The 67748-nt window shown below is 34.8% G+C and overlaps 8 protein-coding genes across 8 annotated transcripts; 3 read left to right on the top strand and 5 right to left on the bottom strand.

Moving 5' to 3' along the window:
• Window positions 1-14401: 14401 nt before the first annotated feature.
• LOTGIDRAFT_128514 (hypothetical protein) lies at window positions 14402-14764 on the top strand (the record flags this gene model as incomplete). The annotated part of the gene is made up of 1 exon (XM_009064296.1): window positions 14402-14764. A coding segment is annotated over one exon (363 nt), but the record flags the coding sequence as incomplete, so codon positions are not given.
• Window positions 14765-19709: 4945 nt separating this feature from the next.
• Window positions 19710-24399, top strand: LOTGIDRAFT_220390 (hypothetical protein; the record flags this gene model as incomplete). The annotated part of the gene is made up of 10 exons (XM_009064295.1): window positions 19710-19827; window positions 20097-20235; window positions 20807-20876; window positions 21152-21352; window positions 21614-21743; window positions 22012-22131; window positions 22943-23040; window positions 23327-23451; window positions 23570-23700; window positions 24162-24399. The coding sequence occupies 10 exons, from the start codon at window positions 19710-19712 to the stop codon at window positions 24305-24307; spliced, it is 1278 nt and encodes a 425-aa protein (XP_009062543.1). The 3' UTR covers window positions 24308-24399.
• A 2104-nt stretch (window positions 24400-26503) lies between these two features.
• LOTGIDRAFT_128436 (hypothetical protein) lies at window positions 26504-26770 on the bottom strand (the record flags this gene model as incomplete). Its single annotated transcript, XM_009064294.1, has 1 exon — window positions 26504-26770. A coding segment is annotated over one exon (267 nt), but the record flags the coding sequence as incomplete, so codon positions are not given.
• A 104-nt stretch (window positions 26771-26874) lies between these two features.
• Window positions 26875-27024, bottom strand: LOTGIDRAFT_128569 (hypothetical protein; the record flags this gene model as incomplete). The annotated part of the gene is made up of 1 exon (XM_009064293.1): window positions 26875-27024. A coding segment is annotated over one exon (150 nt), but the record flags the coding sequence as incomplete, so codon positions are not given.
• Window positions 27025-34621: 7597 nt separating this feature from the next.
• Window positions 34622-35820, bottom strand: LOTGIDRAFT_166850 (hypothetical protein; the record flags this gene model as incomplete). The annotated part of the gene is made up of 2 exons (XM_009064292.1): window positions 34622-34869; window positions 35700-35820. The coding sequence occupies 2 exons, from the start codon at window positions 35818-35820 to the stop codon at window positions 34622-34624; spliced, it is 369 nt and encodes a 122-aa protein (XP_009062540.1).
• Window positions 35821-52605: 16785 nt separating this feature from the next.
• LOTGIDRAFT_166849 (hypothetical protein) lies at window positions 52606-53441 on the bottom strand (the record flags this gene model as incomplete). The annotated part of the gene is made up of 2 exons (XM_009064291.1): window positions 52606-53086; window positions 53410-53441. 2 exons carry the CDS (start codon window positions 53439-53441, stop codon window positions 52606-52608), a joined length of 513 nt encoding a protein of 170 aa, XP_009062539.1.
• A 719-nt stretch (window positions 53442-54160) lies between these two features.
• Window positions 54161-56764, top strand: LOTGIDRAFT_166848 (hypothetical protein; the record flags this gene model as incomplete). Its single annotated transcript, XM_009064290.1, has 4 exons — window positions 54161-54218; window positions 54911-55101; window positions 55223-55302; window positions 55558-56764. The coding sequence occupies 4 exons, from the start codon at window positions 54161-54163 to the stop codon at window positions 56762-56764; spliced, it is 1536 nt and encodes a 511-aa protein (XP_009062538.1).
• A 1806-nt stretch (window positions 56765-58570) lies between these two features.
• Window positions 58571-64627, bottom strand: LOTGIDRAFT_166847 (hypothetical protein; the record flags this gene model as incomplete). Its single annotated transcript, XM_009064289.1, has 9 exons — window positions 58571-59095; window positions 59508-59641; window positions 60093-60304; window positions 60756-60909; window positions 61337-61402; window positions 62038-62172; window positions 62437-62494; window positions 63320-63482; window positions 64587-64627. 9 exons carry the CDS (start codon window positions 64625-64627, stop codon window positions 58571-58573), a joined length of 1488 nt encoding a protein of 495 aa, XP_009062537.1.
• Window positions 64628-67748: the final 3121 nt, after the last annotated feature.

Raw genomic sequence — 67748 nt, 5'->3', positions numbered from 1 at the left:
GCAATTTTGTTACTTACGAAAATGGAAGGGAAATTTCTTTTCGGGGCCATAGAGAATTTTTACAAAAAATAAACACAGTAATAAAATATATAGAACCGGTCATTTGACGGTATTTATTGTACAAATAAAGGAACATTATAGACTTTTCTTGATATTTTCGGGTTTATTAGCAAATTTTGTTAACATTACGAAAATGGAAAGGGAAATTTCTTTTCGGGGCCATAGAGAATTTTTACAAAAAATAAACACAGTAATAAAATATATAGAACCGGTCATTTGACGGTATTTATTGTACAAATAAAGGAACATTATAGACTTTTCTTGATATTTTCGGGTTTATTAGCAAATTTTGTTAACATTACGAAAATGGAAAGGGAAATTTCTTTTCGGGGCCATAGAGAATTTTTACAAAAAATAAACACAGTAATAAAATATATAGAACCGGTCATTTGACGGTATTTATTGTACAAATAAAGGAACATTATAGACTTTTCTTGATATTTTCGGGTTTATTAGCAAATTTTGTTAACATTACGAAAATGGAAAGGGAAATTTCTTTTCGGGGCCATAGAGAATTTTTACAAAAAATAAACACAGTAATAAAATATATAGAACCGGTCATTTGACGGTATTTATTGTACAAATAAAGGAACATTATAGACTTTTCTTGATATTTTCGGGTTTATTAGCAAATTTTGTTAACATTACGAAAATGGAAAGGGAAATTTCTTTTCGGGGCCATAGAGAATTTTTACAAAAAATAAACACAGTAATAAAATATATAGAACCGGTCATTTGACGGTATTTATTGTACAAATAAAGGAACATTATAGACTTTTCTTGATATTTTCGGGTTTATTAGCAAATTTTGTTAACATTACGAAAATGGAAAGGGAAATTTCTTTTCGGGGCCATAGAGAATTTTTACAAAAAATAAACACAGTAATAAAATATATAGAACCGGTCATTTGACGGTATTTATTGTACAAATAAAGGAACATTATAGACTTTTCTTGATATTTTCGGGTTTATTAGCAAATTTTGTTAACATTACGAAAATGGAAAGGGAAATTTCTTTTCGGGGCCATAGAGAATTTTTACAAAAAATAAACACAGTAATAAAATATATAGAACCGGTCATTTGACGGTATTTATTGTACAAATAAAGGAACATTATAGACTTTTCTTGATATTTTCGGGTTTATTAGCAAATTTTGTTAACATTACGAAAATGGAAAGGGAAATTTCTTTTCGGGGCCATAGAGAATTTTTACAAAAAATAAACACAGTAATAAAATATATAGAACCGGTCATTTGACGGTATTTATTGTACAAATAAAGAAAACTTTCTTGATATTTTCGGGATTTTTAGCAATTTAAACAAAAATGACCTGCCATTTTATGGTATTCACAGTATAACAAATAGAGAAAACTTTCTCTGATATTTTCGGGATTTTTAGATAATTTTATTTATATTACGAATACATATAGTGTGTAGTGATTTTTTGTGTACGGGGGAGGGGGGGGGGGGGAGGGTAGAAAATTTTTGAAAAAATGAATAAACATGTCAGTAAAATATATACTACCGGTCATTTTTGGTTTTTGTTTTAAAAGTACCAGTAGAGATATTTACAAATATATTCCACTCTTTATATTAATAATGTATTTAATAATTAATTCAAGGCACGTGGTAAAGGTTATTACGTTCATTTTCAATAAATAAAATAAATTATCAATTCTTTTTTTAAACTATTTATTTTTACATAGTCAATAACGCAAACATTATTTCTATATGCGCAATAAACTTTGTATGATACCAATTTACGTACTAAGTTGTAAAATGTATTATTTTGGTACACAGGCTAATTATTTCATTAGAAAGACTCGAAAAAAAGTGTAAATAAATATTTTAACCCTTAATTTCTAAGAGGCCGAGTATTGTAACTTAGGCTCACGGGGATCATGTCAACCAACTATTCTTTAGCCGAATCTCTTGGATTTTATCATTCCTGGATTATCAGGATTACCATTTATAGCTTTATCTCTTGTTTATATACCGTATATTACAGTGACTGTAAATTTATGTGTATCTGAGACACTCGTAGAATTGACTTAAGTTGAATTACGAGAACTACAGACGTTTCATTGAATATTTGCATGTTTATTATCGGTGCCATCAGTTTACTCGATACACTTGTTAAGTTCAGTAAACCTCTTTACAACCCCCTTCAGCGCAATTATGACTCTCTGCAAAAATGTGGATCTCACCAATATCATATCCTGGTACCGAATTAACAATTTCCAGGTATCCGAGACAGGTGAGTGAAATAGAGTTAACCTTAAGGTCGGGTCATGGTAGCTTTGACTTCATGTCTAACAAATATTATCTTATGTTCTTCGTGTTGTTATCAAGGATGTCAAAAATTTTAATCTTAAATATGACACATAATACTACCTTTTGTTTCGTTCACTTGACCGAGTGTTCGGCTTTCATCCAGGTGAAAACTGATTTCCATTTTAATAAAATTATTAAAAATTTGGGCTTGATCAGTCATCTCGGTGCATTTGTCTACCATGGGTGCGGGTCGGTGGAGTATTTAGGCGGTAATTGTTGGGCCATGTCCCTCCCCCGGGTCACGAGAAATGAAAAATGTATTCTACTTATACTTAAAATAGTTTAAGATGTATTCTCTGGCTTCCCACTTTCCCAAGGGGTATTTTCTCTCCCCCCTCGTCATGACTAGTTAGCTCAAAAATCCCTAATCGAATACAACCAACCCTCCTCCCCACGTCAATGGTGCGGGCGAGAGACGTTGAGACGTGGGGTGGCTTATTTATCTTTAAATTGAATCATCATTCCTCTATTTCATTGAAATATTTAGCCAAAAACCCCGTCGGACTAATGAAAACAGGGGAAGTCATCCATTATACATCCATCTTGAAAGGTCAGCTGTAGAAGCCTGCTGTTTCGAGGGATCCTTAATGTTCACAGGCTATAGCAATAATTATGTTTGTTTGGTATTTTAGAAATAGAGGAAATTAACTGAAAAGAGTTATTTAGAAACAAGTCAGTGAACCCCATACTGTGTTTTATTTCACATCATATAATTCTAGAATGTATTACATAATCTATGTTAATTGTATGGAAATTATTCCATGGCACCCTACTGGGCTAGGGGATTACAGTTTATCTGCACTGTTGTCCATGACTCCTATGCACCAGCATGCCCTGCATTTCACCGGAATATGTTGAAACGTTGTGTACAATAAAACTAGGAATATTGACAATGTAAATTGTTGAAACGTTGTGTACAATAAAAATCAGTAACATACCATAAAATTAAGTTTTGATGATTAACGTGATCTCTATCCCTCAATCTTGCTTCAAGATGTAACTATGCTTTATACAAGCCCAAAGCATACACCAAAATGCAATATTCTTCTCTCGGCTCAGTTTATTGGACCTTCTCGTTTCCTAGACAGGATTCAGTTCATCTTTAGAAGCTGCAACTTTCCTATTCTGACAACAATGGCTCTGGATGAGTTAGACGGGGGCCCGTAGACGTGTTGTTGGGGCCCCTCTCCCGGGAAATTTATTTTTTAAACATATGCTCTCCGCCATTCTGCGACCTTCATTTTTAATAAGGATAGAATACTGCCCTCGGTTGGACATATTTTAATTTTGTAATTTATTCTCTGGGGGTGATGGCCCCGTAGGTTTGGGGGCCCGTTGTAGTTGAGTCACTGTCTGGCAATACACCTCCGTTTCTCTTTAGAACCCCAACGTGAATATTATCAATGTTGCATTAATGTCTTGCTATAATCCCAATGCTTATTCTTACGTATTGGCCAAATGCCTAACATATTCTTGTATTTATGTAAGCCTTACATTGTCGTTATTATGTAAATTTACATGCTGAACTCTGGGTATTCGCCTGAACTTTCTAAATCTATAGAACACTATTTATTACATTGGTCATTAGATGCTTATATAACATCTCGAGTGTTGGGTGATCTTACTTACGCTATGTGGTCATTACTTTACGTTTACATCACAGGAAGAAATTACATGGAGTTTTACGTCCTCTGCTATATTCGGCTGATAAAATACTTCTGTATCTTCACCCTATTGGACTGATGGAATAAAATGTTCTCATTTTGGTCTAATGATATATACCTTGAATTCTTGCGTTTCTGTGCGTCCTTGTAAGTTTCTGTTTTTGTACGTTTCTGTTTCTGTACATTTCTGTCTCTGTACGTTTCTTTCTCTGTACGTCTCTGTGTTACTGTGCGTTTCTGTTTCTGTACGTTTCTGAACATTTCTGTACGTTTCTGAACATTTCTGTACGTTTCTGAACATGTCTGTACGTTTCTGTACGTTTCTGAACATTTCTGTACGTTTCCGTGATTCATGACTGCTTTATAGTTGTCTCCTGGAAGACTGTTATTGGGGAACTGTCATGCAATATGAAATTCTTTCTATTGTACAAATCAATACGTAAATATTTTAAAGGTCCTGACACAACCTACCTGCCACCGTGCGTGACGTACTGTTTCGTTTGGAAAGTTTGGAAAGTTACACAATAACGTAGGTGTACAGTAGGCTATGGTCTTCTGGAAGGTTGGTTGATCTCATGCCGCGATCAATTGAACCCCATTGAGATTTGTCACTTTAAGTCCGACTTATAGCACGCTATTAGTAATAAGTGCTGTAAGACGATTGAGTAAACTTGATTCAATTATTAGCTTAATAGCTTTATTTATATTACTTATAGTTATTCTCTAGGGGTCACGACCCTGCTCATATATATACATTGATCACGTTAGATAACTCTTCCACTTGTTACCAAGTTAGATAACTCTTCCACTAAGTTATTAAGACGTTATACAGTCGTTATCTAATATTCACAAGACCACAAGTAATGGGATTTGTTCTCTCTAAAGAGGGGCAAGAAGTCAGTACAATTTATAAATGTAGCCACGTCAGTCGGACCTAAAGTCACTTTTTCAAATAAATAAATGTGATAAATGTGTCTATTTACATGACAACAATAAAAGTGGTTTGAGAACAGTTGTAAATCGTTCTGGGCACGCTTATCTGTGGAATTCTTCTTGAATTTAGTCCTTATAGTCACCCGGATGTAAATATCCGTTCCGAGATCACCTCCTAACGTAGGACCAGAATTAAAACGGTTCTCAAAACGCTTTGATTGTTTATATCACAAAAATTATCTTTTCGCAGAACCATTCTGGGGAGAACGGATAATATTTGTAATGTAAAAGGGGTTTTTGTCTTAAAGCAGAATTTTTAGCTCAGCTCAGAGTTCACAGCTAATTTCATATCCATACAGTACAACTCGTCTTTTCTGGACACTCCACCATGATGGAGAGAAGTTAAGTTCATAAATGCTTTTTTTATAATAAATAATAGAACACAATTTTATGATATACTACTCCTTAGTTTTATTACTAGTTTCAACAATCTACAATCACCTGAAGATGACGATGTAGATTGTTGAAACGTAGTGTGTAATAAAAGTAAGGAGTAGTATACCATAAAATTGTGTTCCGTTATTTAATGTGATCTCTACCTCTAAATGTCGCTAAAGGATTTTTTTATTATAATGCTTGTAACTTTTTCTATGCTCGGGGTTATATGTATATTTGAAGACATTATGCAGTTTTCTTTTTTTTGTTTTAAACAAACTTTGATTTGAAATAAATGGTCTTATTTTTCTGAAACCAGGATGCCTTATCTTTTGGAAATCTGCTTTCCTTGGAGCAAAGAGGTGTAACAGAGGTTTTCTTTAACGATTGTATTATTACTTCACAACATCATAAGGTGTCGATAGTCAAGGCACCTGTACATATTAAGCTGCTAATGTGTCATCACAAACCGACCCTGTTCGTTTTCTCTGTTAGTAGCAAAAATGAACCAGAGATTTTGGAAATGCTATGCGTATAAATTTAAAATATATGTCGTATTACTCGACCACCAAATATTTTTTTTTTTTGCCCCATGCCTCATTTAAAAGTAAATAAGTGTCAACATTAAGAATATTTGAAATACCTAATAGGGCGAATAACTATAATTATATCTGGACGTTTATTGTTATAATATCGTATTCTTTTCATCAATATTCGATTGATTAGTGAATATTTATCAAAAGGTATTGATAACCTTCACTAGACAGTCACTCAAATGTATTTCACCCTAGCCGAATTTCAATTACAAATTTCAAATCCTGACGCGCTCGATTAAATTATGACAATAACTTTATGAAGTTGCTGCAGACTCAAATTGAATGTGTACCATTTTCCACCTGGGACGCCCGTTACGATATCCAGTTCTCATGATCTTTTACCTAGGACGCTGCCCTGCGTTACTGTCCGTCCTTGGACATAATAACCGATACACAATAGGTGGAGCTATTGAATAAGATCCGTGAAAAGATTCGATAGCGTTTTAACGGGGTCATAATACCCGTCTGACAAAGCAAGCCTAATACATTATACATTATAAAACCAATCTCATAATTCTGTTTTAAGAATACTAATTTTCGTTTCTGTTTTTGTTTTGAAAATCCCGCCAAATCCGTAATATTAACGTCATGACGTTATGACGTAATAAAATCGTCTGCTCTCTAAGATAATGAGGGTATAAATTTAAGAATGGATATTTTGAGATGAAAACTCAAGAACAGATTGTTAAGCTCATAATAGTGACACCACATTGAGTCTAAAACTGACTATAGTGACACCTTGGTGACGTAAGATGACGCGGCAGTGAATCAGGTACAAATAATATGATGATCATAATGAGGGTCATTAATTTATTGGTATTGTGGAGTGACATGTATAAATTTAACTCGTTCAATTCCCGTGTGGGGTTTAAACCTTATCACCAATCCTTCATTGAATTCATTAGGCCAGGGTTTGTGTTATTTAATGCCAGTTAATAGTTTGATAGTAGCTTGGAATCTTCCACCTCCGATACTATTTAAAACAGATTAAATGAAAATGCTATTGTTTTTTTACGGAAGCGTATTAGGGCCATTCATTTTTTTTAACTAACTTGAAAATTTAAAAAAACGAAAGGCCCTAATACGCTTCCGTAGTTTATGGTTTTGCTTTGGTCAAATTTTACAAAATGTTTCAATACAATTGATTAAAGCTCTTTGAGATGTAAGGTGTTCATACATTCAGTATGCATTAACAGTTGTTTTTTATGTCCAGCTCAACGTTTCTCGTGTTCCCCCAGAATGCTTTATCACAATATACTACTATTTTGAAATATAACTTAACATTTCACATGTTCATACAGTAACTTTCAGTTTTATTCAAAGTATATAGATATAGATACATATTGGACCATGCCCCAACCCCTTCAGACTTTTTTAAGATGTAATTCTGAAATGAAAACTAAGCCCTCGTAACTATCAAAATTCATCTCATTTCATATGAGATACCTCCGGCAGCCCCCACCCCCGCTCCCCTTCAAGAATTTTCTAGATACGCCCCTCTATGGATAGATTGTCTATGTGTATAATTGTAAAATATCTAACTTGTGGATGCAGTCAGGTATTCCTCTGTTTCAAAGTAAAAGACGGGGAACTGTTATTCCAGGAACTACTAGATGTCAATCGGTTCCAGATGGTGGTTATACAGATTAGATAAATTATATTATATAACCAATTGGTTTCTCTTGTATAGTTTTACACCAACTTCTAATAACTCTCTGTTATATAACAGATAATGACGGTGGGGTCTTATGGGTTCGAATCTTCATAACGGTAGAATTAAATGGACAACGTAATATATCTATGTGAACAATTGTACTAAATTATTACACAATCTACAAAACAAGTTCCCCACCCCACACGCAAACCCCTCTATCCTGGTGCTTACCCAAGAGTTATGCCCCCGTAACAGACATCCTTTAGCTCTCCAACCCACACGCAAATTCGTCCATACCTATTAACACTGCCCATTATATTCAGGTTCTCACCAACTGAGAAACTCTCTCCTTTAAAGTTTAACCATGAGGTTACGGACAACCTAACATATCTAATCTTAAACAGACTATATTACACAACCTTTCAACTATGATGGCGTAAGTTTACCCTTACTTTCAACTTAGTCTTACATCACGTGACCCAAACTTGTTACTCTATCTAAATTAGATGAGGTTATGTAACATTTAAATAGCTGTAATTGTCTTAATGGCCTGAATCTCAGATTTCAGTTCTCTACATCTATATATCTCATCTCATTTTAAGTTTTCAATTTTGGTACCTTTTTAAATCAAATGTAACGAAAACTTTAACCGTCTAATAAAGAAATTAACCCCACAGTATTTACTTGGACGTGAAAGAAGAGTTTTTTTATTTCTCGATTCTCGATATAGGTAAAACTACATCTTCAAAAATGACAGTGACGGACTAGGATTATCTCTTTGTACGGAACCGTTTTATTTTTTTTATGATATTGGTGTGTCTTCAAACATTGTAGAAACCAACATGGTGTATATTTGTAGTCAAAATTATGGAACAAAAATCAACCTTAATTCATCGTAGGCTATATCTGTACATATTTGAAATTAGAATACATGTCGCTTGGTTAAAACACATTGGACGTTGTAGGAAGTTAGTGATAAATTCTCCGTCTACGACCTGAGAAGAAGTAAGCCGTCTTGGGGATAACCCAAAAGTTACATCTTATCATAATAGTCCTAGCTTCAGTAACCATACGTCACTTTGAATCGCTCTGACACCATATTGTTCAATAATACAAATACGCATGCGTAACCTTCTTGACCTCATTTCGTAAGTTAGGTAATAGTTACCGTATTAGACATCGAATGATATCTGGGGTCATGAAAGGGACACGGCGTTTCGGGGGTTAAAAGGTCATCTCAAACTATATTTGAAGCTATGGCATTTGCAGGCCATTGGGTGAAAATGTAATAAAAGTATTGTACATAAGAGTAATGGTCAAATGATTACCATATGTTGGGTGAACGGTTGGTGAAATTATACACACTGCTACTGCCCGAAATATATGCAATAAATGCCATCCTCTCCCGCTCATTACTATGAAAGTTGCAGAGGGGGCTGCTAGGTCAGAGATTCGGGCAATCTCAGATATCTCACCTCTCGCCCCCCTCGGACGTAAACTCCGCCACCGCCTATTAAGTGTCCTTGTATAGTAAATTTACCTGCCTAGATAGAAGCAATCGCAATAGTTCTTATCATAGTGGAAGATAAACATCGTGATAGGGAATAGGGGTCAGGTTTTCATCATCCCTACAATCAACTACCGTAGAAAATCACTCTACTACACTCTGCTAGGTAAGGAGGCAGTCTACACCAGCCGTACTGTAAACTATCTGAAGGAACCAGGTGGTTTATTTGTATAAGAGGGGCTATTAAAGGAATAGTAAGATGATAAAAGGGGCTGATCATTACGATGTAGAAATATTACGATCTATTACACTGTTTGTAGCAACCCATTACCTCTCTACTGACTATTATTTTTCTTTGATTGTTAAAACTCTGTTTATTTATTCTGGAATTATTGTGGTTTCGTGTTCAATCTGTAACAATCTTAGTGATGCGAAGAGTCTGCAATTTCGGTTGTTATACCCTGGGGAAGACTCATAGAGTCCATAGAGTGTGGGATATTTTTGGAAAAAAAGCAAAGAAAACGCTAAGCTAAGACGCAGAGGTGCCAGCGATGAGAAATCTGAAATGCAAGAACGACAACTTTTCAATTGGTTTCAATTTTGGAAATTACATTTTTAACTATTTCCTCATTTCTTGATATTTTATTGTATTCACATGGCAATAAAACTGTTTGCTGCAACTTCGATATTATTATATCAATTTAAACATCGTTTATTCAATTTTTACATTTTTTTTTTTCATTTCAACTGACCAAAAATTTGACAATCCTGAAAGCTGTTGACATTAGTTTCAACTTTTGAGCCCCGTGAACTTTGTTTTCTTCAAGATTGTATAATGTAAGTATAATGGGCGAATTATACAAGATTTCAAAGCATTTACATAATCACCCTTTCATTTTCAAAAGTTGAACTTTCCCTGACACAGGTAAAAAGGCCAAAAGGAAACAATCATATTCATAATGTAAATAAAAGTTACCCTTGTCTAAATTTAATTGATAATTTTGATATAAAAGTTAAAGTAAAGTTGACAAACATGTGCGCCTTGTCTCACTCCTGTATTATGGATTGTTTTGATGTGATTGTAATACATGTTAGCAATTTGACCCCTCATGACGTTTACCTTACAATGACCCACTCTCACTCTGGTCATTCGAATTTTTGAAAAATTGAACTTAATGTTTGAAAGTTTGTACTGAATGACCTTAAGATAAACGTTGTCGTTAGTTTATCCATTTCCGACAACAACAAAAATTGCAATCGCAATTATACATTCTACCTCTCTGGTATACCAGTTTTGGGACTTTGAATTCGTTACTGACTTTATATTATGAACGAACGTGTGTGATATCTGCATTTCTTCGAACAACACAAGCCCAAGACCTCAAAATTTGCAATTGTTGCAACAGCTCTGTTACGAAAGAGTTTCTATTCTCATGACTATTTGCCATTTTTCTTCCAATTGTGATTTTGACAAAAAAAAAAACACTCTATATTCCCTTTAAAGAGCAATACGCCATAAACGTATCACTGAAAACTGAAATGGTGCAGATTGATGCTATAAATTCCTAATACAACTTTTTTTTTATTGTACACCTTGATTCAAATATTATTTTTTCTAAATTCCACACAAACCATTCCAAACCAACCATATTCCACTGGCACTCTAACAGGAACACTGCTTGTTTGTGGTGATGGGAAAAGATCAGTTGATGCCGAAGTGGGTTGTCGTTTTTCATGGTTCGAAATCCCTTTTTGTACGTCGATTAGCCTCCAGATGTCTCTACAAATTTAAATATGCTTACCCTCCTTGACACCTGATACCCCTTTTTAGTACGAAATACATTCTAATCTATGATTGATATACTTCCTCATATGAAAATTTCATCAGCTGTTACCATTAGTCATTGCTAATATCTTGTTTTTGATTTGGGGTTTCGTTTAGCGGTTCCATCCGAACTTGAGTTTTTGATTTCACTGAGTTTTGAAATATTAACTCAGTCGACTTTCATGATATTAATACTGGCGTTCCGATCATATATGTCAATATATCGCGGGTCATCGACATGTCAAGGAAAGATAACTCGAAATGTTCAAGTATTGACCAAGCTTAAATAATCACTACTTCGTCTACTAATTACCACGAGCTGGACACTGGCTATTTGGACGGTAATGAAAGAACTGGCGAAAGGCTAACAGAATTAAAACAATTATAGTGGTCTTAATCTGGTCTCATTATCTCCCTTGCCTTTCTAATTAACTGTAGAACATGTCATCTTAGATTATCTCTTTCCGCTTCGCTTCATTCTTCTATTCTTTGTTCTTAGGTTGGTGTTTTACGTTGTTCTACATCTTGTTCTGATATTGCTCGAAATATGTGTAAGATCATAATTGGAAAAAAAACCTGTTCCGACAAATTATATGGAATGCCATGCAGTGTGAAATAGGAAAATTATATGTAGATAATATTCAGATAAAGCTGTTCCGAAAGATGATATGGAACGCCTTGCAGTGTGAATTGAAAGAAATATTGCCAGAACGTCGGTATTAAACTAATCATATCCATTAACAATTGCTAAATATTATGAAGATAACAGCTAAATAACTTAGAGAAAGCCTGGGCCATTAGTCGAAATATTAACTCAGATCAAAAATACAGATTTTCTACTGTCATATGGTAGAATCTAAATTGTGAACATGGCTGATATTAATCCCTAAAGTCCTTCTTCAGCTTTTAAGTCCAGTTCAAACCATTATTGAATTTGAATACCACTAAAATTAGTAAGGTTACTTGTATGAAATGATTGGTGATTGACCAATCAGATTATTGGATTATAAAAAATGTTCTACGTTTGGTCTTTGAGCACCAAACTCAATGATCAATGGTAATGGTCCAGGGGCAATAACCTCATTCTAGAACTGTCGATTTGTTCACAGGACGTTGTTGACGCCTCCGTGAAAGAAATCATAATGATATTTCAAGGGAGGCAATCTACTTTAAGCTGACTTCAGACAATATTCATTCAACTTTTCCAGGCGTTTTGGCGTGAGATGTAATTGTTGAATAAGTCATCTTTCATCATTATTCCGGTCAATCAAAAATGGTTATTGTAAATGGGTATTGAATAAGTCATCTAACAACATTTTTCTAGTCGATTCATTTGTAACTGGATACTTAAAAAGGTCATCTTTTTCCCCACTATTCCAGTCGTGAGGTATGGAAAAAACCTGAAAAACAGCTTTAAAATTCATATTCGTAATGTACCTATCCGCACAAGTGAAATGAATAGAGCTTTACGTCATGGCAACGCCATGCAGTGTGCAATGAGGGGGAGGGGCGCAATGAGGGAAATTTTGCCAGGACAGCGGCATTAGCCAAATCTTTTTTTATTTCCAACAGTCGTGGGATCTTTAACGTATTTATTGTCAATCTGAACGACTAGACGTTTTTTTTCTGTCTGCCCCTCTTACCAGCATCACTGACAGTGGGAAACCGGGTTGAAAAATCCGAAGATATCATCTCGACCTATGCCGTGATCGAATCTAATCGCTTAAGTGAAAGTGAAATGAATAATAGTTGATATATAGGAGATGTTCTAAAATGACCAAACCGGTTAAAATTAACCTTTTCGGACCTGATCAAAAGTCATAATTATTTGAGAATTGAGTCAATAGAGTTTTTAGTTTGAACCTCGGCTAATCTAAAAATTTACGACTTGATTTATCAATATCAGAAAACGAAATATTATCATCGTTAATTGTAGTAGAATTGTTATTGTTTAAAAATGGCGATTTATGTTCGATTCAGTCGACAAGATAACTCGTAGTTATTTAATTTGAAGGATTTATAAAACAGTTAAGATAATTTTCAGATTAGCTTTTGATCTTTGGTTTGTAATAAGATATTTTGTATGACATTAAATCCTGACTTTGACAGTTACACTTTTCATTAAAATGACTTTGAAATTTAAAAAAAAAGTATGATTTTTTTCAAAAATTGGACTTTCTGATTTACGAGAGTGTTCACCGTATCGATAATTATTTGTATTTGTAAATGTTTGTTTTTAGATTATCTCGGGGCAAGGTAGACATTAGATAGAAATGCACAGAATCAAAACGCGAAAACCGACACAGAGGTTATCCAAATTATAAATCATAATTTTTTCAACATGTCAGTTTTTGATACGTTTGGTAAATTTAAACAAGGGTTGTGGTTTTGGGATAATTTTTTAATTTGGTATTTTCGGATTTATAAAATGATTGTCACTATCATTGATTGATGTCTGAAGGACACAAAACAAACATCGAGTCGAGACCGTAGTTCTTTTGTTGGCAGGTTTCAGGTTTACCTGAATGTTTTGATGGTGGTATATCTAATTAACATCGATATACCATACAGGTGTAAAGTGGTCGATCAATCAAAGTGTCCATAAGGTGTTATACATTGCCTGATGTAGGGGGTACATTAATTTTTGTTGACTTACTCTTTTCAATAATTATTAACAGAAGTCCTTGACAATGAATATATTATCTCATTCCATACCCTAACCGAGCATCTACTGCCAGCCTGAAACTGTATATGTAATATTATAGATATTATTATAAGTCTTTGCGATGGTGAAGTCATAAGCGTTGCTCTTTTTTTACTTTTTAGTCGGTTTGTTGACCCATCCCGACTTAACACTCCATGCCAGCCCCTCTGAAATGCAAGGAGAAACCGAGCGAAATATTTGAAGGGATTATATCGACCTATGCTGCCAATAAATCTTGACCTTCAGGTAAGCTTGCAAGTGTCTTACTAACACAATGAGCTACCGTGGCTCTGGTATAGAAGAGGGAGATGAAGGAATGTTCTCAATAACTTTCTTATCATTTAAAGTCACCTCTGCCATTTCACTATAAAGTATTACAAAGTATAAAATGTTTGAATTGAAAGCCTCTTGATCTCTCCTCCATAAAACATAATAAAACTCGGATTAAACTTGTCATCTGAAGTGGTTATTTATTTTCAATCAGTTATATTATTAGGCTATTTATTATTTATATTGGGACGATATAGACTGGGCCGCTAGTCGTTACCCTGCAACCTTATAACACACCTTTACACTGACTTTTAACTTATTCATGTGAATATTTGTCCCGTTACTATATCGTAACCACCCATCTTTAAACCACAAATACACACTTTTATATCGTATAAACACATCTATACACCATAAACACACACTTTTATATCGTATTCACATATGTTTATACCACAAACACATACTTTTATATCGTATTCATACACGTTTATACCACAAACACATACTTTTATATCGTATTCATACATCTTTATACCACAAACACATACTTGTATATCGTATTCATACACATTTATACCACAAACACATACTTGTATATCGTATTCATACATTTTTATACCACAAACACATACTTGTATATCGTATTCATACATTTTTATACCACAAACACATACTTGTATATCGTATTCATACATTTTTATACCACAAACACATACTTGTTATATCGTATTCATACATTTTTATACCACAAACACATACTTGTATATCGTATTCATAAATCTTTATACCACAAACACACTTATATACTATACCGCACATACACATGTTTATATCACAAAAACATTCTTACCATACCATATTCACACAAATTTATACCACAAACACACACTTTTACACCGTAAACACACACCATTGTATTATGTGCATATGATATATAATTGTAAGTAAACATTTTCAGGAAGGTATCATTGTGTGTAACTTATTTTAAGCCAGAGAAAACAGTCTTTCATTTTTGTTTAGCAGGGTGAAAAACTGTTTTTAGAAGAGTTTCCTCACCCCTGGCGCTGGGAACAAAACTTTTAAATGTCTGAAACTATTGAACAGAAATTACATTGAATAGTCAAAAATCTTAGCTAAATTGAAAGGCCAGGTCATTTTTATACAATCAGCATTCAAGTGTTTCCGGCACATTTCCTTGTACAATATCCACACTTATAGTTGTTAGGCAGGGGTTAATTTTGTGTAATATAGGAGTATGTTAAATGTTGAATGATAGGTTGAATCAATCGGATTTAAAGGAATAATCACAACATTTTTAAAAATTCTTCAATAATTAAGATTATAGAAGGATTCTGCAGTGGCGTAACAAGCCGGGTGGGGACGAAAAATCTTAAAATTTGAAAAAATTTCAGCTTCTGAGGGGGGTACATCCCTCCTCAGACACCATCCTGTCCACGCACACGGCACCAGACTGGTAACTCCTCTGATGAATATAAGATTATACGATTTGAATGATATTTAGAAGTTGAGAGAAAACACAAGGGATTATATTATGGTATAACACTTTTCTATAATAACAAAGTACATAACGTTTCAAAACAACTTATAAGAATATACTATTAATGGACATGTTTGAGAATTTACATCTCACGTTCATTTCAAGAAGAAGTATAGCTTTAATTCCAGATCTAGGTTTTTTGCATCTGCAGGTGGCTACAATCGACTACAATGGACGTCATCTGAAGCCACACAGAAACAACAGGAAACGAAACGTCAAGATCTTCATTCTAGTGCGATGGTTAAAATATTGATTATAATCCGCCCCTTTCTGATGTAATGATATACTAGTCACTGAGAAATTACCCAGATATTTCCCGCCAAGCCTTCTTTCGTCTGCTGATTTCTCGACAACGGGAGAATCTCGGGAAGAATTAGACAGCCAATTATCTGTCACTGAGTCAACAAATAAAAAGCAAAGGATTATATAAACCCAGTAAATATCAGAGAAGCTCAATAAGAAAGTTTTGAAGGAGTATTATCATGAATCTTTTCGGCTTAATTTCACTAATTTTCCTACTTACAGTCACTCAGGTAAGAGGTTTTTTTTATAAAGATTTAACCCTTTATGCGTCAGATTATGATTTTTTAAATGCTCAAGTACGATTGTGAAAAAAGGACAATTTTTTCAGAATTAACCCGTCTTGAACTAGATTATTTTTTTTTTTTTTTTTTTTTTTTTTTTTCGTTTCAGTTTTTATTTTTATTTTTATTTTTCAAAGAATTAACCCTTCATACACTGAGTTATTAGTTGCTTAGGTTAGATTATTAGAAGAGAAGAGATTTTGTTTTTTGGTATTATCATATTTTCCCTTCATCCCTTTTAATTCTTTTTTTAAATCTACAAAAGCCAGATTATTTTAGGACCTTGCAAAAGAGAATGAATGGAATATATTTGCGATTTGAAGATCTTTTGTTTAAAATATTCAACATTAGACATTAAGACAACATTTTGCATCGTTATCCATTGTTCATGTTAATAGTATAATGAAGTATCAGAATTAAACTCTAGTTTGATGTAATTTAGAGTTAAAACATGTGAAATTGCAATATATATAAGCTACCAACATGTTTTTCAAACATTTTGGTCAGATGCTTCTCCGACCTTCGAAATGACTTCTCTTCTGAAAGGATTGTCTAGAAATGAAATGAAATGAATGGAGTTTTACGTCAAGTTTTCAAAGGATTGTCTATAGCAGAAGGCTATTTTGAAGAATACACAGTATTTTGATATATATGTTATAAATTCTACATATTATGCTATATGAATATGACTTTGAATAATTTTTAAAGTTTTCCCATAATTAAAATTTCTTGAGTCCATATCCAATTCGTGAAGAAATTTTGAAAGTGTCGTTCTTATTACAGAGCCTCATGAGTTATCCTTAACTAACCTTCTCATCATCAAAATAGCTTTCTAAAAAAAGATAACTTTGATAAAAGTTCTAAAATGCAAACATGGCAAAGCTTGGAATTGTCAAATGTACTTCGAATCATGCTTTTAGAAAATTGATAGTTTGTTTTCAAATCGATATTTGTACATGTCAGTATTGTACAATTAGAGTTAACATAAATTCGTGACAGATCTATTGAAGATTTTAAACTGATATTTTTAGCTCCTACACGACAGTAAATAATAAGAGCCTAATTCATCCTTCCACATCTTGTTCTTGTTCTTCTGAGTCCGAAACTCCGACCTCTATAGAATACCATACATGCGGCATGGCCTCGGTCTATTACAACTACAAAAGACCAAAAGTGCAATGACAATAAAGCAACATGATAGATTTTGCCAAAAGAGCAACTGAGAGCCCAATTTATCGATTTCCAAATGTCAGCGGATACTTATCGTGCAGAGCCCGTGGCACATGGGGTCTCTTATTAGCTCAGTCATACCATCATTTTCTCCATACACCATTTATGTCATGTCTCCGGTTCCATTAAATGTTTTTTTTCTTAACGAAACTGATCTCACATCGGCCATTTAAACAGTTCAAAGTTCACGTGATACTAACAAAACGAAAGCACTAATTTTTACTCATCAATAAGGTAATTTAGTTTTTTTCTTAGAAAAAACGCGTCGTTTATTTTGACTCTACTCCAGCCGACAATTTACTGTCAAAATATCCATCAGAGGCTGGAAATAGAGGCTGATGTTTCGGACAAGGGATCTCTGTCTTATTATCTCAACCAATCAGCGTCACTGACGATGGGGAAATCGGGTTGAATCAAGGTACCATCTACCATCTCCCTTTGTTGGAATCATGGACTCGAATCCTGATTAGTGTAACTAGTTTCGGACTAAACTTAAGCAAGACAAATCCTCTGACAATTGATCTTAGAAAGAACCAGAGCAAACCGTGGGAGGCTTGAAGATTTCAACAGTATAAATCATCATTTACTGTTTCTGTTGTTTTTTTATCAAGGCGTTTTAAAGGTCATCAGACATTGATGTAAATGTAAACCATGGTTTAACTATTACTTTCTTATATTACTAATTGAATCAGGTTATTCTGTCGACATTTATAATGAATATATCGGATACATACTCTTCTTCAAGACAATAGGTTTGGAAATGGGGATTTAAAGTCAATTTTAGATGATAAAACAAATGTATTAATTATACAATAATTTAAAAAAACATAAATGGTAATTATTTCTTAAATCCCTGGTTCCCCTGGGGGTTGAGGACTAGGGTGTCAGGGGTGTGGCCAACTGGTGTAGGAGAAGAATAAATTTATTTCATTCATCAAATGAAAGAGCACCTCACATCATCACCACATGTTGCAAATGTGGATGAAACAAATTTTTGGGGGGGTGAAAGGTCCAGGTGATTGCTCCAGGGGTGTGAAGGCTGAAATAGGTTAGGTACCACTGTCCTAAATAAACCACCGTAGAAACTTTCTTAGAGCTACCTACAACATTAGTCAATTACAATTTCCAATTCTCGCCACCTGATGGTGTCAGATTCAAATTTTGAAGTTTGACAACTAAAAGCTATATTCTCCATGACGCCATGAGTTGCTAGCACATTCTATCGGTTGCAAGAACGACCTGAAATGACGACCCCCCCTCCCCCCCTCCACCCTCTCCCCTTTAAATAAATGAAAGTAGTTTGCTGAAACTTAGAATCTAAGAAATTAAGTCAATTAAAAGACAACACTAAATCTGATAAACCATAAACCAATAAAATATTTGCAGTTCTAAATGTTATCACAATATGGGTTAAGTTTTTGTAATAATCCTAAAGTCGTGATATTGCGCATATCCGGGAATGTTCTCGAGCACTTGAATTAGGGTACAAAAAAAAATTGAAATTATTGGATAAAGAGGATTGACTTCGATTACGTTTTAAATCCCACTATAAGATATCTACAAATAACGTTACTCCACTATACAATTATTTACAATTACTTGCTTGTCATATAACACGTAAAACTCCATTTATGTCATTTGTCATTACTATCAACACTTATTTATGTGCGAATAGACGAAGGACGGAGACCAAGCAGGTGGGAATTCCCATTGAGATATTTTCTGTCCTCGATTGCAAAGAAACGACGTTCAAAATCGTGTTCGGACAAGCACCTCATGTATTCGTTTCTTTTGTTTCCTGATGTACTTATAATCCCTCACCATACAACACATTATATTCCGAACATTCCGAAAACATGCCTTGCAATTCCACTTTTTGAAGCAGCTTAATGCAACAGTGACGTTAAAAAACGCTAAGTATGAGCGGATCGTAAGAACCAAAAGCGTCTGACTGCAAATTTGGAATGCAATCAGTGGCCTAGATACACATGAAATGTTAGGAAGACCTCTTTACAAACTCTCTGAGTGTTAATATTTTTCAACCTATTTACAGGTGACGAGTAAGACTCTATACACCAAATTTCCTGTTAATCAATACTTACATCACACAGTTATACATTATAAAGCTGTAAAAACAATATGAAACTATGTATACTGTTGGTAACAATAGGAGCTATAACACACAATAACATTCTATCTGAAACTTCAAACTTCTTTCACAGGTGACGAGTAAGACTCTAGACACCAGATTTCTACGACGTATGAGTGGTCAACATGTGGCCGGACCTAATAAACCAGCCGAGGAACAAGGCTCGAACTTTGAGTCAGATATGAAGCTAAAGATACACCAGATGAAAGAGATTGCTGATGAACCAAGTGGAACGAGAAGGATCAGAAGAAAAGCTGTTCGAGATGTTTCAGAACTCTGGCCTCAAGGTGTCATGCCCTACGAGCTTCACCCAGATTTACGTAAGTACCACTCTGAAATTGTAAGGATATTCCTTAAGAAATAGACATTGCTTATTCGACTTCTCCAAATTGAATATTTGCAGTGAGAATTTAGGCGAGGGGCCGAGTAGGGATCACAGTATCACCAAACTGTATTTGCCCCTGATATAACCAACATTTGGTATTTTACTTCTGGCAGTATGGTTGTTTCAAATACTAACCCTAGTGATAATAATGAGGTGACCATGTTATCGGCAACCATTCGATTACACCCTCTCACCATATTACAGCACTGTCAATGAAGACTACCGTCATGGCGGCGATGAAACACTGGGAAGACAACACATGTATAGAGTTCAGAGAATATTCACCGGAAGTAGCTGAAGAATTAGGTCATCATGACCGAGTTTTATTCCGAAAGGGAGATGGGTAAGTATAATATCTCCTTCATAAGCTGCAACTAATGTTTCGTCTATATGTTGTTTTGGATTTTGGGTTTCGTTATTCGGTTCAGATCATTAGTACTTGGTTTATTTATTAAACGTTTCACACATATTGGTTAATGGTGATCATGTGTTCCACTTTACCATGACCTTGTAGATTGAGCTTAAAAAAAACCAATCTCTGCTGTGCAGGGGACAACAGGCCTATAATTAATAATAGATCTTTTAACCTTGAAAACTGATACCAAATGTCGTGATAACTCGAAATCTATGCGTGCAAATGAATCCATATCTTACCAAGTTTTTGTTTTTATTATTACACTGGTGGTCTCGAGCGACCAACTACTCATGTGAGAGCAACCAGAATCACGTGATCATGTGACAGTAATGACAGAGTACCGGCATATAATGGCTGCCATTTAATACCATGATATGTTGCAGAGAGCTGGCGGAACTTTGGCAGAAATCTGTTTGATCTTCTTAGAAAATTAGAAATATAGATTATATATTTATATGACTGATAAAAGTTTTATATGAAATGTTGTTGTATTTTATAGATGCACATCTAATATCGGGCGTAACGGTGATGGTGTTCAGGAGACTTCTATTGGTACCAACTGTAATATAGTAAGTTTGATCACTATAGATATTAAGAGAGATGTCCCTTCAGACAAGATGATAGACCAAGAGAGCCGTCAAAATTTTGGTTTGTGAGCATCACTTGCGCAAGGTTGTATCAGTGTTCATGAACAAAACATATATAATAACAAAATTTTACGAGTGTAGCTCAAAGAAACAAGGCAACAAAATATCTTGTTCGACGTTTTAATCTAATTGTAAAGCTGTTTTTATTATACGTAATATATTTTAATTGTCTTAACCATGTTTTTTTTTCTATTCAGCTTGGTTCTGTCGCCCATGAAATAGGTCATTCCCTTGGTTACTATCACGAGCAGAGTCGCCCAGATAGAGATGAACACGTGACCATCAACTTTGCTAATGTGGCGCCATCTATGAAAGCTAACTTCCTGAAGTATGGATACGATCACGTGAGAACCGACGAGCCTTATGATGTGGGATCCATCATGCACTATGGACCGACGGTAAGTTAATTTTCTAATCTGGATTATTCCCCTTTGTTAACGATGTACCAATCCATTTGATTTTATTATATGCCCTCTAAAGGAAAAAGAAGAAAGCTTCAAATTTTTACAATTATAACAGTTAAAGTTCACGAGGAACCTACCTACAAGCTAGTCCTTGACCAAATTTTTCCAAATCACTCTGAACGTCTTATCTTGAAGTTGACTTAAAACAGGTTCTTTCAATTGATGACAGTCTGGTTTTGATTCTTTATTCTGCAGTTTTTAAGTCGAGATGGCCAATCAGAAACGATCTCCCCTAAACAAAGGGCATTGACTGGTTTTATGGGACAGAGGAAAGCTCTAAGTTTTCTAGATATTAAAACAGCCAATGAACTGTACCAATGCAACGGTAAGTAAATTGATAACATAATATTATAGACCAATAGGCCGATGACTGGTAAGTCATACTTACACCCATTAGCTTGATGCTCAAATCTCAAGTCTCAAATCTTGGCGTTCTCGGTTTTCTGGAACAGCTGATGCTACTGATATCAACCAACCCTGCATCTTCTTCAGAGAGCCAATAAAGCTAATATTTTACTGAACGCTAGTATTTAGTATTACTAATGAATGTTCGGAATTTTATTGGTGCGATTTCCTTGTTTCCATTATTACAGCTCACTGTTCAGTCAAACCGATATGTTTAAATGCTGGATTTGTTAATGAAAGATGTCGATGTTCCTGTCCGTTTGGTGTATCTGGCAAACTTTGTGAAACAGTCGCCTCCTCGTCTACAGGTAATCATAGCATAAGGCAAAAACAAAACTCGGTATCAGTCTAGCTGTGTGGTCTAGGGGTACAGGTTGTTAGGGGTTTTTATCAGTTACCTCCCTTGAACTATTGAAATAAACGAATTTCAATGTAGAATTGTTATCATCGAGTGAAAACCACACCCTCATTCGTCATACTTCCTCGGGGTTAATAAGACCATGTCAAAACCACACCCTCATTCGTCATACTTCCTCGGGGTTAATAAGACCATGTCAAAACCACACCCTCATTCGTCATATTTCCTCGGGGTTAATAAGACCATGTCAAAACCACACCCTCATTCGTCATATTTCCTCGGGGTTAATAAGACCATGTCAAAACCACACCCTCATTCGTCATATTTCCTCGAGGTTAATAAGACCATGTCAAAACCACACCCTCATTCGTCATATTTCCTCGGGGTTAATAAGACCATGTCAAAACCACACCCTCATTCGTCATATTTCCTCGGGGTTAATAAGACCATGTCAAAACCACACTCTCATTCGTCATACTTCCTCGGGGTTAATAAGACCATGTTAAAACCCGTATTCGTGATACGATGCATTGTTATTTTCCTTTTTCTTTTTTGATTTTCACAACTTCTAGCTCTTAAGGCTTTTTATATTGGTCCCTTTCTAACGACTAGAAGGTTTTTTGATCTGCATCACCACCGAATGGACACTAGGTTCAAAAATCTGAACGCTCTCTACCGAGAGGGAATTCACGGATGAGATATGTTTACTTCGCTTGATTATTTATTTTTCATGGACTAAACCAGCTTACTATTTATAACAGGTTGTGGCGGAGTATTGAAAGAATCTAGTGGAATTTTTAGAACCAGAAATTATCCACGAGACTATGGTGATCGAGTTGTCTGTAACTGGTTGATCGAGGTAGGCGTTTTCGAAATTTAATCTGATTTCCAAACTATCCTAGAGAATGTAATCCAATCAGGATCTGGACTGAAAACAAACGCGAAACGTAACCCATATTTATGTTATATCTCGTAGAGCCCACTTTTAAGGGGATATAACTCAAAGTATAATCATAACTGTGTTCTGTATTTTAAACATAAAACATTATAACGTGTACATAAAATTAAATTTCACTGAGTAAGAACGTTCTGTGATATTGGTTAGGTATAACTGGTACATTGAACTGTATTTCTGACTTTTTCAGGGACCCAAAAACTCCAACATAACTCTGGAATTTGATCATTTTGAAACCGAGGCTGATAACTACGCCCCCTGTGGGTATGATTGGTTGGAAATTAGAAATAAAGGACCGGAAGTGCCTGGTTTGAAGTAAGTATTAAATATTAGAACAGGTGACTCATTATCTCAGTCAATCAGATGATTTGAACACAAAAATCATTTTAATTTAAGTTTTCGAGAAGTATTTAAGATTATATTTTCATTTCAGATTCTGTGGAACTGGTCCAGAAGGTCCACTTCATTTCACCACAAACCTTCTTTTCTTACAATTTCGCTCTGACGAATTCTATAACGAATTTTCCGGTTTTCAAGCTCGCTATAAAATAGAATCCCCACCAGGTAAGTATGAGAACTGAGCAGAATTTGTCTCACACCGTAAGGTCAATGCAATATTTCAGGCAAATGATCTACTGTGAAAGTTCTGCTATCTGCTGGCGCTCTACAACATCACGGTATTGAATGGCAACCATTATTTACCGGAACTTTGTCCAGATTGTCACGTGATCACGTGATTCAGCCGAGGATTACCGAGGGTAACTTAGATTGTAAACAGCTTTAATTAGATGCAAAACAGTAGGACATAAAACTGTTTTTCTTTTCATTATCTAATAGGATACAGCATAGAAGGCTACAGAGCCCGAAAATTCATTCCTGTTGGAAATGATGGGAGCTGTGCCCTTATGGTACTGATCCGACTTAAAACTCAAAACTTGTCATGTTAATAATTAGCCTAATGATACAGTAGAGTTGTATGTAATTAAATGTTATTGTTTATTTGGTATATTTTGTGTTAATTTCAGATTATATTTGGGCTGATTTCTCCGACTGGTCGCCATGTAGTGCTAGATGTGGTGGAGGGAGCCAGATTAGAAAGAGAGACTGTTTAAAGGGACACTGTGAAGGGATGAAGTTTGAGTTTAGAAGATGTAATATTCAGCCATGCTAGAGGGTTTATTGATACACTGATATATTTTATACTATCCGTCCTTCCGTAATCGATATTACTGTAACTTATTCAATAAATTAATCAAAGTTGAATTTGGTTTCTGAACTTATTTCATTTCGTCCAGTGTATGAGCTAGAGTAGCTAACTGTTGTTGCAAATTCACAGATTTTAATTCCTTTCGATGACAAGTTGTCCTGGTGGGGATCTTTTTACGATGTATGAAATGAGTCCAACGCCATGCAATTTGGTTGTAATATTTTGTCCAAGGTACAACTTGTTTTACTGTTTAACAGTCCGATAACTTAGTTCGTATAGCTAAAATTCCACCATATCAGGTTTTGATTCCTTTCTAATTAGGCCTAGGCCTATGTTTGTTTCGGTTCGGATCTTAGGTTTATCCCCGATGCAAGAAATGGGTTCATAACCTGATGATGAATATGTCTCCCCTCTCCTGGAAGATTTTTGACGACTATAACAAATCCAATAAACGAACTCATCATCTGCAATGGATATTCAATCAGCGTTGTTGGAAACTAGTATAACTAGCCTAACTAAGTCGCAAACAATGGCCACATTGAACCTCAAAATAAAAAAAACTTCCGACATGAAATATTATATTCAATCAACCAGTTGTGATTTAGCAATCATAGAAAATATACATCAATATACAAGATTTTCAGTACAAAAATAGATATACAAAGGTAAAAAATTTAAAATATACAAAATTATACATCATATAAATATAATATAAATAACAACGTCCCTTGACAACAAACAATGACGTCATATTCAGGTTTAGTGACCGACCAATGAAAATTTTAGTTCAGTAATCACGTGATTTGTGTATCCTTGACATTAAACAATGGCGGAAGCATACTAAAAAATACATTTTAATTAACAATTTCAATTTTGAGTCGAAAAATTCAATGAGGTTGTCTTTTCATAAAAGTGGTGTCAACAGAACGGATCATTCAATACAACACGTAGGAAGAGCATTTCAACTACATTTGCTCGCCAATCATGTTTTAAAATAGTAGCCTATCCTGTAGTGTCACCATTCTGTAAATAGGCCTATTTCTGAATATTTCATTAAAGGTTTCTTGGTCGAATAACATGCTAAACTCATTTTCACAGGCCGTTATTTAAACCTGAATGAGACGACTAGAAAATACACGCTACAACACATTTACAACAATAATAATAATAATAATAATAATACTTTTTACAGAATCATGATATCGATTTAAAGCTTGTATAAATATACAAAAAACCCTGATTTGAAAATGTTAAAAAATTCGTAAAGACTTCTTCAAAAGAATTTGTTGTGAATTTATATTCGATACAAGTATTTGAGATCCAATTACAACCAACATATCATAATGAATTCATTTTGAAAAGGAAGGATGCCTAGACGTTCTCTCCTTTTCTAGGATTGTATTTTCAAATTGTCCATGCCGCAAATTCTGATTCTATAAAAGGAACACACCTATTCCGTCTAATACAATATTTTACAATTTGAACACACCACTGGTAGTTTTTAATATGCTGATTTCAAAGTCTAACTTCTACATCCTAAACCTATATCTCGCCTTAACCGTCATGTAAGCAACGTTTTTCATTTTTTTTCTTATTTTAAGTGATAAAATGAAAAATATCAGAAAGAAATGATTTTGAACAAAGAAGCCACAACATATAAATTCAAAAAAATAGTGAACTGAAATAAATGTTTGATGTTCTCATCGCATGAACAATCCTGTTTTCTTTCGAAAGACGATGTTCTTCGTTTATAAAAAAAAGGTTATACAAACAGCGTCCTTCGTTAATAAATAATAAAATAATGAAGATGATATTTACAAAAGAAACATAAATAAACCACAGTTATATACTTATTCTATATAAATTAAACATAAATTATCAATAACCAAGAAAACAGCTTCTAAATCACAATAACTAAAGAGAAATGTAAAATGAGAATTTCACCGGACAAGAGAAATAACCTAATCAATACTGTTAGGGTGATATTTGATTTATAAACAAGAGTCATATTTCAATCGTTAGGCGTACAACTGAAACTGAAATAAATTTTTAAGTTTAGTAGTAATCAACCAATCAGATGACTGTAATTGTTAAAATATGAATCTTATCAAGTTGCTGACCTCCAATGATTAGAGTTCTTCTCCTTTAAATTGCCCTTAATTATCTTTCTCCTGATTGAAAATATATTGATTGGAGAGAGTGAGAGGGGGCATAGGGGTCTTTGACTGATTTATAAGGGTCTTTGACTGATTTATAAGGGTCTTTGACTGATTTATAAGGGTCTTTGACTGATTTGTAAGGGTCTTTGACTGATTTATAAGGGTCATTGACTGATTTGTAAGGGTCTTTGACTGATTTATAAGGGTCTTTGACTGATTTGTAAGGGTCTTTGACTGATTTATAAGGGTCTTTGACTGATTTATAAGGGTCTTTTGCTAATTTTTAAGGATCTTTTTGACATTATAATAAATAAAGTTTAAAGTCTTGGAAGACCAATCTTAAAGAGAAATGGGAAGAGGGGAAGGGGTCACCTAACTTGATTCTTGGCACGTCACGTCTCGGCTCCAGTTACACACACTCTCGGCAGTGCTCCAGATCGTGCCCGGTGGACAGTGGAATCGGTAGGGCACGCCCCAACTACAGATGAAGAATGCTTTACAGTCGTGAGCGTCACCAAAATAACCAAATAAACCAGGACATGTGTAACCTGAAAAATATCAAAGTGAAAGTAAAGTATTAGCAGTCAGAGAAAAAGCAAAATGTTCATTGATAAAGTCAAGAATGTTGCTGTATAGAGTCAAGGCATGCTGAAACCTCATGGAACACTTGGTGCGACAGAAAGTCCACATGCTGCTGATAAAATTCATTTTAGAAAGGGTATCAATTTAAATTTGGATTATCTTTCCCTGATACTTAGCGATTATTGCAAAAATACAAAAATCAATCGATATAGTCAGTTTGTCTTACATGGGTTGCTTCCCTTTGATCTTATGTTAGTATAGTGAAGCAAAGTTATACATGTAGGATTCCAAATCGAATTGACAAATCTATAGCCCCTAACCGACCCAGCGTCCCAGCCATCTCCCAACCAAAAATGGATGGAAACGCCTAAATAAAATGCTGGATTCAGTGTAGTCTTACCTGTAGGGTAGCTGATATCTTTCTGTGTGGTTTCAGACCAGATAGTTTTCTGCTTGGTGAGAGACTGAACAGCTCCTTGATCATGGACAGTTTTAGGATGGTTTTTCTTGAAGTCGAAACCTAAGTAGGTCAATCCGGTGTTTCTGGAATTCACTTTGTAATCGTGGTTCTTATTCAAGGGAGCGAATCCAGAATGTTTGAACTGACTCTCGATGTCTTCGTGTTCTATGAGATTATTAGATCCAGCCAGCATATTCACATCTTCGGCTTCCGTTTGTGGGTAGTAATCACCAGCTGTGAATTCATTTGGTCGAGACACGGTTTGACTTTTCACATCTGCGTCCTCTCGCCTTGGTGGATACTCCGGGAATTTCGTGTGAATATAGCCGTTCTCTGATGGGAAAGTCGCTTTTAGTTCAACTGAAGACGTCTTGGTGTTGGAGTTGCTGTTGATTTTAGCGGAGTACGTCGAATAATCAGCCTCAAGGGACGAATTTAGGACAATTTTGTTATTGTCAACGTCATGTGTGGAATTCGCTTGATCTTCAGTCACTAATTCGACCAGTGCAGTAGCAGTAGTAGTGGTAGTAGTGGTAGAGTTCATAGGACTGGCAGTGGTTCCGTTGACCTCTGGCGATAAGGTAGAAAGCTTCTCAGTTATGTTCGAGATGTAGTCCATAAGATTTTTTATGTCACTAGTTTCGGACAGACCCATGTCGAATTCGGGTTCTGGTGTTCCAGGGTAAGAATTGGAATCACTAGTGGCCAAAGTTCGGTTCAAAATGCTCATAAACTCGTTATAAATCGTGTCATTGGAGATCAGGAAGTCGACAGACACGGTACTGTTCAAGATGGAGGCGAGTTCGTCTGACAGAGTTTGATTTAAAGTGATGTTCCCGAACATAAACTCTCCAAATGTGGTGTTCTGGGGTAGGGTGAATCCCCAGCCTAAATCATCCTCTAAGGTGGGGGTAATGTCGATCATATCCGTTGTCTGCTCACTCAGACTGTTGGTGTTGTCTGGAACGAAGGTCTTGTAAACGGAAGAGTGAACCTCGGATATTTTGGAAGTCTTTGCATCTTTAAATTCCGGACGGCTGGTGCTCTTTGGAAGATTGTATGGAGAATCTTTGTTCAGTTCATAATCTTTGATTTTTCGATTTTGGAAGATTTTCTTGTATTTCTTTTCGAATGGGTTGTAGATTTTATTTTCTGTGGATTGATCGTCCATCTTGAGTGTAGTGAAAGTTTCAGTTGGACGGACTTTCTCGATCATGTTCTCACCATCTCCAGATTCACCGAACAAGCTGTCGGGTAGCATCATGTCGCTGGCTAAGGTCGGGATGGTCGTGTCCTTCTTTGCGGCTTTAGTTACGATAGTCGTAGTTGGTTGAGCTCTGGTGGTCTTTGGTGGTGCTGGGGTGGTTTTGGGTGGGGTTCTAGTAGTTTTAGGTGGTGTCATGGTTGTTTGGGTTGGGACCATGGTCGTTTTCGGTGGTGTCATGGTTGTTTGGGTTGAGACCATCGTCGTTTCTGATGGTGCATTGGTCGTTTCCGTTGCAGCCGTTGAAGTATTGAGTGACTCATTGGTGGTCTGTGATGTTAACATGGTTGTTTTGGGTGGGGCCATAGTTGTTTGTGTTGGTGCATTGGTGATTTTCAGGGGTGCTCCAGTAGATTTAGATGGTTTAGGGGTTGGTAGTCCAGGGGTTTTGGCCCGTGGAAACATTGATTTCCGGTAACCACTGAGAGCAGAAATAGAAATGTCCACGTTGTTTGTTTTCGTTGTCTTTTGTCGGGGTTGTTTCTTGGCTGTTAAGGCAGCGGCGACGTCTAGTGACAAACCGTCTAACTTTCCTTCGGGTCTTGAAATGGCGACTTCCTGACTGGCTTGTTTACCATCTTGAAACTGTCCTTGACCATTTTTACCACGAGTGACGACGTCTGCTGGTGCTACGCCTACATAAATATAAAATGAAACCGAATTAGGAGACGAAACGAAGTAAAATCGTAAAAATGTAATTTTATTTTTGGTGTGCTTACATGGATAAATATGATCTAACAACCAGCTAAGTAAGGAAATCTTAAAAATAGAGATGTGAAAAGGGTTTTTCTTTAAACTCCACAAAATGAGTCATTGGCACCTCAAACGATTCCCGTTTGCAGAGGCCCATTTTTGTGGCTCTCACAGCTCTGTTTTTAAAAAGTTCACCGAAGTGGTTGGGATTGTTCGTTGAAGGTCATTCAAACAAAAACTGAATCAAGTAAACTGACAAAAATGAACCAACCTCATACTCTGAAACCAAAAAAAGTCACCAAAATGGCGACCAACAAACTTTTAAACTAGAAATGGGCAAATATTGAATTAAACAATATCAAATCACATCTAATCAAACCAAGAAACTTAACCGACGTTTAGCATGCCTTTTAACTATTGTCGTCAAAAGCCAAGTGAAAATAAAACGAAAGCAATATTGAACTTGAAATCGCAAGTTGTGCGCACACTTCAGAGATTGATGGCAACAAGTGAAGAAAAATTACATCGAAATACATTGACCATGTCGCAGATACATTAATTCAAAAATACAAAATGTCCAAGCAAAACACAAAAACTTAGAATTATAAGATATAATTATAATATAATAAAAACAAGCAAAATGTAAAAACACCCCAAAACACACTTCCGAAAGAGGCAGAGAGGACTGTTTTCAGATAGAAGATTACAATGTAAGTTCAAATCTGATTGGTTAATATTATCGCCATGATAAGAACAACCAATCACAATGCTTTATACTTCATACTTATGATTATCGTAAATTCAAAACAACGATAATATCGAAAACAGGCCTCTAGCTTATATAAGATTATAAAAGAATAAAAAAAACACGTAGAAGTTGAAAGCTGATCGACGTACTCACGAGTCGATGGTAAAAAAATTGATATATTCAAACCACAACATCTACACAATATATATAGGAAATACCTTAGTAATCACATGTCGCACACGTAATCATGTCGCAATCACCAACATCGAGGTCGCAAACATGTTGCATTCGCAAATAGATGCATACGATATGAAATGATTACAACCAATACATCAAAAACAGGTGCGCTTACCTTCTTTAGTGCGTCTTGGGTACATGTATACGAGGTGGGTAGGGCGGTAGGGCCGAGGGGTGGGGGTTGGTGGGTTACCGTGCAGTCTAGCTTTGCCCGTAGAGAGGTGAACAGGATAGGTTGCGAAGGATAATAAGGTTGAAAGCCCCTTGGATATCTATGTAGGAAACAAGGATGAAAAGCAAACCCGTTGAAAAGCATCCGTTGATTTTCTGCGTCGAGTAGACAATCCTTATTTCTTATATGTAAATAAAATTTTTCTAACATATAAATCAGTTTGAAGAGAACGAAGGCAAAATTTACTTTGATTAAAATAGACATTAATTGAAGAACGACATTATCTAGACACAAAAAGAAACAGTAACCTAAGTTTGTTTGAAAATAGGATACAGTATTGGTTCTGAAGGTGCAACAGTGACGCGTCTAATTTTTCTACAAATTTGAATACAAGTTTTTGGCCTGAACTATTTGAAATGTTTGACAGTTTTATAGAAAGCTATCGGCTAGTGTTTGTTCCCGTCACATTCTTGTTCATGCTTCTTTTAAAAAATGAAAACTAGACATCGACAACTCTTTTGGTGGTGAAGCAGGGTTAATAAATACTGTAACAGCGGACGTTAAGAGAGGGTTCATATCCTTTGTCTACGTGATAACATCTAACGAATATTTCCTGCTTGGAAACGCTTAAAGCAATTTTTGAAGGCTTCCCAGCAGATACTAGTTTATCGAAGCGTGGAGACAATTTAGATTTAAATGAAATAAGAATAAGCCAATAGGTATGGTAAACAGAAGGAAATATGGAATACAACTCCCGAAGGGGGTTTAAGCAAATACAGTCTTCGAACAAACACCTCTATGGGTAAAAATAGAGTCATTCGTCAATTAGGTGCCCGGAGTTCTAATCTTACAGATGTAAATACAGCGATTTAGATTGTCAACCTTATTACTGAAAATATTCTTGAAGTTCTTCATCAAACTTACTTACAATCAACATCCTTTCAATTCTCCTGCTATCACTTACCGTTTGAGAAAACCAACTCACTGACTAGAGACTTTGACCAATAAATATTCAATTCCACACCGAAAATACTATAAGAATTCTTATCCTTACCGATATCTTTAACTTTTGTCAAGGCGTCTGGATTTCAAGGATCTAAAGTCTATCATTGATATAATGTAGGGGCGTATCTAGAAAGTGCCTGAGGGGAGGTTAAATATTGGGGGTGTCTCTCCAAGGCCAGATTTCAGATGGCTTGAGATGAACTTTGATCATTTACAAGGCTTACTTTTCACTTCGAGTTTTCTCGGGCATGAGGGGAGGGCTACCTAAACACGGTACTGGATAGTCAATTATCACAATACGACAAAATTGGAAAGAGGTTCTTTCACAATCTAAATCTGATTATTTAAAGGTCAATTTGTGAAGCATTTACATGTTCTTCCAAATTATCAACTAGGTAAAGCGTTTGAAACTCCAAAACTGTTAGGCTACGAGTTTTTTTGTCGATGTATTGTAAGCAAAATATTAAATTTCAAATCCAAACGCCTTGATCCTCGACAGGGTTTCAGAATATATAAAATATAGAATATGCCACACAGAACCACAAACTAGAATCTACTGTTTTAAAGATTAATACATTTCTAAAACATCTACCCATAGGACCAGAAAAACAACAAAAAACAATTTAAAAATAGTCACCGAATTATACCTGAAAATAAAATTAACTTTGCCCGCGACAGTTTTATAACAAATTGTTTACTTTTTAAATAATCGAAATCTTATAATAATCGTAAAAATTGGTGAATCATGATACTGCACAGGTTTCTCAAATAACACTACGATTAACATTGTTAAAATAAACAAAAGGTTGTCATAAGGTTATTTTGAGAAACAAAAACCTCGGATCTAGGAGCTAAGAGCTAAGATAATGGACTGCGAGCTATACTTGGAGCTATTAACCTGAGCTATGACATTGAACCAAGAGCTATTAGCTGTTGCTTTAAGTCTGTGCAATGAGCAATAAGAATAAATAATAAAGACGAGCTATACGCTATATAAAAATACGTAGTGTAGCTAGTATAGTAGGAACAGTGAATCAAACATATCTCCAGAAACCACAAACTGAATCATGCTACAATATAAAACAGAATTAAACACACACACAGAGTAAATAGATAGAAATATATAGTAGAAACAGACCATTGTGCCGGAGGTTAATCTAATATAATTTTTAGTGAATCGTGAAATCTTAAGAAAAGACATTGATCTCATTTCACAAAGTAACAGGAGTGGTTAAAGATTAAAAGCTGTTTTTTTCGTTTGTGATTTACGTACAGCACAATGGTCATCCAATTCTGATTGCTTCGAATTAAAATTTGAAATTTAGACAGCAGATGCATTAGTTAAGACTACTAGCATCATTAATATCAATGTTTTGGTCGATAGCAATCAGAACGGTAAGAGAAAATAATGAGCATGCTAAATAAGTGATACATCTGACTGAAAAATCAGCTTCGATAACGTGAGGAGCGTTTCATTTGATTCCCGGCCTTGTATGTTTAGTTGAAAGTGGACGCTAACTAGTTTCAGTTGAAACAAATTGGAAATATAAATTTCTTGTAGTGTAGTCCTCATATAATTTTTTCTTTCTCGTTTAAGGAAAAGTTTTCGTCTCGAGAAATTGAATTGACGTAAATCCTCAAGTGCCCTTTAGCACCCCAAACCCCTCTTACCCCTACTCTGAATGATTATTCCTGGTCAGTCCACCCCTTCCCTTCCCTAACCCTCGCACACCACTGAATATTCATTTTTTAAACGTATGGTCAAAGATATTTTTCTCTTTTACTGCTTCTTGCACTAGACGTGCTTACTCCGCGGTCCGCGCTTAACAACACATAGAAAACCATTAGGAAAAGGACTATCAAAACTTTAAATCGAAGCCGATTTCTCTGGTCATTAAGTAAGTCACTCTATTAGTAAACACGTCTATATAGAAAGAATGGACAGTGTGATCAAATTGTGCAGAAACTGAATTTTAGCTCAGTGATATTAACTGTGTAATTAGTTGCTTTACTAAGCATTATATATAATTATAAGATATATTGAGTTAAAATTGTAGAATATGATATGAATAATAGATTACGGTAAATATAAAGCTATAGAGAAGTGTTTAGAGAATATACCAATCCTAGTTCTTTAGTTCTTGTTAAGTCTGGTTTGATATCTAATTAATAGTTTTTTTTTCCGTTTGAATGAGATTCTATGATACAAGTAAGACCCTAGTGTATTGATTTGTTTTATTTTGTAACGTAATTCATAAGAAATGTGCAGAAGTATACAGATAAATACTAAATTAATCAAGAGAAATTTCTCCTCTTTCAACCGACGCTCCCTTTAATGAGGCATTTTTGATCGGTCCTCGTCATCATTTTCCATATGACAAGATCTTTAATTCCTGTGGGGTAGGGAGAGGCATCGTGTACTAAACTATTTCGTTGGGGCGACACTTATCTCGAGGTTTAATCTACATATATCACAGGTTTTAATCGAATTTTTCCTATCAACGGCTTAACTAGATGACTGGGGGCCATGGACTTGGGTTGGGGCTTCTCCCCCGGGACTTTTTTTTAAACAAATGCTCTCGTTAATTTTTTTTCTAGGGGTTGGACTTTTTAACCAATCCCAATGGTAGTTGTCTCTTATATGTTACAATATGGATTAACTGACACCAAGCCTAATCTCTAAAATCAGTATTTATATTGACGATTCGAACCCGCGGCACCTAGTCGCCTAGCGGACAACTTTTCAACTCTCTCTGACTAATAGAACTAGGGTTGGTATAATCTTTACGTGTGAAGAAGAAACAGGAAATAAAGAGAAAGAAATAAAGAGAACAACAATTAAGAATATAGAAGGTGACTGACATGCTTACGTCTCAGGCAAAAACAAACCCTTGAAGACCCTAAACACATCACACTCAGCCAACTTCATGCTTGGTGTCGGCATACAGAAAGCAGCTTTCACAGCAAACCCGATGCTTGAAATGAGAAGAGCAGAGCTGTACCGGGTCGGGTGACTTTAGAAGTCTCGGGAAAGTTGGTCGGGATAAAAGTCATAGCTTGTGATTTGGCTGCCTCGGCTAATATAGCATCCACCGTCGCCATCTTGTCTTTTCCACCGTGCTGCTGTGCTGATAAAGCGTTACATATTGAAGGAAGGTCGATTTCCGACAAAAGTCGGAGTAGGTTGTCGATGGCGTCTGCCTTTTCTGAAACGAAAATACAACATAGCACAGTGCTGTGGAGAAGGCGGTACAGGCGTGTGAGGATATGAGAAATACATACATGGTACAAACAAAAACACAATAGTAGGTCCTACAATAGGATGGACGTTGTAACCGAAAGCATTTTGATGTGTTCTACAAGCTGACAATATTACAACAGTGTACCAATCCGTGGTTCTAGAAATGAGTAGTGTAGGTTGCCCCTTGGGAAACGATGATTACCTGATGGACTCTGATAAACTATCATGTTCACAATGTCAAGCTATTACTAAATTTCCTTGACATCATTAGGCACCTTTCTTGCCTGGTTAATATGGTTTATAAGGACTGTAAACAACTTGGCGTGTACTCGAGGGCTCCATTTGACTGTACTCACTGGATTACAAACCAATTAAACTGCTGCATTCACGAATTTTGTATTACAGGTCAAAGGTCAAGGTATTAGACGCAGATCGTAATAGCTTGACATTGTGAAAGTGAAGTATAGGGACAAACTGGGTTGTTTGTTACCCCAAGAAGCTAACAATACATTTACAACGGGAAACAATTAGAGCAACAAAACATAATACAACTCTCATAATCCCTCTGTTAGCTCGGTGAAGTTTATTGGTTTAGCTTCTATATCTGAAATCACACTTTTTAGAGAACAATTTGAACACTTCACTTACATCCAGAGCTAACAGCAAGAATATGAGAACACAAGAACAAGTGAACACGGGACAATGGGAACAAAGGAACATGAGAACAAAGGAACATGAGAACACACGAACATGAGACAGTAAATAAAGCAGTAACAGAGTGGGGAAATGACTTACCGGTCATGGTTTGAGAGAGACTGTTTCTGATAATGGATTCCACAGCTTGGTTATCATGTAGAGGTTTACAGTCCACCAGGCTGTACCAAGTTATAATTAGTAATAGTGTATACCGCATCATGTCTGCAATAATATTGATAATGATAATAATGATAATAAGACGAAGAATAAATAATGATGATGATAATGAAAATAATTATGATAATGATACAAAATAATAATGATAATGATGATAATGAAAATAATGATGATGATAATGATAGCATATATAATGATGGTAATGAGAAATCCAAATTTAATTCTGCAAATCGCAGTCATTATTAATGAAGGATACCTATATGAGATGCCAACAAAGATTTAAATTAGAATCTTTGATAACAATTGATGGTATCTGCGATTTTTCAGTCGTCAGTTAATTGATCAGATTTTGGAAATCCAGTTGTTCTCTAATTCTCTAAATCAGTGAATTGTAGATTGTTTTTAGTTTAGGCTTTTTCTAATCGTTAAAGTTTTCCCAGCCTGCACAAAAATCAAAACAACTTTCTTGAAAATTTTTGATACGGAATTTGAACGACATCTGTCTAACTGTGATGGACAAATATTGTTTGCAATAAAACGCTCTGAAACAAGACCATGACAATTCCAATCATGAAAGGCCTGTTACCCAAGCTCTGTTTTCCTCGACCTCGACCGCGGAAAAGTCTAAAAAGATCATCACATTTTGAAGAAATTTGAAACGACATTTATATCATGTATTTTATATTTGATGATCTTCAAAGAAAATTGGACAAAGTTCACAAAACGAAAAACTACTTGGAAAAACAACCCTGATAATTCCGATCACGAGAGTGCAATATTCAATACCTATCATTTCATATTTGCGTAAAAAGTAGAACGTAAAACTCCATTCATTTCATTTCATATTTGCATAAACTGGAAAGGATGTGCTGGGTTTGTTTACAATGTGCATCTTTACACCATGTTGTTGTTGAGCCCCGCTGCGTTCACATGTCCAGTTGAATTTCGCGATGTTTATCTAACCTCCGTCCAACCCGACCTTACCCAACAATTTGATAAAGAAAATCGAATTCACGACCAAGTATTTACTTGACAGTCTTTTAAACTTCGATGTTTAAACCCAAGTTGATCAACATAAGAATTTGTATTTAAAAAGTTCTAGTCAACACTTGAAATCAATGTTTCTTTATCGTTAAAAACACTATCGATGTGTGTCACTTTTAACAAATGCAATCACATTTCTTGGCACATATCTCTGTCAACTTTTCGTGACTTTTAAAATTCTTATTTCAAATTTAAAAACTTGTTTGTCAGACGATGGATAAATATTTCTGTTAACGATACAAATAGTGTTGAATTTGCATTGAATAACGCAGCACATTCAAAAAACACTAACAATAGTGGTTTCTTCTGAACCACTCATATTTTACACCTATGTGCAATTTCTATAGAAGACATGATCATGGCATATTGGGGCGGTCACGTCTAGGCGTTTGAAAGAATTGTCAAAGACAGTGTTGGTAATTAGGATGACATCCAGATGGAGTTTTCATCAAAAATTAATAATTGTGTTTCTTCTAGCAGAATCTTATTCCATATATTTCGTGAATTATTAGTCGTAGTCCATCTATAGTCTATCATAATCTAAAAACAACTGAATTTTCAGAAACCGCTAACAACTGGTGCCATCATAGACATAGGAGCGTCCTGAGAACATTGCAGACTAACAAATGGCAGTGGTCATCAGTTGCTAGCATTCTCATTTTAGCAAACATTGTATCTTGTGATTGATCGCAATTGCTAATAGTCCGCCAATTTTCAATGTAAGTTTTTAATATGCGCATGTCTACTGCTGCAGGTTTATGGGATGCCACTTATCGTCAATCGACCAAGGTGTATTCTAGATCACAAGAGATTGCTCATGAAGAATCGAACTCATTTGCACATTTATGCAATATAATGAATATCTCATGTTTTCATTTCGAGATTAAATTCGTTAAGCCGCGAATAGACGAGGTATGGTGTTCGGTATGGTGTTCGGGTTTATTGTTACAGAAGAAAATAGAAAAAGTGAATACACGAAGTACGATATAGTCTGCACCCCGACACCGCACCCGGACACCGCACCAGACACCGTACCTCGTCTATTCACGGCTTTATGCTGGAATGAATCCTGTCTCCGCCAGAAAGTTTATCTTGAAAGGAAGCATTGTTACTTGGCACTGATCAAAGGATGATCCAGAGTCACTCTTGGACTCATTTCATGACCACCTTTTTGAATGAGTCAGCTTTCGGATTCTGACTGGTGAATTTCAGTCTGAGTAGGTTGGTATTGTTTCCTCCGGGTTATACAAAAAATAGACTTACCTAATTAAGAAGGAGTAATTAAGTCACTAATTAATATACTAGTAGGTATATTCACTGGAGTATAACACAGTCACTATCAAAGGTAACGTTTACAATCAGATATTGCTGTATATCACTTGGAACTGGGCCGTTATTAACAGGTGCCCTAGCGTTATCAGTAGTTATACGATCTACTGTCAAGTTACCAAATGATGTTTCGGGGTTGAACCAACTCGTTTTAAAGATCGAACCTCTCTCATTAACATACTGAGCTGGGGGTCTCGAAAGCCGGGACAAACCTTGACAAATTGCTGGTTTGTTGACTCGAACATTTCTGTTGACTCTACAGCCAATGTTACACTTGAAAGAGTCAACAAAGACGCTGGATGTTTTCAGTGATTTAATACAAGTAAGATTGTGTATTCTGTAAAACAGGTTGACTTTACTTTTCGTCAGATCGTCTTGTTGTTTCACTGATTTTCTTAAATCCCTCAGCTCAGTCAATCCCTGTAGCAGGTCGTACGTCGCCGTTTATGATCCTGCTTTTCCACACCAAGATTGAATTTATGAAAGTAGATTAAAAGAGTCTAATAGCATAATTAGTTCCGTCAATTTCTGTAGCAGATCTCAAGACGCCGTTCATGAACCAAAATACAATTTGAGTGACATGCATTGAGTTTGACGTCTTACTTTTCCAGTAGAGGCCGAGATAGAACTTATATTTAATAGTAGATTAAAAGAGTCCAATAACAGTATTATAATCAGTCAATACATGTAGCAGGTCGCAAGTCGCCGTTTATCATTCACAATATAAATGAAGTGATATTTGTTGAGTTTTACATCCTACTTTTCAAGTTCATGGAATTCATGGAATATTCAGAATAAAAGTCTTTATTTAACATATTTAATTAAACATAACTTATTATAAACATAACTTATTAAACATAACTTATTATAAACATAACTTATTATAAACATAACTTATTAAACATAACTTATTATAAACATAACTTATCATAAACATAACTTATCATAAACATAACTTATTATAAACATAACTTATTATAAACATAACTTATTATAAACATAACTTATTAAAACATAACTTATTATAAACATAACTTATCATAAACATAACTTATCATAAACATAACTTATTATAAACATAACTTATTATAAACATAACTTATTATAAACATAACTTATTATAAACATAACTTATCATAAACCTAATTTATTATAAACATAACTTATTATAAACATAACTTATTATAAACATAATTTATTATGAACATAACTTATCATAAACATAACTTATTATAAACATAGCTTATTATAAACATAACTTATTATAAACATAACTTATCATAAACCTAATTTATTATAAACATAACCTATTATAAACATAACTTATTATAAACATAACTTATTATAAACATAACTTATTATAAACATAACTAATCATAAACCTAACTTATCATAAACCTAATTTATTATAAACATAACCTATTATAAACATAACTTATTATAAACATAACTTATCATAAACATAACTTATCATAAACATAACTTATCATAAACATAACTTATTATAAACATAACTTATTATAAACATAACATATTATAAACATAACTTATTATAAACATAACTTATCATAAACATAACTTATAATAAACATAACTTATAATAAACATAACTTATCATAAACATACATAACTTATAAACATAACTTATTATAAACATAACTTATTATAAACATAACTTATCATAAAGATAACTTATCATAAACATAACTTACTATAAACATAACTTATTATAAACATAACTTATTATAAACATAACTTATAATAAACATAACTTATAATAAACATAACTTATCATAAACATACATAACTTATAAACATAACTTATTATAAACATAACTTATTATAAACATAACTTATCATAAACATAACTTACTATAAACATAACTTACTATAAACATAACTTATTATAAACATAACTTATCATAAACATAACTTACTATAAACATAACTTATTATAAACATAACTTATTATAAACATAACTTATCATAAACATAACTTACTATAAACATAACTTACTATAAACATAACTTATTATAAACATAACTTATTATAAACATAACTTATTATAAACATAACTTATCATACACATAACTTATCATACACATAACTTATCATAAACATAACTTATCATAAACATAACTTATCATAAACATAATTATCATAAACATAACTTATTATAAACATAACTTATTATAAACATAACTTATTATAAACATAACTTCTAGTTTATGGAATTTATATTCAGAATAAAAGTCTGTATTGTATCAATACTGCCGATTGCTGTAGAAAAAGGATGAAGCTCTTTTTGCACCTTTCACCAAAACAGGCGTAGGGCCTAATAATATCACGTATGCAATTTTTAATAGAAGAAATGACAGGGTCATTAATTTATTAATATATAAATTATATATTACAAATTTCTAATTTTAATAAAATATAGATTAGTGCGTTTAATGGTTTAAATATTGATATGAATGTTTGTGTATATATTTTATTTTATTTCAGGCTCTGAAATAGTTTAAATACAAATCATTTAGACCAGTGTAGTACACAATGCGTATTATTGACTCCAATTTTAGTCCCTTATGATTGCGATATATTTCGTTTTCGCGTGTAAATTGTTTACATTTTTAATTTTTAACGCCCCAACTAATGGGCAATTGTAATGAATTTGAACGGTTGAAGGAAGGTTTGAGTGAAAGTTCCTGTAAAACACATAATCGTCGATTGTCACTGATCATCCAGAAAAATAATGGTGTATATTATGTGTATATCATGTATTGATGTATTTTAATTGAACTGAAAAAGTTGATGGCTGAAGAAATAAGAATCTCAAGAATGTTATTTCCTTTGATTATTTCATCGTGAATTAAAAAAAAAAACGTCCTCTGGCTATGAATCCTGAAAATATCAGAAAATGATGGAATGGCAACTGTTTTGTATCTGATATATTCGTTCCTTAGTCCTGTAATATTGTAAACAGTACAGTCTGTATCGCTACTATCATTATGTCATATTCCGGATTTCGTACAAATTTCAATACGACAATAATTTATCAAGTAAACGAAAAAGTCATGTTCTGTTTTGGTGGTATTTTCTATATTTTCTAGGATCGCAAGCTTTTTGTGTATCAAAGCATTCCATTCAGTTATAACATAACATGTTATTTGCTGATATAACAAAAAATTACAAACTTTTTTCGTGTTTATTCTTTTGCCTCAGATACGACAGCCCTGTACACTATTATTTTTGAAAACAGACTTATTTTTTTGGATATGAGTTATGAGCCAACGCCATTTGAGACGCTAATGACTCGCTCCTGCATCAATTTTCCTTTCGTGGTCTTTCCAATTAACTAAAATATGTAAAAAATTTGAAAAAGATGTACACGCTTGTTTAGTTATAATTTATATGAGAGTCTCATTATATTATTGGGATATATAATCTATTGATAGTGCCCATACCTCATTGTGTTTCTTAGGGTTCAATTTATGAGAGTCTACATATCTTATTGTATTATTACATTAATATTTTGTTTAATTTCCAGTCTACATACAAAATAGTGTTGATAAGCTTTCAGTTTGGACAGTCTATATAAATATCTTTTTGTGTCATTAGGATTTAATTTTCAGGAGCTCTTATTTCTTTTTTGGAATCCTAAGGTTTAATATTGCATTATCTGTGACCATTTCTTTTGAGAGTCCACATAACTAATTCCACTAGTGTGACAAACACGATTAATGTAGGAATGTGTATCGGAAGGGAGTAAGATTGAATAAATAGCCGGCAAATGGGGATATTTTGATGTGCAATTCCACATGGTAGGTGATAAGATGGTGTAAATTGCAACATTGTATCACATTGTATTAGATTAGCTAGGGATTAACGGATAGAGATAATACATTGTTTCATAGTTTACTCTGTTAGAGTCATGCCAGGTATTCTTCCTGATCGATTACTAACTTGTTATAGTTCGAATGAACTCTTTGCCTCACTGTCGGCTAGAACATTGGTGGGGAGTGGGGAAGTATGGTGGGGAGTGGGGAAGTATGGTGGGGGTGAGGCGTGTGTGAGAGAGTGGTGGGGGTGGGGTGTGGATGAACTCACCCTGAGAACTGTTATCGATGCGATGTCAGGTCGATGACTAACTTGTATTATTAGTTCGAATGAACTTAATGCTTACATTATTGAAGGATGGGGGAGATGTACTGTTAGTGATATCAAACATTCCAGTCTTAGCTGCCACGCTGAAGTCCTTTTTAATTGAAAAGGGATTTTCAAGTTTTCTAAACGTAGCATCGATTTACACCAATTGAATATTTCTTGCAATTTTACTATTAGCAGCCTTTGTGATTGTGTCAGTGACAAGTTTTTCTATAATTATTGCAACCACATCTGCTGAAAATTGAAATGATGCAAATAGAAGTTATAAATGGTCCCGATTTATACATTAGTTACTGTATAGAAATATAATTGTACTTTCAGAATCTATCAGTAAAAAACAAACTTAAAGTACAGTCCAATCAGGATTTAAATTGTGTCTCAGAAAAACTAACTCGTCCAAACTTCGCCGTAAATGTTTCTATCAGGTTTTTGTGAAATTCTCGGGGGTGTTTTTTCTACCCCAGATTAAAATAGTGGAGACTCTTATCGAGTTTGAGAAAAAGTAAACCTACATCAAAGGCTTTGTTTTTTCATTTTAACGTTTTCTGTTGAAAAACTGAAATTTTTTCTTGGCGAGTTTTAAACACTTGCCATAGCACGAGACAATGTCGAACAAAGTGATTTTATTTTAGAGACGTAGAGATTTAGATTGACCCACGGAGTGATGTTCAATGTACGACCATCGGGCTTGTGTAAGATTTTCCATTTTTTTTTATCTTTGGCATTCAAATGCATAATCTTGGAACATGGGAGAATTAGGGTACGATCTCGGACCCCGTCCAGTACCCATCTCTGTCTCTGTCTCCCAAGTTTCTGAGAGTTTATGATAAGTTTCAATTTTACGTTTTTGGTATCTTTGGCATTTCAAATGCATAATCCTTGCATAATCCTTGTCTTGAAAATTAGGGGAAATTGAGGAGCGACTCCAGACCCAAATCCCGTCTCAACAAGTTTTGCAGCCAGGAGGAATGGAGACCTTATACACCAAGCCTCTTTGTCTAAAGTCTTAGCTTTGGTCCTAACGTTTCATAATAATAATAATAATAATAATAATAATGATAATAATGATAATAACAATAATAATAATAATAATAATAATAATAATAATTTATTGATTAAAGTGATGCCTTCAACGTATAACAGCATCTCACTGATAAAAACTTCAGATAGTATAGATAGAAAACTATCGTAAAACCCAAAAGACGTGATATAAAATAGGTTTCAGATTTCTCCACAAAAAATACGAGGGTAAAGAATCTCCATAATCTTGTTTATTAAATCGAAATTTAAACAGATCGCAGTTAAATTGTGTCAAGATTTGACAAAAATAAACACTAAATTTTCTGCTAAAACTGATTATTATCAAGAAAAGATTCTCAAAAAGACTGCCTGGTGATCGATTTTGGATATAAAATGGTCTGTTTGTCATTGAAGCTAAATAATCGGTGTCTTTCTCTGTATCTGTGAATTGATTCTTGTCTATATCTCCGTATGTTTAACTTTGGAAATCATTTAAAATCTAGGTTTAGATACATAGGAGAAAGAAAAAATATTACGTTTGTAAGATTCAATAAAGTTTTTGGGAGTGTTGACTGTAACTTTTAGGCTAATGGCGATCTCGACAATTACTTATATCGAGGACTATATAGGCGAAACAAGAAATAAAGCATCTGAACGATTCGGAAAATTCGGAAGATTCATCAGGGAACTCGAACAGTGACCAAGATTTTTCATTTCCTCTACAAATACAATGGAGTTTTAGACATGTCCATTCCATATTCCAGATATTTTGTTTCCTTTTTTATTCTGTGGGTATCTTCACTCAATCTGATTTTTAAAATACAGTTATACATTTTATTGTCTGTGGCTTGCTTCAACCGATCTGAAAAAGATGTAGATATTTTGTTAAATTATTTATATAGGTTTTAAAACTCCATTATTATTTTACACGTTATAGATCGAAGATAATCTTTCTATTATACATCAACTTTATACAGACAATACTCACGTAATGAATTATTCAGACAGTCTATTTTCTCGTCACAGTTGACTTGTTTTATGTTTTATTTTTATTGATAAATGATAAATACTGAAGTTATTCTATATTCTGTAGAAAATAGCCTATTAACTATTTATGAAATGACCAACATTGTTATATCTTTTGAAAGGTTCTATTGTCCTGGAAGCAAACTTTCAATACATTAACTAGAATAAATGTCTTTAGGATTTAGCTGCATGTCCTGACAACAATGGTTGTTTCATTCTTCAATTTTTATGATTCGTAAAAAAAATAGAATCTTTGATTCAGTGGCGGAGTCAGGATTACGTCCGGGGAGTGGCGTAATATCTGAGATTGCCCGAATTTCTAACCAAGTTATGAGATTTTTGGCAGAAAAACTTGCCTTAGGGGCTGCGAGGGAGAGGAAATAAGAAATAATACGTCATTACGATTCAATAAGTGTTTGGAAGTGAGAATAGAGTTTTAGGCCTGAATATTACCAAATCAAGATTTAAATAGAAATATTAAAATAGATCTTCAGACACCTTCTCACAAATTACAGCTTTTATTTATATCATTTCGTTTTCTCATCAACCGTCCTTAGTCCCTGTAATTTCACAAAAACAGGTTATAGCGTCACAATCGCAAATATTATTTATTTTCACTTTCTTACAGCAGTTAGTTCATTCACCTAATTGAATAACAATACTCCCCAGCCCCCGGGATCAATATGGCGGTGGGTGGGGAGTAAATACAACTCTCGTGGACAGACGTTGATGAAAGAGTCGATAGTTTATACGTTCTAAACAAGCCGAGGTGAAGGCAACATTTTCTGTTTTCCTAGTTAATCAAATCTTCTGGTTTTTGTATGTTTTAAAAATCTGTTTATATAATTGAAATGTTACTATGACATTTTCAAGTTAATTTCTTTCGATTTCTGTTCCCTGACGACCCAGACTGGTACACATTGAAAAAATCAAATTTGAAGTTTTCAAATAATAAAATTAATAATTTTCGAATAAGCTGAATTTGAATTGTTGAGATTAGAATTTCTCTTGGTTTCTGCAAATCAAAAACAAACTAAACTTTGTTTTAGTCTCGAACAAAATTATTTATATTAATGAAATAAGATGGGATTTTTATATTTCTGCACCTTAAGCAAAATTCAGTGGTATTTTGGACCTAATAATTTTCAAAGGGGCCAATCATAAAGCTTGTGCATAGAAATTTATCGTTTTGTTTTGTAAACATGAATACACAAGCAAGTGCTCTGAGTCCACGCCTCATACAAAGCTATTTGGATAAAGTTGTCCAAGGTTACATTTATTTATTATAAGGGGTATGGTCTTAACGACAATGGCTGTACATTTGCACACTTGTTTTTTTTCTCGAAATTAAAAAAAAGAAGAATTTACGTTCCATTCAGTTTTTTTTCTCTTTTTTCCGTTTGACACGAGCAACACCACAAAACATTTTCAATGACTTGCATTTTTCAAATTCACGTCAAGGTCAAACGTCAACAATTTTTGTCTGTCAATCGATATCTAAAATCAATCTTATTTTTAAACTGAAAAACTGGACTGACCAAGATCTTGAAATTTTAAAAATCAATACTTGTCAGGAAGGTCAAGAAAGTAGAACAGCTGGACTCTTTATAAGGAAAATGGAAACGGAAACGTCCTACTTTTAAACACAAGATTTGATTATTGAAGATGTCCAATGACATACAGTGTGCGATGAGGGAAATTTACCAGGACAGCGGCGTGAACTGTTGAGGGTTCTTTTGTAAATGAAGCGACATGTAATTTGACAACTTAAATCACAAGGATTTCTGTATCTGGGTATTCACTAAGAAAACTTGCTGTTGTTTGTTCTGGAAGCATTCGTAGAGCTTTATTGCATCATTTTCCCGTTTTTAAAGGGCAGGGAGAGAGGGGAGTGCGCATGTTAACTTTATAAAACAGGAACTGATAATCCGGGGAATACAAGGCCTGAAAGGAGCTAATGATACCGTCTGTCTGATTTTCAAACTTTTTTCACCATTGGATTTATTTTAAAACTCTTCATAACGACTATGATATATATGTTTCAAAATATCTCAATTGGAGCATACTGTTATATTTGTTTTTAGCTCGAGTTCAGGGTGAGAATTGATCTTAGTGAGTAGAATTGTAGAATTACCAGCCACCAATCCTCTCTGTGTATAAAGTAATGTTTAATTGGTCAAACTAAATAGTACTGTGTACTGATAGCGACAGGAATAATCAACAATTCGTCTTGTTTCTCGGGTCGTGTCAATAATGGTTATTTAATGGAACTACAACATCATCGTCAATACATGGTAGACGCCTGGACGGTGACGATGGCGACCTTTGTGGATGAGTTTTTCAGAAAAAAACTCGAAACCTATGATTGTCACTAATAACGAACCGTAATTATGTTTTCAAATTGGCGTGCAATCTCAACAGGGTCCTGAGTGATAAAACGATGACGATAACTGCCTGCTTGGTGTATTCGATTCACAATTTTGATTAGTGATTGCGTTGTTCTTGTAGCAACTAGTTTATTTATAGACATTCTTTATTAACTGTTTGAAAATAAAACTTTATCAATAAATGTTCAAGGTGGGACATGAGAAAGGCTAGCTAGAAATGACATTCCATACATATTCTTCTTATGATGTAATGAAATTGGCTTCATAGAAACGCCAATGTGGGAGAGATGCATGATGTTTTATGATGACCTTTTTGAAAGGCAGACAACTGACAACTGCAAAAGACGCATCTGGTAATGTAGGCCATACTGAAATGTTTTATCAATCTACTAGTATATTTACCCCTGACACCTAGCCAAGTTATTTATTTCTATCATTTATTCAATAATTATAATATTTGTAGAATTTGAGACACCGGATTGTCAACAGGAGTATATTAGTGTCAGTGTTGGTCTTGATGATGTGTTATTGATCTGGCGATATCAAACAAGACTATATTATTATGTTGATATGGACCGGGCGTTATTGTCAATATGGCCCGGTTGATGATATTTAGACACAGGATATGAAATCAGATATTGTGTAATTAAAACAAATTATTGGATATTTCTAACGGTCAGTTTACTCTATGAATCCGACATCCTGATGACATCTTCTAAACAAGAAATAATCTTATGAGAAAGTACAAAGAACAATATCGAAACGTTGCGAAATCAACTGTTAATTCAGGTGCATCATAAGACAACACTTTGGACGAATCAGAAATTTCAACAAACAAGAAATTCACATGAGCTCATTTCCTTTTTTTACTTAGAAAAAAATCCCAACAAATTGAACAGTGTAGTTTTGTAGTTTGCAAATTTGATACTTGAAATAAACTAATTTAAGTTGAAATCCAATAACTATACCAAATATACAATACTGGCTATATCTGAAAGGGAAACCGGGTTTACAAAGCTCGTCGCATACTGATATCAGGAGTTCGATACAAACAAGATTTTATTTCATATCTTCTGAAAAGTAGGAGGTCAGATTCAAGATTTCTATATGTTAACAGTGTTTATATGTTTGTTAACGAATCCGTGTCGAAACGTTAATACCATTTCAAATAACAACAATATTTAGAGGTAGTGAGTTGATTTTACACAGTTTGGTCAGGACAAGAAACGTGCAATCACTGGAGATGTATATCATTCCAAATCAGGAAGAACTTGGTCTGTTTATTGATTCGGGAAATAAAACACGCACCTGTTAGTTTGATATCTCTAGATTCTTTACTCCTGATAATAAATTCCACACGAGGATATCAGATTCACGTTCTTCTTCTCTATTGTCTATTGTTGTTCACTCTCTCGTCGCCTTGTATTACTTTGTATCAGTTAACTTATTTAGTTTTACTATTATGCCACTTACTTATTACGGCGATGACGGCGTCAGAAGTATAAATCCACCTTAAGCCACTGAGACATCAGTTAGAGAATTGAGATAGAGTTTTGCGTCATTTTGTACGTATTCTGTAAGGCAAAGGAAGTGTGACTCCTTAACTCCTTGGCAGTTACATATTCTGTTGTCTTAAAGTTCATTTAACATTAGCACTCTCATTTATAATCTATTTATCAGATGATGTCATCATGGCAAAATTTCCCTCATTGCACACTGCATGTCGATGCCCTGTTTATTAGAACAATAGAAAATGTGTATAGAACAGTAGGACAAAAAAACTGATTTTTTTTTATTTCAAATTCATGGACACACTGCTTGACATTACAAACTATCTTGAAGTACATTCTTAACATTTAATTAGCTATTCATCGTGTCCCTCGTTGAACACTGCAAGCCGTTGTCCATTTTCACCAGACATAGAAAAAGTAGGACAAGAAACTCTATTCTTTTTAATTTCAAGTTGATATAAGTACTGCTTGACTAATTAGAACATTACCAACTATGTTGAAGTATATACTTAACGTATAATAATTATTCATCTTAAATAATATAATCTTTGTCTTGTATCTCCCTTAACTACATAATGCCATTGTTGATAAGACTACTTACATATTGACTGTTAAAGAGATTGTTAAGAGGTTTTCTAAATATTTTATGTGTATCGGGGCCATTATAGCATCAATTTACACCATTCCAATTTTCAGTCAGACGTCTGTGGTTCCTGCAGTATCTCTAAATTCGGTGTTTGATGATATCGCTAATCGCAAAATATCCTTTATGACATAAGACTCTTCGCAATTAGAGACGTCATCAAACACTTATAATTTTAGTTAGACGTCGGATTGAAAATTGGAATGGTTAGAATTGATGCTTTCAGTGTCCCCGATACACATAAAAAATTTAGAAAATCTCTTTACAATCCCTTGAACAGATCGATAGGGCTTCATCATGTAATATTGAAAACTTGAGACGGTTGCAGTAATGGGTATACTTGTCGTGTATTTCTATTGAAGCACCGATTTGACTATTGTTATCTGAGTAAATGACAGAATTGTAAGCGATTTCTACCTACTTGTATGACATGTTACATAAAACTATATATTGTATTAAACCAGACAATAGGCCTTCATCTTTTATCACTTAGAGAAGTTTTTATTCTGGAAACGGTAGCAGAAAGTCCCTTCCAGGGCACTGCTGGGGTACGAGTTTATGAATTGGATATCCCTTTCAGAGAGTTCACATAGCTAATAATGTTTATTTTGTATTAAGATTTGTCAACTATGCATCCCTTTCAGAGAGTTCACATAGCTAATAATGTTAATTTTGTATTAAGATTTGTCAACTATGCATCCCTTTCAGAGAGTTCACATAGCTAATAATGTTTATTTTGTATTAAGATTTGTCAACTATGCATCCCTTTCAGAGAGTTCACATAGCTAATAATGTTTATTTTGTATTAAGATTTGTCAACTATGCATCCCTTTCAGAGAGTTCACATAGCTAATAATGTTTATTTTGTATTAAGATTTGTCAACTATGCATCCCTTTCAGAGAGTTCACATAGCTAATAATGTTTAAATGGTATTTAGGTTTGTCAACTATGCATCCCTTTCAGAGAGTTCACATAGCTAATTATGTTTATTTTGTATTTAGGTTTGTCAACTCGACATACATTAAGGAGGATCGACATAATATGATATCATATATTAGATACATAGGTTGGTCAACTCAGAGCTTCCACGAAGGTTTATTTGATGATATCAGAGACATAGCTATACTGTTTATGCAATATACAAGCGTATTAATATTTCATTCAATATGTTTATGGGATTCACAACGTAAGCTAAACAAGTCATTATTGTTATTTCTGCATTTCGAGATTCCATTAACATGTTAGATAATATAATCAATTGTTAATGAATTCTTTGCTTGATTAGCCTCTGACGCCCAGACTCATAGACAGAGAGGGGCTGGATGATGAAGATCAATGCCTGACTTGCATAGCTTGAATATATACTTATTATACCTCAAAACGGAATGGACTGTTCTTGTTTATGATTTTAAATCGTCCTCCGACGTGCAAAACAACTACTCCAATACAATTTCCCCGTATTATTGAAATTGAATGTGTCGAGCATTATTTATTTATTTATCTCTAGCTCAGTATACAGGACAGTGAGAACAAATAGTACACGGACCTCATCTAAAATAATAAACCATTAAACCATCCTTTCAGATCAATGTATAAACTATTGTTGTAAGTATTTAGAATTGACTATTATAAGTAAAGACAACCGAGAAAAACTGCTATTGTAGACAGAACAGAAGTAGTTATTGTTGCTGAAAACTGTATGATAACTGAAACTGTTACCGGGCAGAACAGTTCTCTGTAGCTTTGGGTAAACATTGTAAGGATTCAGAGATGTGAAAAACTTTCTATGTGTTTCAAATCAACCAAGGAGTAATCTTATCAACGAAATATTTTCATTATAGTTGAGTGCTGTCGTGCAATATTGTAAGGGTTTTCCGCTGATAACTTTTACATGTAGTTTGATGGACTGTTTCTTGAAGTTATATTTTTCAGATTTATTGATGTATTACTAGGTAAGTCCACTGAAGAATATGTATTTTATTTTGTATGTTCTTTCTAGCAGGTAGTTTGTAGTTAAGTTCTTATAGGTGAAGGGTATTCTTAGATTAAAACAAACTTTCGGTCTGTTTTTATTAGCTTTTTTTTAATTTAACCAAATTCGGTGACTGGCCCGAGAGGACTGTTGAAAAAACCAGGACCTAAACAATGTATAAAGTACCCAACAGAGTATAACGATCTTCATGCTACTAGGACACGATAATTTGTTAGCACATTACATGACTCAGGTTCCATTGTTGAAATGGATGTAGCGAACAACTTCTATAGTGTTTATTTCACTCTGACAAATGTACTATTTGAATTTAACAGAGAGAAACGTTGAATAATTTACTGATATTGGAGATTTCTCAATACACTTTAAAAATGAATATATTTTTAATAACATTTCAAATCTCCAGAGTGGTTTAATATAACAGATCAAACTCTTACTGTTTTGAAAAAGTCTCTGGTGTAAAATATTATCTTTACTTTGATGTAAGGTGATGTACTCGGATATAGTTTCAGTCCTTATTGCGTTAAAATTCTCCGTTTTTATTTTGTTGATTTCAAAGTTCCAAAGTAATGTTACCATTAGATTATTTTATGTTTGCCTGTGACATCATGACGCACTTTTCTTGCATCACGGAAGTTTGTAAATGTGGCGATTTGATTGGACTGTACATAAACGAATACAGTCAATTAGAGCCCTCAATTACACGATGTTTTATTGTCTATCTGCCGTTATACCGAATAGCTCGACATGTGAAGATGCATTGTACACAGTGTTACACATTGCATCGATTTCATAAAACAAAAAACAGTAATCGAGGAGAATGATAAGAATTTGAAGCTCTAAGAATCATAACCGCGTGACAACAGAAATCAAGGTAGATAATCTAGCACTAAATTCTTTTATTTCCATTTTTGTGTGAGCTGCAATGACGGATGTGAAGCCAAGCAGGGTATGCGTAGTTTTCTAGGCACCTGATACAACTTTTTATTTGAAACACTTACTCATTTATAATTGATATACTTCTTTATATGAAAAGTTGTATGTACTGTTGTTTTTCGTTTTGGGTTTCGGGTTTCGGATTTCGGATCGTTATACTTCGGTTTTTTATTGGCAGATATCCTTGATGTTAATAGAAAATAATAGTGAGAGATTGTAATCATATTGGTACTAAGGCTACAAAACTAAAGATGACAGAGGCACCGGAAGTGACGAGACGTCCACACAGGATGAGGTATCTTAGAAACCAGCCGAAGACCGTACCGGAAGTCAACGAGAAGACCTTTGAGATACCTCTTCAGAATGTTCGTAAGTATTTTGTTGTTTTCTGGTGATAGATGTGATTGAGATGTCCAGCTAACAGGCTAATTCCTCTCATGTTCTGTTAAATTCTCTCCTGTTCTGTTAAATTCTCTCCTGTTCTGTTAAATCCTCTCCTGTTCTGTTAAATTCTCTCCTGTTCTGTTAAATTCTCTCCTGTTCTGTTAAATCCTCTCCTGTTCTGTTAAATCCTCTCCTGTTCTGTTAAATTCTCTCCTGTTCTGTTAAATTCTCTCCTGTTCTGTTAAATCCTCTCCTGTTCTGTTAAATCCTCTCCTGTTCTGTTAAATCATCTCTTGTTCTGTTAAATCCTCTCCTGTTCTGTTAAATTCTCTTCTGTTCTGTTAAATCCTCTCCTGTTAAATCTTCTTCTGTTCGATTCTATTCTATTCTTCTTATTTTTCTGCTCTTCTCTTCTGTTCTCTTCTGTTCTGTTCTGTTCTGTTCCTCTTCTCTTCTCTTCTCTTCTCTTCTCTTATCTTCTCTTCTCTTCTCTTCTCTTCTCCTCTCCTCTCCACTCCTCTCCTCTTCTCTTCTCTTCTCTTCTCTTCTCCTCTCTTCCTCTCCTCTGCTCTCCTCTGCTCTCCTCTGCTCTCTTCTCTTCTTTTCTCTTCTCTTCTCTTCTCTTCTCTTCTCTTCTCTTCTCTTCTCTTCTCCTCTCCTCTCCTCTCCTCTCCTCTTCTCTTCTCTTCTCTTCTCTTCTCCTCTCTTCCTCTCCTCTGCTCTCCTCTGCTCTCCTCTGCTCTCTTCTCTTCTTTTCTCTTCTCTTCTCTTCTCTTCTCTTCTCTTCTCTTCTCTTCTCTTCTCCTCTCCTCTCCTCTCCTCTCCTCTCCTCTCCTCTCCTCTGCTGTTCTCTTCTCTTCTCTTCTAATTCCCCTAAGTTAAAGATATGGCTTCGTTACGAGACATTGACGAGTCATTGACGTTTGATATTGAAACAGGAACCTTTCTCATGTTGTTATTTATTTATTAATACGTTACTTATTGACCGTGACGATATGCCAATGTTTTTGTGGTGGGGAATATTGCGGAACGGTTGTTGAGGGAACGAAAGTGTTGTCGAGTTGGTTTCCATGTATTATACGAGTAAATGGCCGCAGTGATAGCTGATTCTGAGGGACAGACTAAAGGCAGTTCTATTATTCATGTGTCTTGTTAGATGGAAACTGGGTTTATGTCCATTCGGTCAACAACTTGACTGGTCTAGTAGACCAAGATAGTATATTACCATTTTGGGCTCTTAATGAACTTACTTGTGATATGTTGTGAATTTGATCCAGTAGATTTGGTGTTTTAGCGAATTTCTATTTTCTTTAATAGACCTGAAGACTCAATGTTTCTAGAATATTCTGATTGTTACTAATTGTAGATCTGTTGTTCTGGAGAAATTTGTTTCTCCAAAGCAGATTTGTGAGCATTCGTGATATCTTGATTTCGTGTGTGATAAAGCTTGAAGGATCCGTAGCCCTGAATCTATCTTTTGTTAAAACATTCTGATAAATTGTTATATTGTGACCGTGTTGCCTGCTAGATTTTAAATGACACCCAATCGTCTGGGGCTGCTGTCGACTTATATTCCTAGGATTTTGCCTTTCACAGTTTTATGGATTGTCAGTTATTCATACCAACCATCAAGCAGATATCTTTGTGTGCATTGTTATTCAGTGATCTAGATTTTTTAAACATTGTACTTCTTTCTTTTGCTCGTACATAATACATTTTTCATTAAATGTTGTAGAAATGTGGAACCAAGCGGATCTCTCGAATACAAAATAAATATAGATGCAAATTAATCACGTGAAAAAACACTTCAATAAACTGGCAAGATTAATCATTAGGTGTAAACTAAAATATCGAATGGTATAAGAGTTTTGTGTTATTATTCGTCCTCGTTTACAAAGTTTGAAGTTTTGCTTCGTTTTTAATCAACAGCCTGTTGCTATATCCAAGATGGCGGCGACAAAAGCTCGATCTCGATTTAAGAATGCTGTATACAGAGTAGTAAGAAGTAAGGATCGTCATTTATTTCGTTCATTCATTCATACATTCATTCATTCAAGTAACTCTACATTCATTCATTCCATTCCATTCCATAAATTCATTCATTTATTCATTCATTCACTCATTAATGCTTTGGTGAATCAGATTAAAGTTTTCTAAATATTCCTTTTACAATTGATAGATCTTTTAATTTGACTCCCATCCTTTATTACTTTGGTTACAAACTTACACGACATCTGATTTCAATTCTGAAAAGTGTCACGGGTAGCTTCAATTGGGTGTATTCAGTGGATTAACCAATTAATATACTTATGTTACCTATCATTAAGTCCTACACCTATACCTATAGCCGACATCTCTAGTCCTCCCCAGTTCCCCAGATGTGATATCGGCAGCGATATTGTAGACTATCTGGAAATGTATAAATGGACTCATTAAATAGTTCAGCTTTCTATTGATGCTAACAGTTATAGCAAATTTGGCTTTTGTCATGGTAAAATTCGTAAAAACTACCGACTAAAAAAATTGGTCGGATCAGCTCCCATATTATACAACATTTTGTGTCTGACTCTATCCTTGATGACATCAAATCTATCATTTTGAGTGGCTTGGTTGTGTCTGCGTTGTCGAGCTATTTTACCATGATTCTTATATTTCGTATGAATGAAATATTGTCTACTAAACTGTATATCGTTTCAGGTGAATACCAATTAGAGAGAAGACTCGAACTCATCAACGCCTTTATCAACCATAACCTACGAGAAGAATTGTATCTGGCTAGTGGGGTAGGGGAGAAAGACAAACCCATGTGGAAGGTGATTGAGACGAATATGTTATTACAAGAACATGCGGTAAATTTAGAGGAAAATCGGTTACTATGGAAACAATGGGTGAGTTAAATTATCAACAATTGACGTTTTGACTAAAATACCAGTCAAGTAGTTGATATGATTGAAATAATGGCTTTTTGCTATTCTGTTCAAATTTTTCATTCCAAATTGAATTTTTCAGAACCGTGGAAACCAAACAGAAGGAAAACCCTGCAGTAAAAATCCCGTACCTCATGTTTGTATCTGTGATCAAAATATTGTGTAAGTTGAAATCTATTTAATAAATTTCAATATCGCCATATAACATTTGCTTATTTAAATCAAAATCCTACTTCAAAGCCAAGAATTCTTAAATTCTCCACAGTTACAGCTGAAGTAGACAAACAAGATTCGTGAAATGGCCTCCTAAATCATTCACAGTGAGAATATTTTGCCTTGAAACTATTATTAGTTTTAGCGATGCAGAACAGTAGGACGTCAAACTCGATTTCACCTCCATTCATTTGTATATTCCAGGCCTAAAAGTAAAAGAAAGAAGAAGAAGGGAAGAGGAACTGGGCTACCAGCGTGGTACAAGAGAGATAAGGAGACGACTGACGAGGATAGATACTGTTGCTGTTGTTGTAAGTCACGTGACAGAACTGCGACACCTGTGCCCATAGTTGAAGTCAAGCACGACGACACGTCCTCCGATCATTCCGAGTCGCTAGTCTCGTCTGCTACCAGTTCTAACACAAACTCGTTTGTGAACTCGAAAAGTACCACTGTTTCAAAACCCGGAAGTGTTGGTTCTAAAGCCGGAAGTACTGTTTCGAAAAGCGGAAATGTTGGTTTGAAAACTGAAAAGGTTGTTAAGAACTGGTTAAAGAACAATGGTTCTAATCTGAAAACAAGAAATGCTGTTTCTAAAACCGGAAGTGAACGATCTGTTGCTAGTGCCAACAAAAGTTTAGGGATCACCAATGATAGAAACTCGAGACAAAGTTCAGACGTCAGTGCGAAACAGAGTACTATTGTTGGTTTGAACAACAATGGAAAAATTGCTCCAAAATCACCATCATTGAAGCCTCCGGGTACAATCAGTGTAAAGTCTGTTGAAGATGACCAGATTAACCAATCCAAATCCATGGTGGCGGAAGATAAACAGACAAATAAACCTAGGAACTTATTATTAGACGTCCCAGAGTACCATACTAGTACAATATCAATGTCAGGTCCCCATACGGCTACGACAAATGAATCTGTTTCTGGTGACACATCAGCAGAAGTTACAACGGTTGACGTAGCAGTAAACACAATTCTGTCCTATCCCGAACCCAAACCACCAGTAGATGACATCTTCTCAAGAATAAAGAAAAAGCCTGTCGAATCACAATCTCCAAAATCCATGGTTCGTAAAAACGACTCGCTGAAGCCCGGTAATACCTTGAAGATCTACAAGATGGCGAATCGGGATATTCAGAAGAAACTGGCCCAACAAAAAGCAGCTCGCGAGGAGACAGAAAAAGCCGTCTTGGGCTTAACTTCTCAGAATGATTTGGGTGATACAGAAAAGGAGGAATCTCCCAAGGAAAATAACATTGAATCAGAAACGAAGACGGATGACGAAGTTGAAAGTGATGTAGAAAATGCGAGCATCACAGATCGAGAAACAGAATCTGACGTCAACTTCGATGTCCCAAAAGGGACAGAAAAGAAATCCTCCACGTGTCGAATTATGTGATACAGGCACGCTATGGGTAATGACGTTAAAATCTATCCCGTTATCCTATTCAGCAGATTCGCTTACCGTGCTTCTACAACTCGAGAAACAACCTTCGAGAAACAACCCACAGTGGAGGCGCAAATTGTGGTACTGTATAGGGAAGCACTTTATTTCTAGACTATGGCCCGCACCAGAGAGATGTTGCATTTGGAATTCAGCTTTCACAGTTGTCTCCCTGTTTAAGTCAGTCTCTCCCTGTATGTAACCCCGGTCTCGGTTATCAAGCTCTATCTCTATTAATAACCAATTGGCTTGATGGCAGATTTAAGTATTTTGTACTCGGTCGATTGCACACACTCTTGACTATATGTTACAATTTATTTTTCCACTGTTTTCTGTTATTCCTTCTTGTTCAATAAAATGTGATATTTTTTAGTTGATAATAAGTTGAAATTATTCATGTCCATAAAATATAATAGCAGCAGTTTATCCCTTCCATCCCACTCCAGTTTCAAATTTCTCTATGGTGTCTTAATTACCAGGCACTATCATTCCCCATGGCAATTCTGTGGTCCCTATTTGCCCTCGCCTACCCTTACCTGATGACTCAGTACATAGCCATAGTCTTGAGGACTTCTCCAACATGACACATCAAGAGTTATCTCCCTCGATCTGCAAAATTTTAATCACATGTATTGTGATACGGAATTGAAATGAACCCTTCCACAAAATGAACACCATGTTGGCAGAAATGCTACGCAGTGAAATCGTGTGAGAAATTCTAACCACCAGTTTTGCCTACAGCAGGCTTAATTTTATCATAGAAGAACAGGTTATAGAACTGTCATTATGAAAAGTATCTCTTATCACTAGAATGAAATTCAGATATTCAGAAATGGTGATTGTGGGTGTAAGATCTGTTTATTCTAGGTCAAAAGGTAAGGGGTGGGATTATGTCCATAGGAAAAGTGAAATAAGATAGAAATGATTTATTAAAAGGGGAATAACTCTAAAATATTATAATTTTGTTTTTAAACTAAACTATCACAACAATAATAAAAACAAATAAATACTGTAGATCGTATTAACCAGTCTCTTCTTTCCTTTATTATTATTTATAGTCTTGTTCAACAAGTTTCCAATTAATCATTTTTTAATTATATCAATTTACAATATGACTGGTTATTCGAAAATGTAGCTGCGTTCATCAAGAATAAAGTGAAAGTAAATCTATCGATATGGCTGAGAAAACTTAATTTCATGCTGAAGATAGGCTGATATCACCGAAAGGTCAGCACAACCAGTGGTGTTTACCAGAGAGATATATAAAGATCTACAGTCATTAAAATAGGGAATTCGTGATTAAATAAAAAGGCAAAATGAGCACGTGCAAGGAGACAGTAATGTACTAATATGATCGCAAATCTTTTCGATAAACCAAGAACCTTGTATAATAAGACTTGGAATCCTTTCAGTTCCCGGACTGGGTACCGTGTTTCTTGTTAAAAAAATTGTCATGTCTTGGATTTCAGTAGTATCGTCTTATATTCTAGACCTCCATTTCAAAAGTCTAGTATCGTTTATATCAATTGGTCTACAATCACAATCTACATCTCAATAATCAGTCAACAATCAAACACTTGTCAGCAATCAAGTGACTTCATTAAACTATTGACGCTATTAGCTTAAGCACCAATCAAATCACTTGAAACCATTATGCAAATTAGAACACTTTTTGGCACAAGGTTCAATCATCAACAGTCATCACAACATTCGCACTATCACGATATTAGAAAATTCAAAAATTTAAATATTCGAAAATTGTCACGTGGTTGAATTTAAACTATGGACGTCCAATTGGTGAAAAGATGAATTATTTTCCGAGCCTTCGTTTCCGGAATCTGACGAATGACTCAAAGTTCTGTCAGAACCAATATTAATAGTTGTGACGCCATATTGTGACGTTGTTATTTTACTATCATCCAATCGCTTGTCTTCAATATGAACCACGTGATTTTCACCAACCGAAGCTTTATCACTATTAGACGATGTTTCTGGGTCAATAGTAACATGCACGTGCTCTTTTGTGTTATTGTCTTTCTTCTCCTCTCTATTTTCCTCGTCCTCTTCTACGATTTTGTCAGATTCGAATTTGAAGATGGCGGGACTGGACGTCGAGCGATTAGAGATGGCTTGGTTCGGATTAATGGACGACCCCCAACTGGACGGTGAGATACGACGCACGGGTGTGTCTGTGAAGATGGATGTGCGTCTATTCTGATTAGTTGAAAATATGCTGGCTCTTCTATTATCACCGATTGTGTATACACTTTGTTTTCTTCCAGGATCCTGTAACATATTATAATTCAAATTTGATTAACAGAAAATAAAATGTTCAGTCTCAATCAGACATGCAACATCGTAATCCATCTACATCGCCAATTGACAATGATCTGTTTTATTTAGATAAGAGGCATCAGAACTGACGAATCATTTTAGAAGACGGCATGGAGACACATCGATCAGTTAGTTGATGGTTTGACTTTGGAACCGACGTTTTTGCTTCTGAGCAAATCAACTTTCGAAAACAACACAATACAGAAATTATATCAATAATAATCCTCTTGCGTAAGTGACGCCATATTCGGTTTTCTGTTAATCCAGGAACCAGTAATCTGGAGGTTAATTGGAATCCACAAATCATGCACAAAAGCAAAAAAGAAATCTTTACAATTCCTCTGAATACAGTTAAATGACTTACATTTAAAGACATTAAACTATCATATCTTTCCTCGTCTCCAATACTTATTTCTACTCGAAAAAACTCGGCTGTTTTCTTCGGCATAAAATGGTCAACTAGCAACAACACTGTACCAATAACTATCGTTAGGCCACCTGAAAATATAACACAGGGAAATATAGCAACAGGGGTAAAATTTAAGGCTGACCACATGTTTTCAACTTATTGATAAAGGAAAATCTATTGACAAGAGATGAGAAAGCTGTTGACGTGGCCACCTATTTTATGCTGTGACCATGTGATCTCGTTTATCTGTACCCGTAAAAGACTCTATTCTATCCTGCTTTGCGATCTTCAGACAACTGATCTTTTTCAATAAGTATCCCTTCAGTCAACTGATCTTTTTCAGCCTGTGTCTCTACTGAAGTTTGACAAGTAAAGATCTTCAGACAACAGATCTATTTCAATAAGTATCCCTTCAGACAACAGATCTATTTCAATAAGTATCCCTTCAGACAACAGATCTATTTCAACCTGTGTCCCTACTGAATCCTGTTTGACTTGTTACTTGTCATATCGTAACTTTAAGAATAACGAAACCCTTACCTGTAACAAGTGTCAGCCAAAAACACCATCCATAACTCGTTCTTAATACCACGTCATCAAAATGTACCGCTAATGATTGGCTAGGCTGACACACGTGATATACAATACTAGCCAATAGCATGGTTATTCCAGTGAGGACCATAGAGTAGGCACCATAAACAATTACACTGAACAGCAAGATGTTGGTTAAAATCCAGAATGCAAAGGCAGTCCTGTAAAATAAACAGAAGAAAAATTAAGTAAAACAGAGTTTCATATTTAGAAACTAAAGACGAGGGACGCTATGCAGTGTGCAATGAGACTTATCGTAAAAATATGTAAATTAAATAGTAAATGACGTATTTAATTTATAAAAGTCAAAGGTATATTGTATACATTACTATCTAGACTAGTACTAAAATAAAGTTCCATTGGTCGTTTGTATGCTTTGAATCAGACCCGATGTGCACAAATATCAATGGCCCCAAGAACACTTCTTTTAACAAACGTTGAGAATAAGTTCTACTTGTCTAACTTCAGTTGGGTTGCAGGCTGAGTTATATAGGTCAGTTGTCTAAAGACCTGTACTTGTCCAATTACAGTTGGGACGCAGGCTGATTTAATATTTTATTTGCTTGACTGTTTATATTTCAATCAGAGTTTTTAAACAAATGATGGACGTACCAAAGAAGAATACAGGACAGATTGCCTGCCATATGAAAACCACGAGCCCATCTCAGTCCTCCAGAATCAGTACAGAGGTAAGCTGCAACCCTCAAAATAGGATCAGGTAGACCTCGAGAGAGATAGGACTCCATTTGACCTTCTTCTTTGCCATCTGAAAACAAAATTACAATATATATTACAGTTGGGTATTAGGTGTAATATGAGATACTCTCCTCACGCCATATCTGACCGCGGTAGAAAGGTTGCTGCTTTGGACACACCTTCATATGTCGGAGTATTGCAAACTATATGCAGATACATTGACCAGGTTTAAATGAGAACCTTTCTTCTTAGTTGGAGTCATTTCCCTTTAATGTTCTACATGCTGTGTGTCAGGTTTTGAGTCGATATTTATATCATTTAACAATTTCGTGTTCTTATTTTCAAAACATAACAGCGTAAAATCAGTCCTTGTAAAATTTAAAACATTATGAATATTTGTTTGGTCGTTAAGACGATTATTTTTCTACGGTGCAACACATCCGAAATATGAAATGTGATATGATACGATGAAGTGGTTGTTTTAAAGAGATACTTACAATCTGCCCATGGTAAAGCTTCTGAGTAGATTACCTCCCCTCGTCTACCAACCTCACCAAAATATCCTGAAAATACAAAAAGAACCAGTGCGAATTTATGAAATTTTACATTTAGAGACTGTAACAATGAAATCGATCATTAATGTTATTCATCTGAATTTGTACATGAATTTAAATAGAACGACCTTTTCAGCATCGGTCTCTTAGATGGATTGTTAGGAGGGGCAAGTAATATATTCGGAGGGGCAAGTAATATATTCGGAGGGGCAAGTAATATATTCGTAAGTAATATATTCGGAGGGGCAAGTAATATATTCGGAGGGGCAAGTAATATATTCGTAGGGGCAAGTAATATATTCGGAGGGGCAAGTAATATATTCGGAGGGGCAAGTAATATATTCGTAAGTAATATATTCGGAGGGGCAAGTAATATATTCGGAGGGGCAAGTAATATATTCGGAGGGGCAAGTAATATATTCGGAGGGGCAAGTAATATATTCGGAGAAACAATGGTGTATGGTGTTTAATTGTAGTAATGGAATTGGTTCGTTAACAGAATTCTTTTTTTTCTTATTTTTGTTTTTGGTGAGGGTGAGGGGAATCCATTTTTTGCGACCCTTTTGCCCCTTTGTAGCTACTGACCTGCTTATAAGACATAACATCACTCCGGAAGTCAGAAAAGATATAAAAATGTGACAAACCTCTTAACGTTACATTGGCACTATGTAGACCAATTTCAATACCAACATCGCCTGAAAATTGATCACGTGATCTGTATATATAAGAACTGGTTATGTGAACTTTTCCCATTAACCAACAATGTCCGTACAGGCTTACTGAAATATACATATAAAATATTAGAAAAAATCGTAAAACCGTTAAAAAAAATCATTTTTTTACAAGGAAAACAACTGGTCCTTGTCCATTTACAACTGGGTCGACTGGAATAAGAGTGAAAGAGTCTGGGGATTAGAACCCACAACCAGCTTCTGTTCAACGTAACCAAGCAAATGACGTCATGGTGGATTCCGATGCTCTAACCAACTGTGCTACAGTCTGTCCTATATTCTATATGAATAATTATTGTAATGAACAGTTACCTAATATAACAGAACCTACAGCTACTCCATAAAACGTTCTGACCACAGCGCCCCATTTCTACAAAATACAATCATAATAATAAATATACTGTCTCGTGATATATCAATCTTAACTCTTGGATTAAGATAAAAAGTCAAAATCTCGCTTCTACTTTCACTTTTATTATCATGAGGCACATTTTCGCATATATACAATACTTCTTTAGACCAGGATAAAGACTTTGAAGATGAACAAAAATGGAGGCCCCCCACCCCTCCACCCCCTATATGTAAGAAATAACTCTTCTTATTTTAACGGACGTTTGGGTTTCGCGTTTTCGTTTTGTGTTATCTTCCGTTCAATTGTTCGAATGTCTAATAGTTGGAAGATAGTATGTTAAAATGGACAAGATTGCATAAGTCTTTTTGGGGTAATATATTGAATTAATATTGGCATAATCAAAGACTCTTTATCTTGTTTTTAGAAAAGATTTCAGAGAAAAAAATCGTTAGATTCATCGGATGTGTCGTGATTTAAAATGAGAATTAAACGAGATATAACCGTGATATTACGAGATTTTAATGAATGAAGATTTTTAACTCTGTTTATAGAACGGATCTACGAGCTTTTTCTTTAATTTTTAATTGAAATTTCAAGCTACGTATATAATACATTTTCTGATCGAGTTTCTGATCAATATGAATTTTAGTATTTTACTTTCTGCAAGATGACTAGACCTATATTACGAGACTTTGTAGACTACAATTACTACTTGTCTCTTATTTTATGGTAATGCATAATACAAACATTTTATTTCTTTAAACATAACGTTTTTTCTAATGTACAATGGCCATATCAATAAGCAAGGTTGGGATTAGTGACGTCATGAAAAATACATCTTACCTCTTTCCCGCGGATACCGAGTGTTGCTATGACAACGGCTATAGCAACCAAGGTGCAGAAGTAAGTAACAGCAGCGAGTGGGATATCGAACAGGGCAGCAGTCCGTCTGTCATTATACCAGGTGTATCCCTGTTGATTTCGAAACGCTTCGAACCACCCCATCCTGAAGGTAGAAACAATATTAGATATTAAACATTGAAAGGTAGACCTGAATGTCAACTCATAAGCCTTGTTTACGCGGTGAAATAATACATGGTGTTAAAATGTTGCCGTATACACAGGACTTTATTATACCACTGGGTTTTGTCGCAATTGCTTTAAATAAATTGTTAACGAACCTGGTGCTAATCCTAGTGAGGTATGTCTAATTCCAACCTATATACAAATTTATAAAATATAGAGTTTAACCTGCTCATTTGCTCGCCATCCAGCACTGGTTGTTTTCATGATAAAGGTATAAAATTTCTATAAAGATTTAATACGAGAGGTTTACGAGAATTTACTCAATTGTTTGGTCTTTAATTTTTATTTTTCTACCCAAGACGAATTTTATAGTAGCTTTCATATCCAAGTATTAACCACAGATCAGATATTATAAATTAGAACGAGATTTATAGAAATAGGATGAAAATAAAAGTTTATTGGGAAATTATGAGAATAAATAAATTCATAATTTTATTTGGTCAATGACCTTGATCATAACCTTGAATAAATATGTTACCATGGAAACGCACGTTTACCCTTGGTCTCGTTTCTACAATGTACATGCTCGACTGGATTAAGTTTGTACGAGAGTTGTCCCAATTAGGGGGCGTCCCTTGTAAGCAACAAGATAAAGAAATTGCCAAAATCAAATTAATTTTGATACACTTTTCTGTTTTTTCTTTTATGTTTCCAGTTTGAGAGAAATGGTGCTGGAGAGTGCGTGTCCAGATGGCAGACAGAGTCTGAGAGCAAGCACCTGTTGTCAACAACTTGCGGCAAGTGAATTGATTGAATTTAGCCTACACGTGATAACAAATTGCAGTCGTCGCAAGTTGCATGTAGTGTTAAATATTATGATTTTATGAGCTCATAGCGTGTAGATCGGGACGGATCAAAAGATGGGTGAAGGACATCTCGGACCAGCTTTCAAGACGACTTACACCACTAATTTTATGACTCGGAGTCAACAAGCTTACCCCCTCCCCCTCATTTACCGTTCTAGTTTTATCTATAGTCCTACATCACTACAATCAACAAACGATACTATAAGTTTTAAACTTACTCCTTGAATTTGATCGAGGCGGATTGTTTGATTAGAAACATCTTGTCCGTTTCGCTTCCAGTATGATTATAGTTTGACCCGGGATAGCTACTTTAAATACCTACCCCCAGGATTAACTCTACATGAGAGTCACCCCCCATTAAGAACCGTCCCTTGTAATCATCGGGCATTGACCCTAACACGTCTTATTGTTTTAGCAAGAGTAAAATTACCGGAGTTATTATTTCTAATTAAGGATTTTTTGATCAATTAATCCAGGGTAGAATGATGGTGTTAAAATGACAACCACAAAAGACAGTTTTCGTAAGAGCTGATCATTAAGAATAATTGTTCATTGTGTAACTGTTTTAACCAGTGACTTCTTACCGTATTGGCAGCTTTATTACCGTTTTAACCAAATTATTGTTACCGATTTGGTTAATCTGTTACCGTTTCAGATATTAAGCTTTGTTACTGTTCTACCGTTTTAAATGGATACCGTGTTTGGAGTGGATGCAGCCGTTAATTTGGTTTATTATGTTTTTTAAGGTTTCTACATCAGAATTGATAACCATTGACCTAACACAAAGTGCAAAAGACACTGGCTTTTTATTTAAGCAAACCGTAGTACAACATGTTCCACCTTATAGAAAGTAACCCAGAGTGATTTCCGACATTACTACACGATACTGATCTTTTCCGGAGTATTTGAAGAATGAGGAACATTGACTTATTCAAGACTAATACCAGACTTTTAAACTCTGACCCAATCAGGACGCGGAATTTAACAGATGTTCTGATACTCTAACAAATAACAACACAAACAAGTAATAAACCAACCCACCGCAAGCGAGTTCATGACGATGACTTGCAAAACATTCCTTAGAAGTAAAACAATTCGATCCCGCCACTACCACAATGGTCAACATCATGAGATACAGCCAGATCAATTCAGGTCTGACCAAACAAATCAGCCAAAATATCAGAAGAAGATTTATCTTTTTTATCAAGGAGTTCTCAATAACGACATTTAAACGTCCTTTAAATTGCCAGAAAATTCAATTCCAACATCTTATAATTCATCACGAGGCACCAAAATAAAATGTCTGTTTCTTACCTGTGTCGATCAGAATGTATTTCCTCCCATTCTCTTCTACTGTGTCACCTTACCACTTCATAGCATAATTAAACATAGAAATCATTCCAACCAAAATTCTGATTACAAAACATAAATACGAATCTTTTACTAATACCCAGAACTTTTATAACAAATCCACACGTGGAAACCATTTACACCGAAATTCTGATTTTCAAATCTTAAATATGAAATTTTTAACAAAAACTTTTGTAACAAACTATAGTCAAACTAATTAACGAACCATTAATTAAGATACACTGTAAGTTACCCTAGTCGCCATTGACTGAGTTGTCAATTTTAGCCGACTGACGTCCATGAAGTAAAAAAATAATCAAAATGCAAAGGAGGTGAATACATTAAACCACTCGAACTCAACTCGTAAAGTTTTATTTCAATTTTCACTCCTCGTTTGAATGACACAGCCTTGTTGTTCTAGACAATAAGTTATAAATATTAAGTATTATTTCGTATCCAAATAGACACAAAGACAAGGATGTTTTCTTCCCATTTTATCGATGAATTAAACTTTCGTTTTTTATTGGATAAAGATTGTTTTGTACGGTATACAGCCACCATGTCTTGTGGTTTGGAACTTCCGGTTAGGCGATGAAAGCGCGTGTATTTATGTATGTATAACGGGATATGAAGCACGTGTGTTGCACGCTGTCGGATCGTGGGCTTTGTGATATCCGCTTTCATTTCAAAATATAGTTATATGTACTATTTAATTTTAACAAAACGAAACTCAAATGATCGTCCATGCATGTTAAATAACCACAAAAGTGTACTTTTGATAAAAGGCAACCGAAGATTTGACGTCCCTGTGGTTTTTTCTACAGATATAGTTATGTGAATTTGCTTACTTTGCTCAAATGCCTAAAGTCCCGTATTGGAAAGTTCACACCTTTTTAAAGGGAATTGAATCCATGTTTCTGTTTTAACTCATGATATGTTGAAGTTTAACATCAAAAGTTGTCATAATTTGATATTAATTCATAAAATACTGTAATAAAGATGGGTTTCCTTATTTTTTAGTGTCAAATTAAGCAAAATATTTGATTAATTGATGTTTCTAATGAATTATGATGTATTCTTAATCATATCATTATGTTCTTATTGCATATAATAAGGAGTTTTAACCAATCATAAATGTCCATGTATATACAGTCTTGATAAACAAAAACAGACCTTTTGACCTTTCTTGATAGGTCACTCATTGGAATTTTGCTGGTAATTCTCTTCTAATTTAGCTAATTATGAATTAATTATGAACATGAGACAAACTGGTATTTTTCAAAGTCATAAGAACACCTCTACTTTTTATTTATATAAGTATTAGGAATTTCATTGCTAATGATAAAAATAAGGGAAAAGAGATAATACATACAATAACTCAATGTTAAATAAAGACTATTCCTAAATTCTTCAAAAATATTGAACCTTGTGTAGAACAGTATTTGACTGGTTGATTTATAAAAAAACCCTGAGTAGAAGATTCATAACAATTTCGTGAGATGGCAAGTGGAGACACCTGCAGAACAAATCACGAAACGAAACATTATTTGGCATTTTAGTCAGAGAGTGAAATCTGCTAAAACATGCAATAAAAAAAAACAAAGCCATTACCAGTGGCTCAACTACCATAGGGACTGGTTGAACCAAGTCTACGGCCCTCAATTCCCAAATTACAAAATTAGAAAAATATATGAATGAATGAATAAATAGCATTAACTACAGACTTAAAATCTTCTATTATGAGGTATTTATTTGACCTACAAATTCCTTGGGAGGGACCGAACCCACTTAATGTTCATGGAACCCCACCCATCTAGTTCAGTTACTGCAGTCGAGTACTGGTCATGGCAATGAAATTCCAGCGAATCATTTCCTAGTCCCTTAGTTCCCAACCTGGGGTGTTTTCATCCCCTGGGGTATGGGAATGGGGTGTCTGGGGTTTCGACCACTATTGTAGGTTAAGTTTTTTTGGAGAAGGGGGGGGGGGGGGGGGTATTATATGGTTCCAAAAAACAGCAACAGCCTTCTCG

Source organism: Lottia gigantea, assembly GCF_000327385.1.
Source record: "Lottia gigantea unplaced genomic scaffold LOTGIsca_61, whole genome shotgun sequence".
In the NCBI taxonomy this organism is placed as follows: Eukaryota; Metazoa; Mollusca; class Gastropoda; family Lottiidae; genus Lottia; species Lottia gigantea.
Note: the sequence above shows the minus strand (reverse complement) of the source record. Positions and strands in the feature narration are given on the sequence as shown.